Source organism: Ursus arctos, unplaced genomic scaffold (genome assembly GCF_023065955.2).
Source record: "Ursus arctos isolate Adak ecotype North America unplaced genomic scaffold, UrsArc2.0 scaffold_1, whole genome shotgun sequence".
Classification (NCBI taxonomy): Eukaryota; Metazoa; Chordata; class Mammalia; order Carnivora; family Ursidae; genus Ursus; species Ursus arctos.
In genome coordinates, this window is record NW_026622763.1 from 30,690,518 (window position 1) to 30,762,606 (window position 72,089).

Here is a 72,089-nt window from a genome sequence, read left to right on the forward strand (position 1 = left end):
TATGATTTCTCTCATCTATGGAACATAAGAACTAGAATGATCAGTAGGGGAAGAAAGGGATAAATAAAGGGGGGGGTAATCAGAAGGGGGAATGAAACATGAGAGACTATGGACTATGAGAAACAAACTGAGGGCTACAGAGGGGAGGGGGGTGGGGGAATGGGATAGGCCGGTGATGGGTAGTAAGGAGGGCACGTATTGCATGGTGCACTGGGTGTTATACACAACTAATGAATCATCGAGCCTTACATCGAAAACCGGGGATATACTGTATGGTGACTAACATAATAAAAAATCATTATAAAAAAAAATCTCCATCTCTTCTGCCGAGAATCTTACAAAAGATGCAAAAAATATCTTTTGATACTGTCTCTTAGCAGCATCTTCCCCCAGGTGCCCTCTGTGTGGGACTCTGCCTGCAGGGCTCCAACTTCCCATCCTTCCCACAGGCCTCTCCCATTCAAAATGCATCCACCTGTGTCCCCCGCCCCGAGGCCCTATTCCCAGGTAAAGGTAAGACACTCCCTCCTCTTGAGAAAAAGAATATCTGCCTATATTAAGGGTCAGTTTCAGGCACAATACACATATAGTTGTGATTACTCTTTCAGCTATGCATTCTGGTCTCACTGGAACCCTAGCAAAGCTTAACCCCCGTCTCTGTTTATGGTTTAATGGCAGTAATAGCAAATGGAAGAAGAAAGTTATCTGATGAGAGAAGAAACACAATTATACAGCTTATAAAAGACCCAGGATGATTTTTTTTTCCTTCCTAGCTGTCACTGATCTCAAAAACAAAAGACAAATCTGTAATCTGATAAAGAAAGCGGAGAATTGAGCACTGATTTGATTTTGTAGGAGATTGAGAACATTTTTAAATGCATAGAAGCTCTTTATACTTAGTGTACTTTGGCCAGCCTGAAGGGCATCAGAAGCTTGTTTTACTTAGTTCTGCTTATCTCTATGTAGCTAGGATAAAATTTAAAATATGCATCAAAAGTCCATTTGGAAATATTACTGGTAGAGGAATAGCCACCCAGGCTTCTGGATAGTTTATTGTTATCATTTCAGAAATCTCACCTGCCTAGCAGATTGCTTTGCTTAAAGTGAGAAAAAAAAATTGTGGAATCTATTTTAAGCATGATCCTTAATTTCCTAATCTTCTGTTCTTGAGTTCTATAATAAATCCATTCAAAGCTGCACATATGCATTAAGAAGCATACAAAAGTCACCTTTTCTTTTCTCTCCAAAACATTAAAGCCTTTTCATTCCATTTTAAAAGACTCTTTTAAAGCAAGTTCTCTAAGCCAACTTTCTAACCCACTCATCACAGAACACTAGGGCCCAGTTTTTCTGGATGCGGTACCTGGTATAATATCGGGTGTAATTATTTCACCCATCAGCATCTCAAGGAACAGTAGCTTTGAGCAGGGCCCTTGCTAACTCAAGGAAAAAGGGTGGGAGTGTTGGGTTTCGGCGTGCACGCTCTCACGAGCGCACTCTCTCTGTCTCCGTTTAAAAAGAGCTCAATTTTCACCAAACCCCCAAAATATTAGCAAATAGTTATCTACTAAGAATTCATTAGAAATGCCTGAAGATTCATAAAGATTTCATGATATAATCTGAGAAGATGTCTCGAATCCATACAGGCTCCTTCATATGCCCAAACCCCTGATATGCCAGAATGCTCTCAGTACATTCTGGGATAGGTTCATCCAAAGTTATTGACCAGGGCAGAAAAGTTAATTTTCTGGATCACTAAATTTAAAAAAAAAAAAAATCTCTCTCTGGAAAAAAAATAATAGATAACTATCTTGGCAATAAGGTAAAGAGAGAGACAAAGATCTGCAAACACCTCCCTATTGCTCCGTAGTAATAACATTTGCCTATCTCAGAAATTCAGAGATAAATTTTCTAAAAAACTGGCCTCTTTTTGCACCTCCAGTATTCGTTTGACATAATGCACTGTCCTTTAAAGGTTGCTGGAGCCAAGAAGCTATACCATTAAAGCAAGCCCCCAAAGCAATTTATATTAATAAGTAATACATACATTTGCACAATTGATAATTACAATCACTATTATACAGTGAAGTACATTCTAGGCAACCCTCCGTGGTTTGTCTCATGCTTTGCCTCATTAACTCTTCTGCTCTCATCACTCTATAACCCTCCTCTTAGGCCAGCCCATCAAGAATCTCTCCTGCTTTCAGGCTCAGCTCAAGTGCCACCTCTTTGATAAACACTTCCCTCATCAGTGCCATCCCCTGCCTCTTACTACTATCATTTAATAATTGCCCACAGGTCACAGCTTGCTTTGTGCAAGATCTGGTATAATTTAGAACATCTCATTCAGATCACACTCCTTCCACCCACTCGAGGACACTTCCAGAAGTCCTCATACTGGGTTCCTCTGGCAGCGCCAACATACTCAGTGACCGCAGGGTCCACACAATGATTCCTTCAGTCATTGGAGCTCCTCACTGATAAGCTCCAACCACTCCCTTGGGCCCCTGCAGTCATTCCCAAGTCTTGCTGCAGCCAGCACCTCCCAGCTTCCAAACTCACCACTCTGCCGCTGTTTGTCCTCCATCTGACACCAGCCATGCAGGCCTCCCCAAACTCTAGTCTATCAGCTTCACTTTTCTCCACATCCAACATCAAGATCAGGCATCACAAGTATGTTCTTACCAGAACCCCTGGATTCCTCAAAGTGTTTACCTTTCCCACCTACATAACCCAGTTTGCCAGCCCTCCATCCTGACACCAGCAGAAAAACTAGCAGCCAAGGGAGAGCTAACTGGCTCCTGTGCAAATGCACACCTGAGCGTTGAGAAAGGTCACAGGTTGCCCTCCACCTCTGGACAGGGAAGAAACGCCCTGAAGTGTTGTGCTAGCTTTGCTGACTCTCTGAAAGTCTCAACTTATTCTAGCTCCCAAAGCTTCTTTCATCCTCTCCTTCGTACGGTAGACTTTCCCAAGGGTCACAGCTCTCCCTTCTCCTCTGGGAGATACCACCATGAACTTTTTCTGCAGAAGCCCAGCAGGAAGAGAGAGCACAGCCGTGTGAACAGTGCACGTCTTTCCAACCAGCGCCCTGAACGGAGGGACAGACTGCGTACCTAGCGCCGAAGCCCCAAAGACAAACTGCTGAGTTCAAATCCTGGATCTGCTGCTGCTTTGCTGTGTAACATTGGGCAACTGACTTCCCTGGGCCTCGATTTTCTCATCTGGAAAGTGGGAAAAGCAATAATATCTAACTCATTGTGTTGCTGTGAGGATAAAAGGTTAAATGTTAATACTTATAAGCCTACGGAAAGTGCTTAATAAGTGTTAATTTTAACTAGCAAAAAGGAGCATTCATTTTACTGCATGAACCTTCAAAAAAAAAAAAAAAAGAAAAAGCCACGTCCGCATCAGTGAATATCTTCATGCACCTCAACCCCCTTACCTTGTCTCCCAGGATTCTCCAGGGGGGCGCAGGAATCTCCCTTCGGAAGGCTGGATTTCTACAAAGTCTCTCTCCACCCATGGGCGTACTGCAGGTTTTCCCCAGCTGCAGCAGAGAGGAGGCTCGGGCCGGTTCACAGGCTCCTGCTGGTTCCACAGCCCAAACCAAGGTCTGTCTGCCCATGGCCAGATGCACAGGCAGGCTGCAATCCTCCAAGGTCCCCGCATACGTGGTGCTATATCCCACAACTCTCACAGAAACCCTTCTGTTCATGGACGGATCCCTAATTAGTTGTTAAATAGGGGGACAAAAAGGAGCGACCTTTGATGAAGCTGACGTCACTCCCCAGGATTCTCAAGTGCACATTTAAATGCCCCTCCCCCATACAAGACGATGTTCCCCATACTCCATCCTCCCTAAAGTTTTACTTATTTTTAATCCTTTGGCTTACATCAGTAAGTCTTATGTCTGCTGCTAAATGGAAGGCAAGAGCTTGCCTTAGACATCTTCATCCCCCAAATCACCATGACCATGGTAGGTGTCAGTAAGTATTTCTTGACCTGGCTTTAACTTGATTTTAGTGCTTAAGTTAATGAAAATTCCCTAGGGGGTTCTAGTTATTCATCCCTCACATCTGCAGAAGCCCAGCCAATCACTCACAAGCCCAGGTAACTCCAAAGTCAAAGATTTTGTCCCTTAAGAACTCAACAGGGTTTGTTCCCAGTTGGGACACACAACTGTCCCTCCATCTCTAACCAGGAATCATTCAAGACTCTCTCACATACCTTCTCTCAAACTTTATAGAAATTAACCTGGGAGGTTTGTTTTAACAGCAGTTCCCTGGGTTTAACCCCCAGAGACTCTGATTCCCCAAGTTCAGAAGTTCAGACTGAAGCTCAGGTGTCTGGACTTTTATCAGGTCTCTCCAGGTGATGCTGATGAAGGTGATGGCCTTTGGAGGACAAGGGAACCGGTCTTATCCTTGGCTGTTTTTTCCAGCACCTAGCACAATGTCTGGAACATGTTTGCTGCTCTGAGCCCAAAGCAGCCAGTTCTATCTAGGGGCAAACAATATGGCATTGAATTAAAATAGGGGCATTAAAGATGAGATTAGAGACGGCTGGTCCTGCGCTTTACCTGTGCCCTTCTTTTCCCTGCTGGGAGCCACTCTCAGCCTCACTTTGCACTTTGTTTACAACCATCTGTCTGGTTCTGGGAGCATCCAGCAATCTTACATCACCATCTTGGCCCCTGCAGTTACACGTGGGCACACAGCTCTGCGTATCTGCGTTCCACCATCCGCACAGCCTCGAAAATAAACTCAGGTGACTAGAGAGACTACAAGCAATCTGGAGCAAAGAGAAGAAACTTGGGCCAGTTCCAAGAAGAAACTAAGCTGAGAGTGCTCAGCCCTCCTTTCTGCTTTCCCTTGGCTCTGCAGGAACTGGTGGCTTTGGGAAAATTGAGGCTATGGCTGCCGGCATTTGTAACGTGCTGTCTGATGGGGAATAAGATGATTAGGTGGGCAGGGAGGGAAGCCAATGCAAATGTTGTGGGCTGGAAAAAATGCTTAAGGAGTTTTGAAATCTTTTACAAGGCTGACTCCCATTGTGTCCTGACTTCCGCACACCCACCGTCCCTCACATACCCCAGCTCCAGCCAGAAAGCGAAGCAGTGGCCCGGAGAGTGGCCTCCATGCATCATCACGCAGAGCTTGGGGTGGCTCAGGGTGAGGCACGCTAAAGTTGAACAAAAGTGCACTTCAAGAAACAGTACCAGGGACGCCTGCGTGGCTCAGTCGGTGAAGCGTCTGCCTCCGGCTCAGGTCGTGATCCCAGGGACTGGGATGGAGTCCCACATGGGGCTCCCCGCTCAGCAGGGAGTCTACTTCTCCGTCTGCCTGCAGCTCCCCCTACTTGTGTTTGATCTCTCTGTTAAATAAATAAATAAATAAATAAATAAATAAATAAATAAATTTTAAAAAAGAAAGAAACAGAGTACCAGGGTTCTACCCATAGCTCTTCCACCCCCGAGTTTGTTCATTAAAACTTCGGTTGTCTCCTTTGAAAAATGATATGGTAGGAGGCAGTGGACTAGGGACTCTTGCATGTTGGACACCAAAATAAACCTAAATTCAAGTTTTTTCATCCACCCTTTCTTCAAAGTATCCCATCATAGGAAGCTCACTTCTGTGAGCTGCAGGATTTCTGGCTCCATGAAGTAAGAACAACTTTGATAGCCTCCATTTTGCAAATATTGATGTGCAGAAAACTAATATGTGAAAGTAAGCACCGAGAAATGATAAATTATTATAAATTTGTACAATCATCTCAAGAATGATGGTGTTCTGCTGTCTTCTTCATTATTAATGAACTAGACAACCTTATTTAAAATAGACAATGGTGAGTAGCAAGAAGATAAATATTTTACATTTTGCATTCAGGACCTTCTCTCTAGGAAGAGAAATTTCATCTTATAAATATCTCATGTTATTTATTCAATTACTTCATTGTATACTGCTCTTTCCCACCTGAATTTATATGGAAGACGAGCTCAGGTTGTTTTTCTTTTGTACTTGAAACTCAGGGTCATTCCTGCCTTTTGCACTAAATAATAATTTTAACATGTTTTCCTTTGCCTTTTTTAGATTTTAATATTTGAAAATGGGCAAATGCTTATCGTCTACAAAGTGGTGATTAACTACTCATAGAGCTCAACTTCAAAAGTGTGAGTGCATAGAACTCATACAAACAATGTTACCGTTTTGCTGTGACAGTTTCAGCCAGCCCTTATACTCATTATGCTCCAGTTCTCAGGAAGTAACACAAGAGCACTAGGTGGAAATCTATCATCGCCCAAACTCTGCAAACAGTCAGTCTTAATAGAAGGCTTCGGACACAGCTGGAAGCCACTACATGCCCTTTAGCTAACCTGACCACTCTTGAAGCAGGTTCTAAATGAAGTGAGAGCGTAATGTCTTGTATTTAAATTGAACTTTCCAGTTAAGAAATGCTTTAACCTATCTCATTTGAGCCCCACATTAATCTAGCCATTAACCCATTTTACAGATTAAGATTCTGATAAGAAAGAGCACAAAGTCATTTCGCTGCTTTCCGTAAAAGTCTAAAATCGTGCTACGTGGCAAGTGGGAGATTTTGGTAACCCTCCCACTTCAAGCAACGTTTATATCTATAAGGCCAAGCAGAGTTCACTGTGCCGAAAGCCATTGGATCTGAATTTAAGTTTGGTTTGGCTGCTAACTAGCTGTGTGACCATGGGCAAGTTACCTAACCCTCCAGAAACCCCAATTTTTCATCTGTAAAAAAACGGAGCTAATAATAAGCAATCTCTCTGGGTTGTTATAATGGTTAAATAAAATAATGCAAGTAACAAGCCTTGCTTTGATGCCTGGCACTCAGTAACCACTCAGAAAAGGCTGCTTTATATCAAATCTACACAGTGCCACCTGCTCCTGCTAATTAGCAACCCTCCTAAACACACCCAAATGAAATAACAAACCGAGTAAGATTCCATCCATGTCCCTAGGAAGACATACAAACATGCCACTTTATAATCAGCAACCCTGTTCCTATATCTTTTATAATAATGAGGTCTTTTTTCCAAAAGGCGTACAAAAGTAGGTCTTCCTTAGGCTAGATGCAGGGAGGAGGGTTTGGAAGATGAGTCTCCTCCTAGGGCAATTTCCTTTGCATATTTGACCTACACACAGAAGCATTCTTGTTCCTCTTTACCATTGATTAATGGCATATTTGCAGGTGATTTACAAGTCTTTAACTCATGCTGTCCTGGGTGAAGCGTGACAAAGCCATAATTTTTGGTTTATCCACCCGTCACATTGCACTCACCTAACTTGGGAAACAGGTATCATTCTTTGTCAAAAGGAATCGCTTCATGCACTTGGGCACTCCGTGCCTAGTTCCAGGCTTCCTTCCTCCCTTCTTGGCCCCGCTCAGACACCAGGTAAATGGGATTCCTTCAGGGAGGGCTTGGATGGAATCCAATTCAAAGACATATAATTGGCAGTTTTTTCATCTTTCAAAGGCCTTTTCAATACTCACGCTGCTACAGTCAGACTTGCTTTGATTCTCACAAAGCATTGCCTCACCTCCAAGACTGTTGCTAGGATATAGGGATATCACAACTCCCGAATACATAGGCGGAAGGAAAAGATTTTCCTCCTCCTTACAAATGTCACTCCAGTTCTCGCTCTGCTTTTCTTCAAGGCCAAACTGAGGACAAAGAATAGGATCACCGGGATGAAGTATTCAAAATAAAAGTCAGAAACCAGAGCGACCAGTGCCTGACTGGGAATGGGGGTGGGGAAGGCCCTGTGGGAGAGAAAGTTTGGCTTGCAACAGCGGTCAGATGACTCACCAGATGTGGACCAGATCCAGAACTAGCGAGGGTGATTGCATGTGTGTCCGTGGGTGTGTGTGTGTGTGTGTGTGTGTACATATCACGTACAGGGGAAGATATTAAAAAATCAACCAGAGACTAAAAGGTCCCCATTATTCCCTCTCTGAAGTCAGTAGGTCAGAGAAGGGAGCTCTAGCATTTATTAGCATTGAACAGCTTGAGGCCTTATTAATATGCAAATATGCTATGTGGAAGGGTTAGTATATTAAAGGATTATCCACTGCAATAGTTTTAAAACACTAGGTAAATTCTTTGATACTCCTCCCTTCAAAAGGTGGAGCCTAATCCCCCTTTGCTTAAGTGCAGACTGATTTTCGTGACATGTCTAGCTAAAACAATGTGGTAGACATAAAAGGAGGTGTGGCTTCTTCCCTACCCTCTTTTTTTTGTTTGTTTTGTCATTATTATTACTATTAATATTTGAGTAGAATTGACACGCAATGTAACAGTTTCAGGCGTACCACTCAGCGATCTGACAAGTTTATACATTACACTGTATTCCCACAAGCGTAGCTACCACCTGTCCAGTTACATCACTATTACAATATCTTTGACTGTATTACCCTCTTTTCTGTCACCCACTCTGGGGGAAGCCAGCTGCCGTGTCATGAGGGCACTCAAGCAGTCCTGTGGAAAAGGAGAGGAGCTGAGGCTCCAGCCAAAGCCATGTGAGTGAACCATCCAGGATGCTGGTCCTCTAGCCACGGTCAAGCCTTGAGATGATAATTGACAGCAATGTCATTAAAGACCCAAAAGGAACCATCCAACTAAACTCTTCCCAAATGCCTGCCCCAGAGACCTTCCCAAATGCCTGACCTGCTCAGTATTGGCTTAGTTTGTTTTGCAGCAATAGAGATCTCAGATATCCACTTTTCCTCCACCAACAGATTAATTCAGATTGGCTAACCACCCAGCCACCGAGGAAATCAGGCCTAGGTTGAAAGAATTTTAAAGACAGGGCGAAGTCAGATCGTTTGTTTCCTTTGACCATTTAGAGCCAATTCGTACTCTCAGAGCCAGGGTGGAGCACGGTGGGAAATTTCATGACAGCGGAGAGAGCAGGGCCCAGAAGGAGACACAGGAGGGATCCAGAGAGGAGCTTTGGCCTTTTTCCAATGTTGCCTAGAACTCGCCTTGCGGTCATTCCAGGTAGGAGCCCACATTCTAGTTCTAAAACACGAGGCTCCCCTGCACCCAATGAGGCAAGGCAACAAGCACAGAAAACCATCTCTACAGACAACCAGAAGCAGGAAGAGGACCAATCATGACCAAAAAAGTCCTGAATATCCCCATTTAAGCTACCTTAAGATTAAAGGACTGACATTGTTAAGAACACAAAAATTTCACAAACGCTAGTATCTAGCATGTACCACATGAGTTTAAATGAGACTAGTTAGTGTGACCATAACAGGGTTCCTACCACACCAGTTCCCAGACCCAGCTCCGTATCAGCACCTGAGTGGCTTTGGGAAAATGCAGATTGTTTGGCCCCACACTGGAACCTACTGAACTAGAATCTCTGGGAGCGGGGCCCAGGGCTGCAGTTGAGAAATCATAAATGTCTCAGAGTTAGAAAGCATCAGGGGATGTTGGTCATGTGGTTACCTTGCGGGTCCCAGATGCCCCATGTACAAAGAAGGAATGAAAACAGCCTCCCCACTTCCTCACAGGGACGAAAACACAAGGAGTTCGATAATACCAGACACCTTGAGCTCATCCGAAAAAAAGTAGCACATACGTACAGAGTGTGTTATTGCTGTTACTCTGCTCAAGGAACACATTTGTTTGTGGCCTCCTAGAGTTGCTGCACAAGCCTGCTTCCCTCTGGAAAGAAATCTTCGGAGCCTGTCGGTATCCTCCTGCAGTGGACACTTTGCAGCTGGCACTTCCTCCAAAGACATTTACCTTGGAGGTGGCTTCGGGACAACTGGGTTTGGTGGTGATGGTGGTGGTGGTGGTGTGCACGTGGGCACATGTGTGTGTGCACATGCATATTTTGTTAGAGGGTCAAGAGGTCAAGAGGGTCAACTTGCCATATCTTGGCATTTATGCCCATCATCCTGAGAATGGGACTAATGTTCTGATAGCAAAGCTTTTATCACAGAAGCTCATCCACAAATTATAGCCCCAAGAAGCCACTAATAGCATCTAGTTGATGTTTCCAAAAACATTCCCAGGTTATATGTATTTATAGCAGAAAAACACAGGAAGGAAACAATTAATATGCTGATTATGGTTATTGCTAGATAGTGGGATTTCAGGTAATTCAAAATTTTTCTTTTCATAGTTGTTTGTTTTTTCTTTTTTGTTTTTTTTCCACAATGGTCATGCAAGATATGTAATCAGAAAATAATGGGGTTTTTCACTACAGATGGGAGGAGGGAGGCAGGAGGTGGTAATCTCAGATCCCAGAGGCTGGGGCAGCCTGGAGACAGCTGGATTTAGACAAGCCTGCCTGGGGAGGGAGCAGCTGGGGTCACCAAGTGGAGGTGTTTGGGAACTGGAAACGCTGCTGGAGTTGCTACTGAGACAGAAAGAAAGCAGAATACCCAGGTCTCTCCCTCTCTTTGGCTGACCCTGATGACGCAGAGCAGAGCCTGAAAAGGGCAAGGAATAGGTCTGAGAGCAAACAAGCAAGTGACCAGCACCATCATTTCTCATAATTATTCTCCATTTTATCTTTGGACGTTTGGAAGCATAGAAAGGGAGGGATAAGCCCACACAATCCTACGGCGCTCCTGGCACCATCACACCAAAAGAGAATGCATTTTTAAAGCATGTGAAAACCACCAAGCTGGATTGCATAAGATCATTTTTTATGGAAAGGCCCTAAGGCATCAAAACCAGAGGTGGGAGGAAGGAGTACAGTTCACAAAATGAGCTGTATTGCTCATTGGAAATATTTTATACATAGGCTTAGATATTTAGGCCTATTCATAAAATGTATAAACAGAGAGCTCTTGTGGATAAGATTTCATCACTCTTTGCAAGAGGAAGGAGACAGTGAAGGACACAATGCTAGGTTTTCCAGGCAGGACATCACTGTCTTCATTGTCTTTGTTCTTTGTATAATCAGGCGGTGCTTTGAAACATGCAGACCCCGTTGCAACAACAATAATGATCCACTTGAAAGAAGGAGACAATCAAATACTCCCCAAACCAACTAAGAACATGCAGACTCCGTGGTTTGTGCTAGTTCTGGAAGAGGCGTAATTTATTTCTCCAGCACCTAGTCATGCACTGCACCTTCTAAAACATCAGATTCTATCATGTTTTATGAAATTCTCTGTAGCTGTGAGTTAACTAGGTTTCAGTTTTAATTCTCTCTATACACATCTCTCATTCATTTATTAGAATTTCTTAAACTGCAGCCTTTGCTAAAAGCCAGTCCACAAACACAATAAAAATTTTCATTAAAATATTTAAAACCCAGAACAGCAGCAATAACATCACACTGAAATGCTAGCAGCCTGCAACAGCAAATCTCAAGAGACCCTTCTACCACGCAGCACTGTGGAAAGAGGCAGCGGTTCACACTTTGTCCTAAATGTTATTGAGCCCAGCGTCTTGAAGGGGCGTGGTAAGAAGAGCTATCGAAAGTCTTGACCTGTCTAAAGAAAATGTCTGAAAGCATTCCACTCTCTCCCTCTATTTTCTTTATAATGGATAGTTGGATAGATGACAGATGATAGATAGATAGATAGATAGATAGATAGATAGATAGATAGATAGATAGATAGATGATAGATAGATGATGATAGATAGATAGATAGATGATAGATAGATGATAGATAGATAGATAGATAGATAGATAGATAGATAGATAGATAGAGGCATCTGTGTGGCTCAGTCAGTTAAGTGTCCAACTCTTGATTTCAGCAGCTCAGGTCATGATCTCAAGGTCATGAGATAGAGCCCTGTGGAGGCTGCTTAAGATTCTCTCTTTCCCTCTCCCTCTGCCCCTCCCCACTTCTCCTACCCACACTTGTGCACATGCGCACACTCTCTCTCTTAAAAAAAAAAAAGGTAGATAGGTCAAGAGATAGATGAAATTGCTGCATGGGGTTGAGCCCGCTGTGAATATGCCTAGCAAGGCACGATGAACTGTTGATACTCCAAGAAGGACAGAGGGTCAACACAGCACCAACAGATAGAGGCACCTGGTATGCTGTCTCTATACACTGCCATTTAACAAATCCACTGAAATGAGAATTCAGTATCTGCTATACACCAGACATAATTATGTTTCCCAAACCAAATCCAGCAAACCAAGAAAATGGGTTGATATGCGGAGTAGTATTTGAAATGAGGACTGCTCTGGTAAACATTGGCCTTGAGGGTTGTAAGGACAGGCCCAGAGAGCTAGCCCATGAGGCATGAGGACATGGCTCATTTCCAGGCTTCTGCCTATAAGACCCTGCTCCCTTGGGCTCTTTTCCAGAAAATTCTGGAATTGTCTGTAATCCCTTTAACAGGAGCAGAGTTCCACAACTTGCAATAAAAACCTCAAGTTGCAAACACACCTGGGAAAGGTAAATCTGTTAACTTGATTTCACGCAAAGTCTAAATAGCTGCTTTCTTGAGACTGGTTTGATGTGAGGATGCAGGGTGAGTGATCACAGGGAGGAGACAGAAGACAAGGATCCTGTGTACCTGAAAAGGAGTTGTCCTGCGGAGGAAGAAAATAAGGCAAAAAGGATGTCTGAAATAAAATTCCCTTATGCCACAGTTTAGTCCAGGGAAGAACTTCTCTTGCTCACTTTGAACATTCACTGACAAGCTGTAGACATCACAGCAACCGTTTTAATGACCCCACCCCAACTGAGCTTAAGCCTCAAAGTCAGTCTCTAGAGGGCGGCCAGGAGAAGATTCCAGAGCTTGTTGCCACAAGCTCACAGGGATGCTGCAGCCAGGGAGAGAGCATTGTCAACAAGAAAGACTGAGGGCTGCTAAGGAAAAGAGCAAAGAAACACGTTCTTTCAGACTATCTGTTGGCCTTGTAAAAAAATCAAAAACAAAACCAAAAAAACCACTTTTCCTCCTTTGTTTTGGGCTTGGGTGACCCCAGCTCCACAGTGCACTTGTTCGTCGTGCTGCCGCGGAGTTCCTACCTCCCCTCACGAACCAGCTACCATTCGATCCATGCAGCCATCCTGTCAGGGAAGCTGCTAGCATTGTATTTCACAGGAAGAGTTCCACGACGCTCCCAAGGTCACAGCGCTAACTGCAGGTAACAGTATTGAGCCCAAATCTGCCTTCCCTTTTGAAATCACCAAGCCCGTGAGAGCAAACATTATCAGGACCTAAATGATCTGTATTTCAACATACTTAAAAGCAGTTTTGTTAATACCAAGTATTCCATAAACACACATATTAATTCACCATGTGTTTTTACATCGTTCTCTATTTCCCTCCTCTGATTCTGTGGGATTCCTCTTTCACTTGTATCCCTCCCTGCCATTTCAATGCACTCATTCCCTTCTCTCCACCATCTGCTCTCTTCTTTCTTACCTCTCTCTGATGTTTCTTCCCTTTCTTTACATCACTGAATGTTCTCAAAGCAGAGATAATTCAGCTAATAAGTTTGATTTGACCAACAACTTCAAAATCCTTTCTCAAACATGATTCCTCATCTGAATCACAGAACACAGAGGGGCCTGGGTGGCTCAGTTGGTTAAGTGTCTGACTCTTGATTTCAACTTAGGTCATGATCTCAGGGTCCGGAGGTCGAGCCCTGTGTTGGGCTCCATGCTCTGTGCTGAGTCTGCTTGTCCCTCTCTCTCTCTGCTCCTGCCCCTGCTCACATGCTCTCTTGCTCCCTCTCTCTCTAAAATAAATAAATCACGGAACACAGAATGACTGTTTTCAAGTCTCCCCAAAAATAAATAGTATTATTCTAAATGCGTAAGTGAAAAGTTTATTCATTATACATAGTGGACGCTCAACTCCGTTCCAGAACCTTTACTCAGAAAAGGATGATACCCTTTTACCTAGTCAGTTAGTAAGAAATTAGTAGAAACTAATGATTTTGGCCATTTATATACATATAATTTAGGGGTAGTGAGAGGTCAAATTCACATTTAAAAAGTAGCAAGCAACTCCGATAAAGAAATAAGAGAAAATGAAAAGAAGTGTTAGGTTTAGCAATAAACCCAAAGAGTAAGGGAATCCGGTCATTCTCATAGACTAACTCTTATGACATACACGTACCACCTGTGCAGTTGTTTATTTAGTATTTTCTCTAAATATCTTCATTTTTTCTACCTAAATTTATTTAAAAGATACCTTATATCATTACCGAAAATGGAAAACCTGTATCATTTATACCAAAAACCAAACAACGCTATATTAAACAATGTTATATTAAAGTCTCTCTATATTCTATTGAGTCAAAGGCTGAGGGTTACTTTTTTTGTTTCAAAGGTGGTGCCGTTAAAGACATACTAGCACCCAGCTAAGCCTGTCTCCTTTACTTAATCAGAAAAATGGAAGGAGAATTGGAAAAAGAATAACTTTCTATGTGATTCTGTTTTATGAAATGTAGGGCTCCAGCCCCATCTAAAATCACTTTGACCATCACCGTGCTACTCATCTCACTCTGGAAAATCCTGTATTAAGAAAATCAATCAACAAATACGTCCTGAGCCCAGTGATTTTCATTGCACCGTACTTGGAATTACAAAGTCTCTTTGGATAAAGAGCCCATATTCTAATTTTGGAAGACCTACTCCACTACAATATGGCAGGCGCTCAAAGTCAACTCCATCTGGCTCTTCAGAAGATACATAAAACCTTGCTACATGTAACTTGTTTCAAGTCTCAAGGACCCCGGGGCGGCGGGGAAGTGGTTGCCTAAACAAAACCCAGCTCCACAATAAAACTTCTAAGTCCAAGTGCTAAGGAAGGGGCTCCAAAGCGAGGGCTGCACAGGTCAAATTCGAAGATTAAGTTCATGTAACCAGTCTTTGATGACACGGATCATTTCCATGAATCTCATTATTAGCCAAAATTCTGAAACAAAATCATCTTATGTCATAGCTTAGCCCAGGGAAGAACTGACTTCTCTTACTCTCCTTCCCCAGTCCTTTTTATTACTCAGAGATGATACATATTCGAATAAAGAGAAACAAGAAAATTCCAATAAACAAAACTTAAAGTAAAACTCACTCTTCCTCCTCACAATTATTCCTATGATAACTAGAAACATAAATACAAGGATCCTTCTATTTCAGCAATTGTCATGGCGACAAAGTAATGCCAGACAGCTGCATATGATGTTTTTAAATGTTTTTATTTGTTAAAATAGTTTAAACACTGTTTGGATCCTTATGCTAGCTGGCTAGAAATGAATTGCAGTTCACTTCATGTTGCAATGTCTCTAAGGCCAAAGAGCCTCAGACTTTTTGAAGTTCCCCACACTAACAGGGTCCACATGTATAAATAAGGAAAGCAAGCTTCACAGCTTGGGGGTTTGTAGCCCTGGGTCTCACTCCCACAATGATTGAAAAATTCCCAACTTGATTAACTTTCAGAGCCCGTAAAGTGCTTTGAGCACCTCCAAGAAAGACGCTATATAAATACAAAGTATTATTATTAGGTGGCACTGGAATTTATTAACAGCTTAGTTACTCCATCAGTTTCTGTTCTGGCTTACACAAATCCACCTGTAGGAATAAAACAAAATTCAGTACAACGATTCAAAAAGCCACCCTCCCTCGGATAATAAAAAAAGCAAAGATAACCTCATTAGAAATAATGAACTCCGTGTGCTATTGCAGCCTCTTGAACCAACTACTTCTCATAAGTAAAGTCATGCTAAGCCACTCCAGAGTCGGCCCCTCCCAGTTATTCCATGCCTTTCCAGTGATACATTTGGTGAGCCATCGCAATTACTCTCCATTATATCTACTGCAACAGTGAATGCAGCCCAAATACTCTTTATTTCCTAACTTGTTGTGTTCTCACCCCATAGCTTAGCTAAACTTTCATGGCCCACCCTTTTCTTACAGACATTTCTGGATATAATGATTTTTGTAACTTTAGTATCAACTATCAAATGTCCATTTTATTTGCCAATTAAGGAAGGGATATCTATGGATTTTCTATATAGTAAGTTAAAGAAAAACTCCCCCATGCACACTTCCATGTGTAAGGTATAGTGCTGTGTATTGTACCAGACAGAAGGGACTATGGAATAGAAAACACATCCACGGGAGAGAGGGTTCAACTAAAGAAGTGAGATGTATGTCCCTGGAAAGATGATTAACAGTACAAAGCAGGTAGTTCTTCCGTGCTGAATGAATGAAATCAGACATAATGTTAATTAGAAGTGAGTTTCTCAGCAGGAGGTCAGAGGAATAAGTGAACGAGAGCAAGGCGCTGCCAGTCCAGCTGGGACCGAACTGGTGGTCCTTCACGCCAGGTTTCCATTAAAATCACCTGGATAATAAAATAATACTGATGCCTGGGCCCCACCCCAAACCAACTACATGAGAACCTCTGGACGTGGAGCCTAGGCATAGCCTTTTTAAAAGCTCTCTAGATAATTCTAATATGCAGCCAAGGTTGAGAAACACTGGGCAAGACTTTGAAGGAATCAGTTGGACAGAAAAGCAGTAGGGACAATATAAAGGTGAGGGAAAGCGCCGCAGGTGCTGGGAAGGGTGAATCTGGGGAACAGTGGGCCAAGCCAGGGATGGCAAAGAGTTCGATAAAGGAGCAGAGAGGAATAGCCGAGGGAGGTGGTCTGGGTGGATGTATGGAGGGATTTAAAGTCCAGAAACACAGCTTGACTAGTCATTTCTTCCTTGGCCATAGTCATTCTGGGCCTAATCTCTGCTCCAGGTGTTAGACATTTTAATATTTAAAAAAATTTTTTTAAATGTTAAAATGGCACCCTACTTATGTCTAGAATCTTTACTTTTCTAGGCTGAATCTCTCCCAGTTCAACTACTTCTCTAAAGACACTCAAACACTCTAAAAACTCAAAGACCAGGAAACCTTGGTGTTGGGGACGTGGCCCTCCTTCAGGCTCGGTGCTGGATGCTTTCTGGGTGACACTGAGACACCCGGCACTTTCGCATTCAGGTCACATCGCTGCACGCACGTGGAGCTTGTAGTCAGCTAAAGCCTTTAAAGCTGGGCGGGGGCTGTTTGGTCTTGCTTTGTTTTCATAAACCACATAGCTGTTCTATGTATGTGCAGTTGATTTTTTTTTTTTTTTTTTAACTGCAGGACTTTGCATTCATCTCTGTTCTATTTCAGCGTATTTGTTTTGGCCCGCTCTTCCAGCCTCCTTCCTTGAAAGTTAATTGTGTTTGATTAACATGATCTGAATGTGTCTATTTCCAAGTGCCAAAGTGAAGTGTTCATTAGCCCTTTAGTGAGATGCACAAATTACTCCACCAAACAGTAAGAAACCAATTTGGACTCTTGGGAATAATTTAACTCAACTCCAAGACACATCTATGCCATTTCCCTGGTATTACTGCCACCTAAGCAATTTATATTAAGGCAAGAAAGCAAGGAATCAATGTGCTAAACAAAGTGAGGACTCATGAGGTGAGAGACTCCTCTATGACTTTCTGCGAACTTGGATCACTCAGGCACCATCCACGCTTCCTCTGTAGAAGCCCGGCGTGCAATGGCGATGCTGGCCCCGAATCTTCTTTCTGCCCTTTAGAGTCTTTCTCACCACACACTGATTTATTTCATTCCAAGATCCCAAGCCTTCCTGTCTTATTTATTATAAGCCTCCTCGAAATTAAATCTATAAGAAATGTGATTTCTGTTCGGAAGGCAGATTGGAGAAAGGCACTGCCTCCGATTAGCACTACCGTCCAAATAGCAACCTCCATCCTCACCTGGACTTGGCTTTGGCCAGGGCCCGCTTTCCTCGACCTGTACATCAGAAATTCTATTGACCTACTTTCCCCAGCATAGCTAATAAAAAGTTGTGCCATCCAGATACAACACGGCCCGCAAGTGCGTTCTGCTCTGCAAGCTGCATGGGACAGCCTTGCATTTTCTAAGGCTCAGGAGCCATGTGCCTCCAACGTTGGCATCTCAGTTACAATTAAGAGAATTCGCTATATCTTCCTGTTTACTTGGCAGGACCATTTCCTTCAATAAATAACATAATCCGAAGAAGAGTGGTTCTTTTTGTTCTTGTTAATTTTCTACTGTGTTCTTCTAAAATATGGAACAAGAAATGTTAAAGAAAATGCGAAGTGTCGGAACCTTTGGAACATCTCAGAGTTCAGAAATATACCCGAGCATGACCTCACACTGAAGGCTGAGCTTGCTGTGAACGTGCATGTACGTGAGTACGTTCTCCAGCAGACATATTTGGGGTGGTGGTTAGCGTAAGACTGACTCGCGCTTCACGTCTTTGAACAGTGATGACATAGGACAGGGAAGGAGGAAGGAAAGGCGCTCTAGACACCCAAACAATGAAGACAAAAGGCTACTTCACATTCCACCAGGAACACATGAGATGGTGCAACCGGAGAGTCACGTGGCACTATTTCAAACTTCAATTCTGCAGCCTCCAAAAGTGTTCATCGTGCTTACTTTTCCCGCTTTGCTGATATTAATAATGATAGCATGTAGCATTTCTAAAACACTTTTCATCTTCAAAGCACTATATGAACATTACCTAATTAACTAACATTAACTAATTATGATTAAACTTGCCCTGGGCTCACAAATCAGAAGAACTTTAGGAAGGGATGGGGGAGGAAGAAGAAAAGAAGAGAAGCTTTCTAGCCAGACAGGTTTTCCAAGTTTTCTCCAGATGAAATTTTGATTCAAATTATAACAGATTTTTCAACAATCCTTGAGACGATCTAATAGGGCTGCCTTGCTTCCCAATGTTTAAATATTGATGAGAACGGTAGAAAACAGTCTCCAGAAATGAAAATTGCCATTCTTACACCAACTGGTAATAGAAGAGTTTAAATGCCAATTAAAAGGTGCTTCTCTGAGGCAACATGCTCTAAAATATTGAGCCAAAGACATTGCTTTTCCTAGAGCAACCTCCCACTTCACACACACACACACACACACACACACACACTCTCACTGCTGAGTGGCGTCAGAATTCTGACTTCCAAGCTTTAAGTGCAGTGAGCTCAGTGTCCTAACTCATGAGCCTATTTCAGACATTTTAATGTATCTATTGAATTTCCTTTTTATTAACCTTAGCAAAAACTTTCAGTAATATTATAACCCAAGATCAAATAAAGCATCCTGTTTCCATAATTCCTAGACAGAAAAGCCATATAATCAAATGAGTCTATTTGGATGCTTATTTTCTGTACATTACACTTATCTAAATTTATACTTGAAGGAGCGGGTGGGGAAATAGGGTTTAAGGCCTCTTAAAACTTCTCTCTCGTTTTCATTCTAGAAATGTCTAAATGAAATATGTAGCTATGCCTGACTGGGAGCCACCTCTAAGACTTTGTTCTAGTCAGAACGTGCTCAGAGTGTTCTCAAGTATTCGCTTTAGTAACCCGCAAGTTCAGTATTGTATCAAAAATAATGTTCCTCTTTATATAAACTCCTCTTAAAATGCCAGTGTTTAGTAGGGCGGCTGTGAAAAATGTGGCAATAATGGCATAATTTATCTTGTTTTTTTTTAATTCACACTGCTTTGCATTGGTGAAATTATTCTATTTCCATCAATAAGGCAGACCTTCAAAATGTGATAGAGAAATCATCGCAGCATGCCTGTATCCCCATAGGTTTTCTGGCTTTAAAGGCCTCCCAGCCTGGAGGGGACGTACTCTTCACTCCTGGGTGAGGCTAGGAGAGACTGATCCAGCTCAGCTCACATCGGTTACTCTCAGAAGCTGCTTACTGATCAGTTAAGAGGATGGATGCCGTTTATCTCTGCTGAATGTGATCTTTTTATTGTTCTCCTCCAGCCTCGTTGTAATGAGAGCCTGCGGGCCAGTGCTTGGTGGATCTTTACGCACTGAAGTCACTTCCACCTTCTCATTCCACAGGTGCCTCCCCGCTGAAGATACACTTCATCTTTCCCCTCTGTAGACGCAGTCTCTGAGATAAGAGAGGGCATGGGCGTGAACAAAAGCTGGAAGCACCATCAAACTGTCATCCGTGAAGAGGCCAGAGCCTCTCATCTTGGGCTGGATACGTGTAGTTATTCAACTGATACTTAGCTTCTGCTTTGCGAAGACACACAGCCATATCTGAGGGGTTTGCTCTCTTAAGAGGACTTTTGTTTTGATTTGTTTTTTTAAACAGCAGAATTTATTCAGTGCTTGGAACGTGTCCAATATCCAAGAAAAAAAATGTGTGGATTATACAAAATTCAACATGTCAGATTATAAGAGGGGTGATCCCTTGGGCCCCCCGTCACGGGCCTCTTTCAGAAATATGAGACAAATAAAAGGGGCCACAGAATAAATCAAAAGAGGACATAATTTTGAAAAAAGATATTTAAAACCCTCTCTCCATAAGGCTAATGGCATGTGCCACTTCTATTTGATAGCCTGAAGCAAAATCACCTCACAACCCATAACGCTCACAGAATCCATCTTTCTTTCTCGGCTTCTGCCAGGAAAGTTCTACAGCTCCTTATGGCATCTTCTGAAAGCCCGATGCACAGTGCATACAAATCTGCGAGAGCTTGCTCTGCTACCTTAATCCCTTAGAGACATTTATTCACTACTGACGAAAACCGAATTGGTGAGTCCCGCCTACCTGTGGAATCCGAAACCTCAGCCACACTCTTGATAACTGCTCTACATAATTCCAGTTTCAAATGGCATCACCTCTGTCCACGCAGCAAACAGCCTGATCCTGTGAGACCTTCCTCAAACATTCTTCTACGTAGAGAAAGAAAGGAGATATTTTGTACGCCATCTGTACTGAGCTTGACAATACATAATAAGACACAAAGATTTGGTGGGCAAAAGTAATACAAACCCAGTGTAAATACTTGGAGGCCAAAACTTGCAGGCGTAGATTCAGTACAGAGCCTATTGCAAAATGTTTTTATATTATTTGAATTTCTATACTCGATGCTGTGTGTAATTCCTGCAAAAAACTCATGGAGCTGTGACATGCCAAATCCACCTTTGTTTGATCTGTGCCGTTTGAGAGAGAATGAGGACTCCCATTAGAAGTTGAGTTTAAATAACTTTTTCCAAATAGAAGTAAAATAACTTCAAGAAAAATGAAATCGTCATCTTCCAATGAGAAAAAGTCTCAAGATCAAGGCTGTTTGTTCGAGGGTTTTGAAGCAAAGAGGGGTTGTGTGTGTAAAGTGGCTAGGAATGGAGGAAAGATCAATTTATAAGTTTGATTTTTCAGAACAAACTATCTAAAAATCCAGACTATCTGAATAACCCACACATTCCATTTGCCAGGATTTTCCCCTAAAAAGAGACTTTATGCTCAGAGCCTCCTTCAACCTACAATTTGCATCAAAGCAGAGAACAGAAGCCCAGCCAGGGAGTCATGCACACAATAAGGGAAATGGAGGACATGGATTCATGTTTAGTAAATGAACTAAGACAATCTCTGTAATGACTGTTACATTTCATTTGTGTACTCCAAGCAAAATCTGTTAAAAATAAATTATATATGTTTAAACTGGAAGTGTTCCTAGCATAATGGTATAAGGTACCCAGGGCTAAATTGAAATGATCATTCTAAAACTACAAAAATCTCAGGAACATAAATTATAATTTCACGGTATGCCTTGAAATGGTAGTTTTGCAATAAAATTAAAATATATATTCTCAGTGTTTGTCTGGCAAATGCAAATACATGAAACAAACATGGTTAGTAAATGAACCAACAATTTGCTACATTTGGAGAAATCTGTTTTTACACTGAATACTTCAATTGGCAAAAACCTAAAAATTTTATCTTTCTAAAGGAATTACCATTGGTATAATTCACATGATGGTTCCAAAATGATCAGTGAATAGTAACAATAGAGATTTGCTGTTGGAAGGAAGGAAGGAAGGAAGGAAGGAAGGAAGGAAGGAAGGAAGGAAAGAAAGAAGGAAGGAAGGAAGGGAGGGAGGTGGAGGAGAAGAAGGAGGGAAGGAAAGAAGGAGGGAGGGAAGGAAGGAAGGAAGGAAGGAAGGAAGGAAGGAAGGAAGGAAGGAAGGAAGGAAGAAAAAAGAAAGAAAGAAAGGAAAAGAAGAGAAAGAAAGGTGAGCAGAAAAGCCTTCAGCAACAGGAAATACTCTTCTCTACAGTAATTTTCTTTGTTGTAGATACATAGACTTCAAACAAGAGCAAACCCAAACCAATTTAAGTTCCCTAGTGAAGGATCAAAAAGAGGTAAAACTAGAGGTTAGAATTACAAAACAAACAAAAACCAACCTTAAATTAAGAAGACATACTGCCCAGATGGTTTTTGCTTTCTTCTTACCTATCTTGTTTCCAAGTGTTGGTGGACAGCCCAAGGGCTAGGAAAGCTCAAATTGGGATTGCTAGTGCCCCAGCAAGCCACCCATTCAACCACCTGCCACCCAAAGTGCTTATTGAATGTCGGTATCAGCAATTCTGGTTTTAAATGTAAACAAACAATCTTGATTGGCTCATTTTTAGAGTAATGATACAAATTTAGTATTCTTGCAATGGAAAAATCGCTTGGAAGTTACTTCATTCTTTTTTCCTTTCTCAAAAGTACATTTTATATATAGTACCGGCCGCTTTTCTCTGAAGGAACACTTGTGTTTTGGCCAGACATACTGGCCAGATCACACCGGCATCAATTCTATTTAAAAAAAAAAGATATTAGCTCATTAAAAAGATGCCGATTTATTATTGTTGTTGATATTTCCTGAGTTCTGCACCAACCAAGCCCAGATCCTCTCGCACAGACACTGTACAGACACCACACTATCCCATCACATGGATCCACAGAGTCATGGAGGGGAAAAAAAGGTCTCAATAAGCATACTTGTTTGACCTTTCCTCGAAAAGTCTTAAGACCATTGTGTTTAAAACTCTATGTAGTTCCAGCACTCTTTGCCAGAGGCAACGGTGATGAGTGAAGAGACCAGGAAGCTACTAATTTAGAGACCAACATTCAGGGGCCCAGCTCCTATAGACTGCCAGTGGAGTTTTGGCCACGAAGCTCCCACCCTTTTCGCCTCAGGACTGTCATCTATAAAATGAGGAGGTGTGACAGACTAACAGCGTAGCAGGGCCTCTGATCAGGGACGTGAGGAAAATGACTAACTAGGTTCTTTTTTTTTAAGACATAATTTTTTTAGAGCAGTTTTGGATTCACAGCAAAACTGAGAAGAAGGTACAGAGATATCCCGTGAATCCCGTCCCCACACTTGTATAGCCCGCTCCATGACCAACATCCCAACCAGAGTGATACATTTGTTACAACTGATGAGCCTACAGAGACACATCACAGTCACTCAAAGTCCATAGTTTATCTGAGGGTTCACTCATAGTGTTGTACATTCTATGTGTTTGGACAAATGTATAACGACAAGTACCCATCATTATAGAATCACACAGAGTATTTTCACCACCCTAAAAATCCTCTGTGGTCTGCCTATTCATCCCTTACCCCCTCCCCCCACACCAGTCAACCACTGATCTTACAATCTCTATGGTTTCACCTTTTCCAGAATGTCACATAGTTGGACTCAGATAATGTGTAGCCTTTTCAGACTGTTTTTCTTTCTTTTTTTTCTTAAATATTTTATTAGAGAGTGTGTGTGTGCGTGCGCACGCAAGCAGGGGGAGGGGCAGAGGGAGAAAGAGAGAATCTCAAGCCGACTCCACACTGACATGGGGCTCAGTCTCATGACCCTGAAATCATGACCTGAGCAGAAACCAAGAGTCAGATACTCAACAGATTGAGCCACTCAGGTGCCCCTAAGAGTGATTTTTTTTACTTTGTAATATGCATGTAAGATTCCTCCATGTCTTTTCATGGCTTAATAGCTCATTTCTTTTTAGCACTGAATAATATTCCATTGTCTGGGTGTGAAACAGTTGTTTATCCATTCACCTACTGAAGAAGACCCTGGTTGCTTCCAAGTTTTGGAAATTATAAATAAAGTTACTATCAACATCAATGTATCGGTTTTTGTGTGGACATGTTTTCAACTCCTTTGGGTAAATACCAAGGAGCATGATGACTGGATTCTATGGTAGGAGTATGTTTCATTTTGTAAGAAACCACCAATTTGTCCTCCAAAGTAGCTGTGCCATTTTGCAATCCCATCAGCAATAAATGAGAGTTCCTTTTGCTCTATATCCTCACCAGCATTTGGTATTGTCAGTGATCTGGATTTGGGCCATTCTGATAAGTACGTAGTGGTACCTTATTGTTTTAATTTGCATATGATGTGAAGCATCTTTCCTACATCTGTTTACCATCTATATCTCCTTTGGTGATGCCTCTGTTAAGGTCTTTGGCCCATTTTTTTTAAAATTGGGGTGCTTGTTTTCTTATTTTGGAGTTTTAAGAGTTCTTTGTATATTTTGGATAACAGTCCTTTATCAGATGTGTCTTTTGCAATATTTTCTCTGGTCTGTGGATTGTCTTCCCATCCTAACATTGTCTTTTACAGAGCATAAGTTGTTCACTTTTAATGAAGTCCAGCTTACCAATCATATACTTCACAGACCAGACCTTTGATGTTATTATATACAGTCATCACCATACCCAGGCTCATCCAGGTTGTCTTCTATGTTACCTTTTAGGAGTTTTACAATTTTGCATCTTACATTTAGATCTATGAACCGTTTTGAGTTAATTTTTTGTGAAGGAATGTAAGGTTTGTGTCTTGATTTACTTTTTCCATGTGGATGCCATGCGATTGTCCAATTGTTCCTGTACCGTTTGTAAAAGACTATCTTTGTTCCACTCTTCCTTTGTCAAAGATCAGTTGACTATATTCATGGTTCTGTTCTAAATAAGTTCTTGATATTAAGCCTTTTTAAAAAAAGGTTTGTTTTTTTGTTTGTTTGTTTTTTTCAGAAGTCATTAATATTCTAGGCTACTTAGAAGTGCTGATGGGTAATATAAGTGGTGCCCTAGTAGCCTGGAGGAGTCCGTACATGTCAGGTGGTGAGTGGTTTACTCCTAGGGAGAATTGTATAATTTGATGTACACTACATTTACAAACTCAGAATTTTTGGCATTGAGAAAATACAACTTCCTGTTTTCATTCAGTAAATCTTTCCTTGGGTTTCTAGTGTTTGAATTAAATACTAGCTTGTTTAATAATTAACATAATAGTTTAACCTTTGTTGTAGTTTAAAGAGGAGGGAAATAACCCTACCATAGACCTACATCTTAGCACCTTTACCCCATCACTATAGGAGACCTATATTTAGTGACCAAAACATGTCCTTCCTCCCCTTGTTTGCTCCCAGCAGCCATAGCTGAGTGGAAGGTGATTCCTGGTGATTTTCTTTGGGATCCCTCCAGTGTGATTAAATCAGTTTTACCTCCAGTGCCTGTCTTATAAGATCTAGAATGATATCAGAAAACGGTCTTACCCAGTTTCAGAAAGATTCTCTTGCTGCTTAATGATGCTTGAAATTCCTTTAACAGAGGAGAAGAGCCTTTCATTTCCCAACAAGAAATAAAAAACCTAAAGTGCAAACACCAAGAAAAGGTAAAATATAGACAGCAACTTGATCATACTAAATCCAAAAACACGAATAAAAGACTGATGGCAGATTTCTGCAGATTTTGCTAGGGAAGAAGGATTTGAGAGAGAAGAAAGATATTCAGTGCTTGAAGGCTGTATACTAGGGAGATAACATGACAGAAAGAGGGGAATGTAGGAAAACAGAATTTAAGGCATGACGATTTTTGTTGGGCAAACACTACTTTGAATTGAAAAAAAAAACTGTTCACATAAATTTATGAAGATTTTTTAAATTCCAACTTTATCATCAAAGTACTTTATTCCCACAGTTTTGACAATCCAAGTATTATCCAGTAAACAAAATAAACTTACAGCACAGTGAACTACAATCTTAGTATCCACAATCCTATCTATCTGAGGGCAGCCTATTCAACAAGAGGAAGAGATAGCCCCGGGAGGCCATGTTGAAGAGGAATGCCCTAGTGGGTTTGCCATTTGGAGAAATTAGGACAATGAAAGCACACTTTTTCTGGAAACTCAACCTGCCACCAGCTGATAGTCATCTTAAGAGGCACTTTTCTATAAATCACTATAATTTAAAAGCCAAATGCTTTGAAACTCCTTTTGCCAGATCAAATCAAACGGACTCTCAGTTGGTGGAAGGCCCAGATGTGAGTTTCGTAACACACATCAATTACTACCTAATCCATCACTTTCAGATGCTGAATGTGCTGGTACCATTCCCAGAACCAGTGTCATGGACACAAATAACAGCATCAAGGTAGGAGTGGAATTAAAAAATGCTCTAGTCACTGTCTGCAAAGCACAAGTAGAGCATTTGTAAGCACATGCTTAGTTTGGCCTTTCCATCTCAAGCCATATCATCTCTTGAGCTACTTAAAAGCCTAAGTTGTAAGCAGTGATGCCTTATGTAAAGAAAATGTCAATTTCTCTAACAGCAATTTTATAATAGCTCCTTGGATAATTCCTCTGGTAATAGCCGAAATTTTCCAGGTAATGGAATGGTCCCTAACATGATCATTAACCCCAGTGGCAGAGGTATGGGCTTCCTCCCACATGAGGAGTGTCGGTTTATTTGTATCCTTCACATTGCCACAGGGTGTTGTCAACAGAAAATAACGTCGTAAGTCTATATAACGTCAATAAACTGTCATAAACATGAAACAGTATACAGACCATCTAAACAACCAAACCACCCTTACAGCTGAATTTGTAATCCCACACAACCTGGTGAGGGGAAGGGGTGTTGTGTCAGCCATAACTTCATATTCTGCTTGAATTGGCTAATTCAACCAAGGTTAATTATCCTAAAGAGAGACCATCATCGTCACCATCACTACAATTTATCTAGTGCTTACTTAGTATGTGCAGGTACTGTTCTGTATGTTTTACGTGTATAATTCTTTATGCATATGTGGTAAGTATTGTTTGTGTCCCTATTTTAGAAATGAGGAAACTGAGGACAGCATGGTTAAGGAACTTGTGCAAGGTCACACAATTAACTGTGTCAGATGCTTAACAAAGCACAGGTCTCAGCTTCCCACGTTGCATCTCCAACAGGTCCATATTTTGACCACCTCCTCCCACCCCCCGGGTTCCCGGACCAGCTAAAATGTTATCAGGAGGAGAGCCAAACAAAAAAATCATAGAGAGAGAAAATAGAATGTTAGTTGCCAGGGGCTGGAGAGAGGGCAAAATGGGGAGTTATTGTTTAATGAGTATGCAGTTTCAGTTTTACAAGATACAAAGAGCTATTTGCAGATAGTGATGATTATTGCCTTACACTAGGAATATATTTAATATCACTGAACTGAACACTTAAAAATGGTTAACATGGGGGGTACCTGGGTGGCTCAGTTGGTTAAGTGTCTGCCTTTGGCTCAGGTCATGATCCCAGGGTCCTGGGATCGAGTCCGGCTTCAGGCTCCCTGCTCAGCAGGGAGTCTGATTCTCCCTCTCCCTCTGCCCCATCCCCCTCTCATTCTCTCTCTCTCTCTCTCTCTCCCCCCCAATAAATAAAATCTTTTCAAAAATTTTAAAAATGGTTAACATAGTAAATTTTATGTTAATGTGTATTTTTACCACAATAAAAAAAATAATTGAAGGAAAAAAAAAAAAAAAGAAGAGAGCCAGCTGAGTAGGTGAGATGCGGAGATGCCCCTGGGGAGATTCTTTGCACCAATCAGTGAAGCTATTTAAAGAGAATGTCCACGGGCTGGCATTGTACATGTCCAAGTCTGAGGCTTTGGAGACACAAAGAATGACTGGGAGGCTGAACCCTCCTTGGAAAAGCTGCTTAGGAAGATGGCCCATATAGTAAAAGCACATGGAATTCACCCCAATAAAAGCATGATCCCACCAAGAATGTGCTCTTGTCCCCCTCGCCACTGGGCATCAGGGTCTTAACTATACCACTTAGGAGAGGTACACCAGGCTAAAGATTTCATGGAGACTACAAATGATTATCTGCGATGACAGACTTCTTTCTGCGGAATAAGAACCATGAGCAGTGTTCTATAAGTTTAATGTAAGCAAAAATTATACAAAGGAAATATAAAATTCATCTGACTTTGGACTGCCTAACAGTATATGGCCAATAGTATTCACTCTACAAATACTCTTGCTTCATCAACTCCACTCATTACGAATTGGTGAAGGCTCAGCCAGGAAGGCATGAGAGAAACGCCTCTGCTCTGAAGTGCCTGTCGAGGTCTCCCCTTACACTACGCCTCACGTTCTGGGTGTTCCACGCCATCCTCATCAGGCCTGTGTCCCATGACTTGGAGTGTCATTTCCTCATGTAAGTTCCCTTATGATGAACTCTGGGCAAGTTTTAGTCTTTCTTTTTGCCTTGCATGGGGCATAATTTCAGTGTGGAGTTTATAGCAATGGTATCTCTGAGAATGTTCGCTTCCTCCAGCATTTTTTACTGAGTTTCAATTTGGGGAAGACTCCTCTTCCCGTGTGCCTGGCCCTACAGTGCTGTTCTTGTCTGCATGTTTCTGCCTCGGGGGACTCCCAGTCTTGCCCCCATGTTTGACCACTCTGAGGCTATTGGAGAAATGTTTGTTTTATTTTGCAGATCATTTCGTTTGGAAAAATAATTTTCCGATTGGGGTTTGCCCTCCCCTAGCTCTGTTTAGGGAAAAATATACTGTCTTTCTTCACCTGCCCTTATACTTTATTTCTACAATAATTAAACATTGTTATTGGTTCTTATAAGACAGTTATATGATCTATCTCAAGCTTAGAGGAAATAATATTAAATTCCAAAGCTGCTTTAGGTGCCTGGAACAAGACACAGCGAAACACAAGCTAAGAAATCATTTGTGATTCACTCATGGCTCCCCGAAGGAGGAACCTGGCTTCGGTTAGCACTCTCGGTACCTTTTGCTGTGTTTTCAGCCCCCAGGGCAATATTTAATGTGCTGGGGTAATAAGCTTCCATATGCTATTATCTGAAGAACTGAAAACATTTTTTAAAAATCCCATGGAGTTGTTAACTTTGACCAGGGAGGAAGGAAACTCAGGTGCCAACATCTGACCTAAAAACTAAACAAACTCACTAGAAAACAAGAGAGACTAACTTTTTATATTTGCAGACCTGCCAAAGAGAAGCTCATCTCTCAGCATCTGTGTATCCTTATTTAACCTAATTAATACTTTGCATTAGAAGTTGCTTGAAAACATCTTTGGTTATGCAGTGAAACAATGAAGCCACTGAAAAATCATACAAATAAAGCAGTAGAAAAATCAGAACAATTTAAAAACCTAAATCAGTTAGGATTCAACTGGATACAAGTAAAAGAAGTCATGCAACTCCGAACGGGCGAAGTTAAAAATAAGGAAAAGGAGGGAAACAATCGGCTCACACCTTGGGAAAGTCCATAGACCCTGAACCAGAAGCTCAAAAGCGGCCTCAGGACTCAAGTTCTTTCCACCTCTTGGGTCTGCAAACCTCTGGGTTGGCTTCACTCTCAGGTTGACCCTATCCTTTTGGAGATTTATAGCTCAGCCTACCTCAGCCTAGAGTTAGCAATCACTGCAGAAAGGGATGGTGTCTTCCCTATAATCCTAACGAATGTCTCTGAACTGAGTGTCATCATCCTGGGTCAGGTCATATGCCCACCCCTCAACAAACCATATGCCAGGGGAGCAAAATAGACTAGCTCTGGGGTGGAGAGAGGTGCTGCATGCAAACCCCATCCTTGGAATAAAGGAGAGAGGTTCTGGGGAGGGGGGCTCCCCAGATTAATATCAAGGTGCCATTACTAGAAAAAATGAAATAGTTGCCAGACACCCAATCCAGCACTCAAATTAATAACTCCCCAACCTCAGCTTATGAGATATCAATAAGAATTTCTGAAAGAGGAAATTAAGTCCAGTGATACAATGTCACAATTCCAACTCTTGAGTGGTCAACAAACACAGACATGCATAAGTAAATATATTAGGACAGTAGCCCCTCTGTTTCAACAGCAAGAAGATATGTGGGTCAATCAGATGGAATTAAAATCTGAATCTATTCAGAAACAATTGTTAAGTCGGTTCTAAAGCCATAAGCATCCAAGTACATGATAATGCACTCTCACGTCAAAGAGGTCCTATTCCTCTTCACTTCCAATTGCATCTTGTTCTGACATTACACCATATGGCGTGGGCCAAGTGCTCTTGTATGCAAAGTGAGTTCAGAGTAAATGAGCTAAAAATGTCTTACATACATAATGGCTCTTGTTTCAACTTAGCTGTGACTACTAGATTGCTGCAAACAGCAAAATAATAGTGCTGCTAATGAGGAGATTTGTTCATAAGTTACTACACTGTCAAGTCTAATGTTCAACCGTAATGGTTATTATTTATTGACATGTGTGTATACAAAGCAATGGTGGAGGCCAAAAGCAGCCTCCTAACAGAACCCAAGCCTATTAGATCATGAATAATCTCCTAAAGATAACTATTTCTTAAAAATCTGCCCAAAGTCCCTGTTACTTGAGACATCTTAATTGAAAAGACAGAAGCCTGGCTTTACAGTCAGAATGCCAGGGTTTCTTCTGCGGGAGACCGGAGTGACAACTCCCAGTGCTGAAGAGAGTGCAGAGAAGCAGGCACTTCCAGACATCAGAGTGGAAAAGTGTTTGACCCAGCCTTTTGGAGAGGAATCTGACATGATATATTAAAATTTTAAAAGCACATATCCTTTGACTCAGCAATTTTACTTCTGGGAATCAACCCTGTAAAAATCAAAGTACCAGTACATGAGGACATACATACAAGGGTGTTTATTGCAGTTGTGTTCATGATGGCAAAACTTGACACAACCCTCATGTCCACAAAAATAGAATAGTTGAGGGGGGCCTCGGGGTGCAGTCTATTAGGGTTCAGGCTCTTGGATTTGGCTCAGGTTGTGATCTCAGGGTCCTGGGATCAAGACCCACATCAGGCTCCAGGCTCAGCATGGAGTCTGCTTAAGATTCTCTCTCCCTCTGCCTCTGCCCCTCCTACTCATGCTCTCTTTGTCTCTCTCAAATAAATAAATAAATCTTTAAAAAAAGAAAAAGAATAGAATGGTTGAATAGACTACAATGCATCCCGACGGTGCAGGTTATGGTGCAAATACTAAAAGAACAAGTCAGATTCACATCTTAGCTGTAGAGATGTATATGACAGAGCAGTAAGGGACAAGAGCAAGTTGCAGAGAAATTAGATGACAGATACACAGATACAAAGTACTAGGTATATATACACAGTATGTTTACATCTTTGTTAAAAGAAGAGAATAGCAGGGCTTGGATTCAGGTTTTGCAATTTGAGTGCTCTTTGAACGTCTCTTTCTTCATCTGCAAAATAAAGGTAATCTTTTTGTGCAGATCAAATGCGATGATGAAAATGATGTGTGAACTGCAAATAGCAATCAAATGTCACATCATAATATTATTATAAGACAGTCTCATGTGAGTCTGAAGTTTAGGCTCTGTGAAGTACTCCAAGGGTACTATCACCTTGCAGAGCTGTATTTGGCTCAACCCACACTGATATCAGCCACCTCTTCCGGTCTCCACTTGTGTGTAACCAAATTCACAAGAGAGAAAACAAATGGTGAACTATAGCTAATACTACCATTGCAGATTATCCACACAGAGCCAGGAAAGCAATTGCATGCATTCCCAAAAGGAGCCACACAACCCCTTTGGCACCTGGAGCCTTAACAAGGACCATGTTCCTTTACCTGGCTAGTGAAATAGATGACCACGGAAGATAACCGCCCTGCAGAAATATGGTTATATATAAGAAGTGTTTTCACTGTTTAAAATCAACATATTCACTCCTCATATATGCTTTATAAATAGTTTTAATCATACAGTAGATACAGTTTTATGCCTGTCTCTGAGGCCAGCTGGCTCTACTTCTTTCTGTGTAACCTTGGAAAATTACATAACCTTTCTGCCTGAGTTCTTTCATTTGCAAAATAAGGGAGATAACAATACCCCCCACTTAAGATTGTTGTTGATAATTAAGTGAGTTAAAACATTTAAAGGACTTAAAACAGAAATACTACCTAATAGAGGCTAACTAAATGTTAGTTATTATTATTTTAATCTTTCCATGTAACATAAGTTTATATGCTTTTTCCATGTTTCTTATATAGTTCGTATTACCATCATTTTGTTAATGGTTATTGGAACATAAATAGCATGCTTTATCAAATGGGTATTGCTGTAATTTCAAATTTTTTTCCTATTTCACAATGGTAAATAATATGTTAATCAATATCTTTGTACATTGATTTTTTTCCATATTTAGATTATTCCCATAAGATAGACATCTCCCCCCCCCCCAGACAGAGTTTAGAGAAAGAAAGAGTACAACAATCTTTGGGTATTTTGATATATCTTGAAGGTAGGCCTTTAGATTATAAATGTATCTTTACTTATTTCTTTCTGAACCCCCTTCAGAACTTGACATGATGTTCTTTACACAGCCACTCAGCACCTGCTGGTATTTTTATCCAGGCCATTTAAGAAAGGTCATTATAAGAAATTACCATATTAAAATTTATCTACAAAATTAAGTGAATTTCAGATTTTTGAAACATAGTTCCTTAAATATAATCACATCGTATTACAGTTTTGCTGCTAATAAGGCAAATTTGAACTCCCCCCCCTCAAAAAAGGAAAGCCCACTTACTCAAGACATTTATAGCACATAAAATTCCCCTTATGAATCATACGCTCACAAACCATGCACCCCTAAACATTTAGCTCCTTCTGACTCATTCTGAAACACTTTGACAACTTCTCCGTTGAAATTCAAAGTGTCCCAATACTGTAAGATCCTCTGTTCCTCTAATTAATTAGTTCCCTTTCCCACTGGCAAAATGCAAGAGTAATAATCTATTTACAGATTGTGGAATGAAGCACACAGCTGGAATCTTCCACTGCCCACTAGCCTAATTCATTCCCATCTTGCAAGAGTGCCTCTCTTTAACCTAACACTGGACTTCGGTCGTTCTCCTTCCCTGCCAGCCCACCACCACTGCCCACAGGTAACTTCTGATCCTTCGAAATCCTGGGTGTTTCCTAAACCCTGTTTCCATCTACAGATGCTACCATTTCTGTGCTGTCTCTGCACAGTTTAAGGAGCCGCGCTGACCTCACTCATCTAGGTGGGTTGATTCAGGCTTCGAGCACAGTTAGCTGTCCCCGTAACAACCATGTGTTTACTTTGCTCCTCTACCAGTGCACGGAGCGCTTCGTCTTGAGCAGGGGGTCGCTCCACAAGGAGAGCTCCCATCATGCAAGAGAAAAACTGAAACCCTCATGTTTACTCTCGTTGGCCCCTTTCCCTTATTGCTGATTATTACTGTCCCCCCAAAATAAACATGAAACTCATTCCTCAGGTATTTTTCTGTTCTGTTGCTACAAATCACACTGGGCTGCTGGTCTGGCAAGCTTTCAAGTTCCTTTGCCACCAATTATTGAATTAATTAATTTTCCAGCAAGCTTGCTCTTTGTTCTGAATAGCACATAAGTGGCACTCAGGGATGGCAAGTTTATACTACGAAAGCAAGACAAGTGCTAATTTAAGTCAACAGGAGAAGCACTTAGAACCCCCACACCTTCCGAGTAGACTCTTACTGACCATTACCTACCTTCCAGGCAGGACCCAGTGAGTGACTCCACAGACATGGAAATTCCACCGAAGTGGCCTTACATGAACCCAGACTAAATCTGAAATTAAAGTCATCCTTTGAAGTCCCACTGGAAATTCTAGCAATATGGCTAGGGTGATGCTACTAGTTGGCAAAATGGCAAGTCACTTATCCTCTCTGCCCTTGTTTCCTCACACGTGAAATGAGGAACACTGACTCACTTCACAGGAAGGCTGCATGCATTTCATTAATTAACAACACACATCAAAAATACAAACTGCAGAATACCTTTGCTCAGCCCCTAAGCTCAGTAAATCAGCCAACAGTATTCACTGCTTAGTTGATCTAACCTAGATCTTTCCTTAAGTGTGGTCTAGTCTGGCCCTGTAAACATGCTTTTGTCTATGCTTACAGATACTTACAGACACACGTGTGGATTTTAATTTCCTATTTTAATGTTTTCTTTCCATTGCTGCAATTGTTGAGGTCTTATGTTTTCTTCATCAAATGCGCACTCAGCTCCCCATTCACTGCAGAAAACGCTAGACACCCATGCCAAAAACTTGCATGTCCGACTAGCGTATATCTAGCCAAATGAGCCCACATCAAGCTCGGTTTTACTTTTCTTACTCCAAAGTACCTTCTGTGACTAGACAAAAGATGATGGAAACTTCATCCTAGAACATCAAACCCTGCCAGGCACATTTCCATCTGTCCTATTGAAGATTGCCAAAAGCATTTTTTGAGGGTTTTTTTTTTTTTTATAAAGTCAATCAAAAATTCTCTCAGGCAGAAGTTATTTGAGGACTAGGAAATGTCGTGTTTCCTACCCTGACTGACCCCCTAAGGAAGGCACACCTGACCAAAATAGGAGGAAAAACAGCTGATACACACACATGGCTCCTTCAGACTCTGTCTACTTCCTTCCTTGGGCCACACACGACACTCAAAGACATTAAGCCCAAGTGTTGAAGAATCATGGCCATGAGGAGAGAGAGGAACGCAGACCTCTTAGACCCTAATGAGGTAAGGAGCTTCCCAGCTAGAGCCTGGAGCCAAGAAAGTTAGAAGAGAAATCACACCAATGCCAAGGAGGAAAGGTGAAGGCCAAGGACCTGGGGTTCAACAGCTCAGTAGCCTGTCATCAAAGTCAAAAAGTAAACTCACCATTTTGACACTGGAGCAAGGGAAAGTGTTACTGATAAGCAGGGGCAGAGATAGAAAACATTCATGTTAAACATGCTTGTCCTCTTCTTTAGAGAACACTAAGTTGTTAAAGGGAAAAGTTTTCTTAATTCCTCTCCTCGAACTAGCACTATGCTCATTCACTTACCTGTGCCAAGTTAATAGACCTCTCTCGTCAATGAACCCTTGTTGGTCCTACTTTTCAACTTTCCCCAAAGGTTCTCAGGACCACCAAATATCCCCATGACCAGATGGCATCCTAGTTTAGGCCCTTGTCGCTTCTGACTGCTCTGTCAGTCTGTTTTCATATTTCTCCTAAGTAGCCATACCACGATCATGCCCGCACATTGTCATTTCTAGACGCACAAAGATGTTCACGAGTCTCTACTAAGAAACCACAGAGTGTGGATCACCATGTTAAGTGCTGTGAGAATGTTATATATATGGTCCTTCCCTGCACTAATAAAATTTGATTTTTAATTAAAAAATCCCTACTCCCACAAATACAATAGCACTGAACAAATGCATTTCCCAAAGCAATTTTATAGTCAAATGGAAGTCAAGATAGTACTGAAAAAGCAGAATCCAGAGGTCCTGAATGAGCACCCTCCAACCACAACCCCAGGAAATGAGATCAGGCCTAGCAGGGGAAAGTAACCACTCCAGCTGCCTTTATTTCTTACTTCCCATTCACTCCTTAACCCTCTAGCATCTGTCTTCCTTCTGCCATATGCTCATTATATGGAAGCTGGTGGTTCCCAAACTTAGTGTGCATCAGAATTACCTGAAAAGCCTGCTAGAGCACGGATTGCTGGGCCCCAACCCCACTGTGTCTGACTCAGTAGGTCTGGAATGGGGTCCAACAATTTGCATTTCCAAGTCCCCAGGCGAGGCTGCTGTTGCTACAAGAGGCCCCTCACTTTGAGAACCACAACTCTATGGAAGCTATCATGTGGCCTTGAGGAGGTCTATTTTCTGAAAGTGAAAATACTGACCCTCTCCCTACCTCAGAGAATTGCTAAGAAGACCTTAAACTTGTAAATGAAATGAAACACTGTGAAAGCACTTCATAAACTAAGCAGATATAGCATTAGTGGTCATCGATACCCGCCATATCGCCTCTTGGTTGCATTTGATCCCAAGGAACAATTTTTTCTTGAAACTCTGTTCTCTATCCCACTGTTCTTTTTTGTCTCCTTCCCTCATTCTTCTCCTCTATGCCCTGCTTTTCTCTCTCCATATTTTCTCTCTACAAATTCATCTAGTGTTACTGGCTCAAAAAACACTTGTAAGAAAATAACCCCCAACCCCCAGTTCCATGTCTCTAACTTACCCTGTTCTGGTTCACAACTTCTCCAAGCTAAAATATATATGCCCTCACCCCTTCCTAACACTTCCTCCCAGATATCAACCATCTTAAATGCTTCCTCTTACAGCCTTTAATGTCATCTGCCACGTTGCCTCCCTTCCTCCGCAATCCCAGTGCCACAACCCTGTTGGCCTCTGTCCCACGGACCTCCCACCTGGCCTCTCCAGCTCCCCAACCTCCTTGCTCCAGTCCTCCTAAATGCTCTCTCCTTGAGAAGCTGCTTAAAATACTGTTTTCATCAAGTTCCCCTGCTCTAAAATGCACTCTGGCTTCTCATGGCCTAAATAATCAATTCCCAAAGGTAATTCAGATATAATGGACTTTGCAGTCTGCCCTCACCTTTGAGCAGAGGCCAGATAGATGCCTGTCAGGGCAGTGCTAGCACAGACTCCTGCACTCTCCAATTGTATAGGTATTTCCAATTTCAGTTGTATTATTTCCCTAATAAAGCCATGTCTTTAGTCAACCAATCCTACTAATTGTTTTTCACCAAAATACTATCTTAAATATCACAAATACACCTTTGCTGATGATGGTCCCACTTTTCTCAGCCCACACAAATTCTAATCACCCACTAAGGTCAAAGTCAATGCCTTCTTTTCTACTGGCATTCATAACTCCATATGCTCTAAGTACTTTATACTTAGTCTTTGTCTTCTTCCCCTCCTTCTCCTCCCTCCTCTTCCCCTTCCTACCCCCTTCATTCTCTTCCCTGAATTCTTCCCATTACCATACAATGTGCTTTAGAACCTCTTACCCACAGGGGCGCCTGGGTGGCACAGCGGTTAAGCGTCTGCCTTCGGCTCAGGGCGTGATCCCAGCGTTATGGGATCGATCCCCACATCAGGCTCCTCCGCTATGAGCCTGCTTCTTCCTCTCCCACTCCCCCTGCTTGTGTTCCCTCTCTCTCTGGCTGTCTCTATCTCTGTCGAATAAATAAATAAAATCTTTAAAAAAAAAAAAAAAAAAAAAAAGAACCTCTTACCCACAAAAAAAAAAAAAAAAAAAAAAAAAAACCCCATTGACCCATATGCACCATTATCTACCCACCATCTATCAGACCATTTCCTGGCTTTTACACCTTCTCTGCATAGCTTCTTTACTTTTTCACTTTGAATTCATTCCTTCTTGAACCCTTGCAGTCTACATCCAGCTCCAATGAATTTGCTCTTTTCAAATTACTAAGCACCAGGTCAGCTCCAAAATCAGAGAAAAGATCTGTCTTCTCATCTTACCTACCTCTCGGTAACAGTCAACACATCTAACCATTCCTCCTTTCTTAACTCTTCTCTTGGCATCCAGCACTCCACACTCTGATGCTTTTTTTTCTTACTCCATGGGTCACTCACTCCCAGTCTTCTGTCATGACTCTTCTACTCAGCCTTTAAATTTGAGAGTGCCCAGGGACTCAGTCCTAGACTCTTCTCTTCCTATCTACAAACATTCCCTAGATGATCTCATCTACACACATGACTTTAGATGCTGTTTACTGGGGCTCCCCATTTTCCCTCCAGGCTTAACATCTACTTTAGGTCCCAGACTCTATCTTGGTATCTTAACTTAGATAGCTAGTATGCACGTTATACTTATCTAAACAGAACTCTTAGTTCACCTCTCCCATCTTCTTGTTTCTACTCTAATCCTCTCTCTCTTAGTAAATGACACTATTTAACTCAAACCAAAAATTTAGACACCATTCTTAATATCTGCCCACATTCAATCCATCAGAAAATCCTGTGCGTTATACTAGCAAAATGTATCTCAAATATGCCCAATTCTCCCCATCTCCACTGCTGCCGCCTTAGACCAAGTCCCCAAAATCGGTTTTCTGAACTGTTGTAATAGTCCTCTAAGTGGCCTTTCTGCATCCAGGCTTGGCCTTCTTCCATAGCAAACAGAATGGTCTTTTTAACACATAAATGACATCACTCTCCCACTTAAAATATTGCAACAACCTTCCATTTTTACCTAAACGAAAAATTCAAAACTTCTCACTGCAGCCTACGACACTGGGCTCTTGACTCTCTGATCTTAATTGGTACCACATCCGCCTCCCTATAAGCACCTTGTTTAGACCATTCTGTTCCTCTTTTATTGCCCATATAAGCCAACTTCTTTCTTGACCTCAGGGTTTTTGCTCTTTTCTCCTTAAGGAACACTCTCTGCTAGGTTTTCACACGGTTGCTTCTTCCTCATCCTTGAAATTTTAGCTACAAATATCACCTTCTCAGAGAGGTATTTTTTAATCACCCTGTCTAAAACTATCCCTATTAAAAGGTATTCTCTATCTCACCAACAGTAAAAGTTACCAGAATCAAAATCTTACTAATTATGTGTTTACTTGTTTACCTGTTTGTTATTTGCCTCCAGCTTCATCTCCTAGCCTCCATGCAACCAGAATATAAGCTCTAGAAGAAAAAAAACTTGTGTGTATTTTTCTATGATTTATTCCTAGCACCTAAGCATAATGCTCAGAACTCCTCAATAAATCTTCACCAAAAATATAAATGAATGGAATAGTCAGAACAGGCTACAGAAACACACAATTCCAAAATCTCAATAGGCTAAAACCACAATATAGACCTTATAAAGGCTAGAGGACTGTATTCATCATGGTCCTATGGGGACCATGACCACCGGAGGCTTCCTCTCAACATATGGGTCTATGAGGATGAGCACATCAGTGGGATAAGCTGTGATTAATAGAATGAGGCTTTTAAAGCTTCCAACGAGAAGTGAAACATATCACAGCCACTGTGAAAAACAGCATGGAGTTTTCTCAAAAAATTAAAAATAGAATTATCATATGATCCAGTAATTCCACTATGAGTATTTGCCCAAAGGATATGAAAATACTAATTCAAAAAGATATGGCACCCGTATGTTTACTGCAGCATTATTTACAATAGCAAACTATGGAAGCAGCCCAGTGTCCACCAATAGATGAATAGATAAAGAAGAAGTGGTGTATATATACAATGGAATATTACTCAACCATAAAAGGAATGAAATCTTGCCATTTGTAACAACATGGATGGAACTAGAGGGTATAATGCTATGTGAAGTAAGTCAGCTAGAGAAAGACAAATACCATACGATTTTACTTATATGTGGAATTAAGAAACAAATGAACAAAGAAAAAAGAGACAAAATAACAGATCCTTAAAATAGAACAAATGGGGGCACCTGGGTGGCACAGTGGTTAAGCGTCTGCCTTCGGCTCAGGGAGTGATCCCGGCGTTATGGGATCGAGCCCCACATCAGGCTCCTCCGCTATGAGCCTGCGTCTTCCTCTCCCATTCCCCCTGCTTGTCTTCCCTCTCTCGCTGGCTGTCTCTATCTCTGTTGAATAAATAAATAAAATCTTTAAAAAAAAATAGAACAAATGAATGGTTATGGGGGGGTGGGAAAGATGTGTGAAATAGTTGATGGGGATTAATAGTACGCTGATCCTGATGAGCACTGAGTAATGTATAGAGTTGTCAAATTGCTATATTGTACACTTGAAACTAATACACTACTGTATGTTAACTATACTGGAATTAAAATAAATTTTAAACAAAGAAGTGACACATGTCAATCTTGTTTGCTTGGGCCAAAACAAGTTGGAATAGCCAGGCTTAACTTCAAAGAGGGTGGGAAAGTATAATCTTCCATGTACCCAGAAGAAAGAGAGGTGGAAATATTTGGTCAGCAGCACTTATGATTCCATACCCACCTTCTACTAGAAAATTTCTTCCACCCAGAAGAAAGATAATAAAAATATTTGGTATTGCGCATTTTTGACTTTCATGTCTAGTCTCTACTTGAAGCTTTCTTCCACCAACCCAGAATAATATAACCTCTCCGAACACTTCTAGCAGTGATTTCTGTAATTCTCACTTGGTGTAACTGTTCGATCATCTGTCTCCCCATGTACACTGTAAATATGGAGGGCAGGGACCCATATCTCGTTCCCTCTGAACCTAGTATTCTGAGAAACTGGCTCAGTGCCTTTCACATCGTAGATTCTGAGCAAACATTCGTTGGAGGGACGTCTTCTAGTTTGTCATGTGTATGTGTTTTTAGCTGCACAATAGACTAGATATTTCTCTGCATATAGAACACAAAGGCAAGGATTTCTATTTCCTGTTATCTTCCAGCTGATGCATCACAGGGATAGCCTCATATTGGCAAGAACACAGTATATAACTGTTGAACTAAGTTAATTAATAGTATTAACACCACTCGTTGAGGTGCAATGTGCAAAATACCCCTATAACAAAGGTACTCTCACAGCCCCAGCACTACCATCTTTTGAACACACACACACACAGAAGACATACATTGCCATCCCTGACTTCTGGCAAAAGGTCCACAGCCAGTTTTCCTTGGTAGAGAAAAACCAGCAGATGATTGCATGGGTTTTCTTGGGTCTGTCAGTGGTCAATCTGTGTCTGGAAGTGAAACTCCCCTCTCCACAGGATTTCATCACAGCAGTAACCGCAGGACTCAAATTTTGGTCATTGAGAGTATCTCAGCTCAGCTGTGTACCCTAATGTGAAAATGAAACTTGTGTTCCACTCCCTTATGTTCCCTTTCCTTACATTGCCAATTTCTAAAATGATGCTGACATTAAAATCTGTTCCTTCTCGAGTGGGGTCATCGTGTGTGATGACAGATTTGTCTCTAAGACCCTCACTAAAAGAGAGAGAACAGTGGTGGTGTTCAGATTTTTACATCAGAAAATATCCTTTGGTTACCAGGTGGTTTCTATTTCTGAGGAAAATTCAAAGTACATATATTTGGACATCCTTCCCTACTGCAATACCATGGGACTCGTTACCTTCTTCCTTAGGAAAATGCCATTTTGACTCTTAGTGGAGTATTCCAAATCACACAGGGCAGTGTGGCATAGTAGGAAGAGTCAGAGAGGCCATCTTTAATTCCACAGCACACCTTGGGCAAATTGCTTAACCTGAATTTCAGTTTCCTCATCCAAAAAAAAAAAAATTGAGGATAATAATGCTTACCTCATAGGATTAAATAACAGAGAACTGGAAGTGTTTATCTCTATTCTTGACACTTAGAAGATACTCAATATATGTTCTTTTCTAACAGCCACTTTAACTATTAGGCAAGGTACCAATTTAAAGTCCCTTCAAATAAAATCACCGAATAGTTACAGAACTGTTTTGAGTCAGTGAATCCGAGAGCCCACAACAGAGCCTGGAACACATTAAGCTCTATACATGAGTGTCGCCACCCACATCTTCTTTGCAACATGCTACTCTGCTATGATCTAATTTTCATACCTTCCCCTGATTTTCGTCTCTTATAGATGGCTTTTCTAAAATGTGCTGTTCTCTCTTCCATTGTAGTTGGGAGTGTATATCAGTTCTTTTTCCTATGGGGAGCAATTAGCAATAAGCGTCAAAATGGTAAAGCCACAAATTCTTCAAACCAGCAATTCTACTTCTAGGAATTTGCACACAGGACATTGCACATATGCAATATGACATATGTAGAAAAGCATTTATTGTAATATTGTTTATAATAGCAAAAGATGGAAAATAACCTATTGTTCATTAGTAGGAGAGTGGTGAAATGATGGTATGTCCACATAAAGACTGTTCCCATACTGCAAATGGGGCAACTATAAACCCTGGCATGAAACAATCTTCAAGATACATTATTAAGCAAAAGAGCACAGTACAGAGCAATGTCTGTGATACACTACCATAAAAATTATACCTTAAAAAATTATATGCATATACATTCCTATATAAGCATAGAACATGCCTAGAAAGACACAAGACTGGTAATGACAATTGTCTCTGGGAAGGGGGAGCAGGTAGCCCTGGGAAAGGGTAGAGGGATAGTTATTTTTCACAAAATATCCTCTTATAAAACCTTTAAAATTTTGTGGTATGCACATGAAGTTATTTTTCCAAAATACATTACTAAAACTGTTCTTCATCTTATGATACATCAATTAAATCCAGGAAGAGGGTGATAAACAAAGGAAACTTCTAGAATGCTTTAGGTTTTTGTTTTTTTTTTATAAAAACAAGATGTTCAAATGACTTGTAATTATTTGAAACTCACTAAGAACAAGGAAAATACCTGGAATGTGAAAATACATTAACACCATAATGAAAATACATTAACCAAAGATATCAAACAAATATATACCAAACAAATATTTCACTACAGCTAGTGAAACCTCTGTCACTTCCACACTACAATGACTATGCACCAGTCCACAAACATTTACTGAGTACTTCCTAAGACCCTGATGTTCTGTTGGGTGTAATAGGGGGGAGAGATGCAAGGGATGGGAGGCCCAGGCTCTCCCCTCACAGGTGAAATGGTGAACAGCGTCCAGGAGTAAAGGATGTATCGCATGCAGCAGTGAGGCTGGCCTGTGTGAGGACACTTTCTAAAGGAGAGATTTGTGGGATCTCAGCAAGAGATAATGATGATGTTGGGGACAAGTCATATCTCCTCCTTTCTCCAGTTCCTCGTCTTTAAAGCGGAATAATCCGCCTTGGCTCTCCTCTCCCAGGGATGCTGTTGGATTAATGAGCTAAAGTTTGTGCTTATGTAGCGTCTTTCTTCTGAGAACTCAGAGTGCTTTGCAAAGTATTCTTATTAATATTCATAGGGTGGTTTATATACTTTTCCACCTTTCACTTTGGAAGTTGCACATCTAAACCTAAAGACTCCGATTCTTCTCTCACTCTTCCTCAACATCACTTTCTCTTTTGCACCAAAATAGTGCAGTTTCAAGTCTTGCTGGTTTTATATAGCTTAGGGCTAATGACATCACACAGCTTGCCTGCAGGAGAACCCACCTGTACCTTCTAAAGTTTCTACAGTTTCCACTATATACATATGCATTATAAACCTTAACTCATGGTAAGATATCAAACAAATATATACCAGGGAAGAAAAAAAGCATCCATAGCCAAGACTGCTTCCTAAGAAGGGTGACTCACAAGAGCAGTAAGTGGTTTGAGGTTGGGCTTGCAGGTTCAGGGATAGAGGCTAAACCCCACCTCCCTCCACCAACCCCAGAAACAAACTGCCCTGCATAACAGTCATGACTTGGGGTTGGGGGTGGAAGACAGGGAGTGCAGAAGGAGAGAAGAGGAGGGAGGAGAGACAGGAGGAAGGGAACGGAGCCAGGAGGGTAGAAGGAGGCCATGCCTAGCAGGAAATAACCCCTCTCCTATACCCTCTCCCCAGTTATGAATAAATTCCATCACATGGCAAAATCCTAGGAGTAAGTGGGTTTCTTATGTAAACTGGGCTGTGTTTATAGCCAGAGAGATGGAGGTAATGAAACAGAGATGGGGTGATGAGCCTGAGAAATGATAGAAATCACAGGAGAACTGTGGACTTTCAATGCCTGCGGACTGACTACGATCCAAGTTCATTAGACTACATCTCTGCGGGGAAAAGGAGCCTTGGCTGACGTGAGGACATAGATATATGGTGTCTGTTGATGCTGGTTATTTATGCATGTATACCAATGTTTTTAAAAAAAGCTTTAAAGAAGAAAAACTTTAGGTTTCGAAAGATGGCCCTGTTCGGCTTGGACCAAGGGGAGAATGGGAGGCAGAGAAGCTTCCCAGTGCGTGGACATCCTCCCAGTGCTTCGACCGGCCTCGATCCCAGGTCTCCTGGGCTCTGGCCGCTGCTGGCTATACAGAACCAGTCCATGCCACCTCTCATTGTATCTTTCCTCAGGCTCGTTTCTGCCCTGTTTGGATGTTTGAGAATAGCACTGGCTGAAGCCTTCAATTTAAGAGTTAGTAGGAGGGCTGCCTACTCATATCACGCTACCTGTTTGGCCCTAGGCCAATATCACCAAACAAAGCTTCTTGCAGCAACTGAGAAGAAACAATTTGCATAACTTAAAGCTATGTTGGAGCGTTGTGCTTCATGTCTGAGCAGCATAAGTCTTGAGCTTTAAATAGCCCAACCCTAACATATATTTAAAAGCAATGTTCTGAAGACTGTGTTACATAAAGTGAAACACTTAGTGACACCACAGCAACGTGCCAGGTCCCCTTTCTTGCAGACTGACAGCAGCCAGCCGCCGTTAGGCAGCTGGGACGAAAACTTTCCCAGCATATGAAACCCAAAAGAGGTCAGCTCTGTCTACAGTTTGGAGAGCCCTACAGTGTTCCACCAACCACAGATATATCCTCCCCCGGTCTACAATGGCCTTGACAATCCACCGACAGTCACCACAAAGTCATTCCTCTCGGTCGGGCAATAAAAGAAGAGATGTGATTCCTGGAAGGACACTGATGGCACATTTAGGCGAACCTAGGTACAACTAAGGGCACTTAGTTGGTGGCCAAAGTTATAGACAACATCTTTCTCCTTCTGGCCCTCTCCCACTTGAGTTTCTTTTTGGTTTGCAAGTAATCACTTCACACATTTAGAAACAATGGAAGACCAGGTTGTATACCAGAATAATTTCTGGAACTTTTATAAAATACAAACGCCTAGGATCCACCCCAAACTTACCAAGTCAGAATTTGGAAAGTAGTAGAGGTTTGAACAAATATGTTTTAAAAATGCTCCCATAGGGACTCTGACGCAAGCTTCCACCTTACAACTGATGGAGATAGAATAGGATGTAGGTCAAGGTTAGGGCTGGGAAAGAGGTATCCTGAAGATCTGGTGACTGGAAAAAATGGCAGCTGAGAAGCATGGTTCCCAAAGATTGCACCCCAGGCAAGTCTCTGATCTGAGGAGAGCACAGTCATTGAAATGTATTCACTCTGGAAAGAGGCTGAGCGTTCCTGACCACACTGAGGACAGTCCCCACAAATGGACCGCCCGAAACAAATAGGAACCTTTGTCAGTGTATACTGCCATATGTATTTACATTTGTTTATGCATTCAGTTTAATATTTACTAACTACGAAATACCAGGCACAAAGGCACGTGTTGGGGATAAAATATGGAGCAAAACAGGATGTGATACCTGACCCCAAGGAGCTTACATTCTAATGAGGAAGGTAAAGAATTAAAGTAGTTACAGGAGCGCCTGGCTGGCTCAGTCAGTAGAGCGTGTGACTCTTGATTCAGGGTCATGAATTCAAGCCCCATGTTGGGCATGGAGCCTATTAAATAAATACCTACCTACCTACATACATACATACATACAACTAAAGGTGACAAGTGGTATGATTCGGAAGTACAGGATGCTAAGGAATACATAATGAAGAAACCAACCTAGTCTAAGGGTAATCAAGAAAGGCTTCTGGAGCAGGTGTTCATTACAGACCAGAAGGATAAGTGAGTATCAGCCTGGAAAACAGAACAGGGGATGAGAGTGCAAAATCATGTGCAAAGCCGCAGTTTCTCAGCCTGAATTGGACATTAGAATCACCCAGGGAGATTTTAAAACTCCCCCACTGCACCCCTACAAGTTGAATAATAATTTCTAGGGGTGGAACCCAGACATCAACAATTTTTAAATCTCCCCAGTTTATTCCAATGTGCAGCCAAGGAAGGGGACCACTGGTCTACAGACAGGACTTTTTATTCACAGTATGGAAAGAAATTCAGAGCACTTGATGAAGGTGAGAGATTGACAAGAGATGAGGCCGGAGTGACCAGATGATGTAAGCAAAGTGCCTTAGAACTCTCCAGAGAGTCAGAACCAAAAGAAGATGATAGATAGACAGATAGATAGATGATAGATAGATTAATTATAAGGAAATGGCTCACATGTTTATGGAGGCTGAGAAGTCCCCCAATCTGCAAGCTGGAGACCCAGGTGAGCCAATGGTGCAGCTCCAGTCTGAGTGCAGAAGATGATGTCCCAGCTGATAAACAGGCAGTGGCTTGAAAGACGAAGCTCAGGAAAATAATTGTGTTTGTTTGGGTAAAGCACCTAAAGCTAAGGTTATTAATGATTAGAAAAAAATTGTTGAGCAACTATACTAGTCTTGTCGAACTGCCATAACAAATTACTACAAACTTGGAGGCTTAAAGCAACAAAAATTTATTTTCTCACAGTTCTAGAGGCCAAAAGTCCAAAATCAAGATATCAGCAGGGTTGGCTTCTTCTAGAGGCTCTGGGGGAAAGTCTGATCCATGTTTGTCTCCCAGTTTCTGGTGGTTGCCAGCAACCCTTGGTGTTCTTTGGCTTGTAGATAGTGGACTCTGACCTCTGCTTCTGTGTTCACATTACATTCTTCCCTGGATCTCTGTGTCCTCTTCTCTTCTTATAAGGACACCAGCTATTGGATTTAGGGTCCACCTTAATCCATAATGATTTCATCTTGGTCCTTAACTAATTACATTCAAAAAACCCCAATGTCCAAACAAGGTAACATTTTGAGATTCCAAGCGGTCAAGAATTTTGGAGGGGTACTGTTCAACCCACTGTAGCTACATATCAATTTTTGTTATTGTTGAATAATGGCCACAACCAATTACATCTGCAAGTTCTGAAGCTTTTCTAAAAATATGTCAATCCTACTCACCCTAGGTATCAAACAGGGAGTTTCAAAGAGCCTATAGTGTTTATTTCTGGGACTAGAATAAGACCAACAGTCCTCTTTTCTGGCCAACCACAATCTTGGCCCCCTCCCCTCCTTTTTCCCAAATAGCCTTTTTTGTATGAATTAGAAACTTCCTTATTCTGTTCACCCCATCTGTCATCACCTTTCTTCCCTGGCCCTAAATTCCATTCTCAAAGGAACAAAACATAGCTGAGGTCGGGGGCTAAGCATTTCTGAACTAATCAAACAAAATAGATTGCCATGAGTTTTCCACTTCTCATATTAGTGAAACTATCTTAACATCTTACTGTCTCTTTTTTTTTTTTTTTAGAGTGAGAAGGTTTGAAGATGTGTGGGGGTCACAGAATCTCTTCAGTAAGAAAGGGTGTTCAGAATGAAAAGTATGATCATCTGTCTTAGAAAGTATGACCCTCGTGTGGTAATACCTTCGGATACAGAGAGCAATGTTATCTGAAGCTATTCTGGTTGAAATGTTGAAATAGTCTAATACATCATGGTCTGTTTTAAATGTAATACATTAAAACACACCTCAACACAAGCCCATAAATGAAACAAATATGTCTTCGAGGAGTCGTTTAGCTGTGCTTCCTTGCGGCCTCAATGTAAACTCTCCTTTAGTCTAAAAGCATTAAAATCATAATAATGAAATTTTCCCATTAAGAGTCAGAAAGCACTTTTCTCTTTAAAAAGACAGCTGCATTAAAATTTAATTATTGTCTCCCTATCTGATTATCAGACAAGAATAAAGCACATGTGGGGGGAAACTACACATATGTTCACCCAGCACAGGAGTGTTTTTAAAGATTCTTCAAGGAATTGTTCCCCAATACCCACCCGAGTAGGGGGGGGAAAAAACCCAAAACATAATTAGATAGATATGTGTTAAAACAAAAGCGTCAATGTACCAACTGGGTAAGCACACAGTTACAGATCAGGTGCCGAGGAAACGACTTCGGTTTCCTAATCCTGTCGTATTCTCACTGTCTCTGAAGAGTGTATGCGCAGTTGACTTGCTGTGGCGGCCCATCAGAGGGTCCTTGCTCTACATTTTCTTCTTCTTCGGGATAGGTAAGTAAAGATTCCTTTCTGGAGTGTGAAAGCTCGCAGCAGCAGGAACACAGCATATCTCATCTCTAATTTATGACTGACTAACTGAAACTCCTCACTGTCAGCAAACTCTGCTGTGTTTACTGGTTTGACAGCATACACACATATGGCAGAAGCCAGATGGACCTTCTCCCCCAGCTTCAAGCTAAGGGTGCTTCATTAGGAAAGAGATGCAGGCAGTCTTTGAGATCTTTGAACAAGGCTTTCCAGCACCACGGGAAGGAAGTCAGCCAGCAAACTGGAAAGAAAATGACCCTCCCCTAAGTGAGCTATTAGGTCAGAAGAGAATTTATAGTTGTCCCATTGAAGCCCATCAAGTTTTAAAGAACAAATGGCCTGTCCTCCCGACCAGCGAAATTGGGAAACTGCTTCCAAAGAAATCAGTTGAAATGAAGTTTGCATTTCTTCTACTTGGACAAGGGTAAATAGGACAATAAATCCATTTCCTAAGCTCTGATTCATAGTTAAGAGCTAATAGTGTCAAAAAGTTCTCATAAACTCCAAGAAAACAGTAGTGTCTTTTGCAACTACAAAGACTGTAGCGAAGAACCTTCCTGCTGCAATGAAATATTGCTCAGAGGTTATAAAATAAAACATAACCCTCTGAACTCAACTTTTCATTCTAAAATTCTGAGGAAAACAACAATTTTCTCAGTTTATCTAAAATTACTGTGTTTGTTTCGTTTTCTTTTTTCCTGGTGATGTCCTCTGCACCTTTTTGACCTCTCAACGTGAGTTCTTTTTCTCTTTATTCTCTGGCCTCTGGGTTGTGGGGTATGTCTCAAGAGCAGTGGGCTTAGGTTTCCATCAAAGTCCTTATTATCCACACTTGAACCATCTGGAACAGAGATCTCTGCAAAGTAACCAGAGATCTTTCTTCTTCCTAAACCTGAAACAAGGGTTCCTGGAGAAGTAAAGGAGAAACAGGTAGAATTGAGAGAGAATGGATCCTTAACCAGGGAAGAAACTGTCCCACTCTCTAACCTATGAGACTGACCCTCTGATTCAGATCAATCCATTAATTCCATAGGTCTCAAACATTTCCAACAGAGAAAGATCTAATCCCGGGACCGAAGTGAGTGGCAGGGAGGGAAGAGGTTCATGGTTTAAGGGGATGGCCCTTTCTCTGGGACCTGGTACATTTTATAGGAAATCTAGACACCCATCTAATGCCTCCAGGGTCTTCTGGTAATTAAGCTCTGATAAAGGGAAGTAGAGTGGAGGAATCACTGGACTTTGCTGAAAACTACTTATACCCTACAATTAGTTCACACTGACTTAAAATTCTCCTCTCTCTTTCGACGAGGCAAAAAATTACATATTGTTACAGAATGGGCTGTAGAAGCAACTAACAATTTTCTCAACATTCTACACCACAGTTGTTTTAAAAAAAATCTATTTCTCGAGAACAACCTTTTAACTGAATGTTGGAATATATAGGGCCACTTCTAGTTTCTGCTTTTCTATGAAGAGTAATTAGAACTAATGCCTTTTGTAGGCACATCAGGACTACAGGTTTCGTGTAAGGCATTAACCTTCTGTTTAAATGTTATTTCACAGCACTGGAGAGAAGCCCCTAGTGTGAGTCCGTAGGTGGATTTTAACCTGGTCCTTTTTACCTCTGCTAATGGGAAACTTTGATATGATTTGAAATACAGTGGCCATTGTTGGTGAAACTCCATGGGACCAAAGCTCTATCATCAACCAAACAGAAGTTAAACAGAGTGCTTAGGGGCAGTGCTGCCTGGGGTCCTCAGGGCACTGTACTTGATATGGGTCCAGAATATGATACTCCTCAAAGGGTTCCACACCCATCCTACCATTTGTACCCTGGAAGAACTCTGAAATAGCCAGAAACACAGTATCAGTCCTCTTTCAACAGGCAAAGAAACCAAGGACCAGGAAGCTACATGATATGTGTCCAAATGGTTAGTGGTAAGGACAGAATTAAATCCTTAGCTTTCTACACTCCGGAACCTAATAGGATCCTCGTACATAAGGTTTCTTCTGATGAGTGAGTACAACTGCTGTTTAAAGGTTAATGGGATTAAGTAACCAATGGATCAGAAAACATAGGCTATGCTTGATTAGTTTAGAGCATCTAAATATAATAAGACAACTCAGAATAAGGGGAAGGGAGAATAGGATAAAACCAGCGCAAGTTTGCCACTTAGCAAACATGTTCCTGAACGTCTCCATGGTTTACACCTCAGACAGCCGCAGTCCATGAGAATGGAAGTGAAAAGAAAATGCAAATTCAGCTGCATGTTACATCCACAGTAAATGCAAAGACAAATTAAGAATTAAAGACAAATGCAAATTACTCTGCTCATAAAAGAAACCTATACAAAGACAGGGAATGAAAAGGCTCTGACAGTTATGGATGAATCTCTGAAGAGGCACACAGCGACCGTATTTCCAAATTCAAGCTTTTTAAAACTGGTTAGAAGAATGAGAACAGCTGCTGCAAAGAAGGGGGGGGGGTGGGATCTGCGGTTAACAGTAAACCAAACTACAGAGTAAAACTGAGAATCCTGTCCTTATTGTCAAGGTGAGGATGAAAAGCAACAAAGGGACGAAGCCAAAAGAATTCTGTCTCCAGAAATTCTATGGCAGACTTTAAAAGCGAAGCCCCTGGCAAGCCTCAGGCTGGGGGAGATGGAAACAGGAAAAGAACAAAAGAAAGAGGCAAGGTAGCAGAAGAGGCAGATGCTGCCTAAGAGAGAAAAACGCAGGACATCCTAGCAGGAAGGGGGCCGGGAGTCAGGGGTCATTCGCTAACTCGAATGACCGCCCGGCTAGACAGGTAATAGAGAGCCTGCCTGCCTGGGAGTGATGGGGACTGTGGGAGAATGGCCACAGGCATTCACATTCATCCTTTTAAAAGAGGTGTTAGACATGGACACAGAGCATGTCTGCACATCAGTCTGTTTCCTTTTATAATTGAGTTCTCTGGCGCATCTGCAATTCTGTGGCGAATAGGGGTGCCTTCAATGGTCAGTTGAATGAATAAATGAATCAACGAGCCTTTCATTTTACAGATGAAGAAACTGAGACTCAAAAAATTGTGGCTTTCCTGAATTCACTCAGATAAAAGAAATTATCACCAGAGCCAAGCCCCCCACCTCACTCCAGGACTCCTTCATCTATGTTGGAATGCCTTCTCAAGAAGGAGAAAAAGAAAACAATTGTGTTCACCAGGGAGTGAAAGAAAAAGACTCAACTTGTCTCAGGGGGCTCCTATGGGCCTTCCTGCCACAGGCTGCCATCCCGGTGCTAGAGGGAGGCACCCGGGCTTCGACTTTGGTCAAAAAAACCAAACACCTACAGGGGTCAAGGAGGCGACATAGGGGAGCAAGGTGGTTCTCAGCCCACCTGTGCCAAACTGGAAAGGACGTGCGCCAGGTAAGGAGCAGCCGCTACCCACTTCCAGCGCATCAGCGCCAAATGGGAATGTGGCCAATTCTTTTAGAAACTACCCATTTTTCAAGAGTATCCAGAAATCTGCATTTTTATTTGAAATATCCTCATTTTAAGATGTTGTAATACATTCATTTCTAAACACAGTGAGGGCCAAACGAAGGACAACTTTTGGGTCAGAGACGGCCCAAACCTGAGCACTGCCACTTGACGACCTCTGACTTCAGTCACCATAAGCAATTTTAAGACAAGGTACAGTGTATTTGTTCTAAAACACTCCAACACTTCAGCTATTTAGAAGCTCTTGGTCTAAAAATGTCTACTTCTATTAAAGGATCAAATACATGAAAGCTGCATTTTAGTTGAAACAAGCACCTTCGATGAGGCCCCAGCATTTATATACTTGTCTATCATATTTCCCGGAGGCTCACGTTCTCTTTATCCCCGGGCGGCATTAACCTCTGTTTGCTTTTCTTATCTACCTACAGTTAGTAAGGTTGTCAAAATGAGACTCTGTGGCTTCTTCCTTTCTAGAATTTGTAAAATACTTCACCAGCCTTTACACAACTTATTCAGTCAAGTTCAGGCCGCTGGTGGGTACAAAAGCAAGACAACAGAAACTTAATTTGAGTCCAGTCTTTGTAAAAGTACAATTTTTATTTAGTAAGATTGGATTTGAAATGAAAACTTGTTGCATTTATTATGACACAGACAGAAAGAATTCCAAAACTACTATCCAACAGATAGCAACTTGTCTTTTAGGACTGGTAATTTACTTAATTTAAGAGAAAAAAAAAATTTGTTCTCACCTGAAGCTATTAGAAAGTCAGTTTCGGGAATTACCTGAAAAGTAGAATTCAAGTTGTTTATGAGGTGATCAGACCCTGAAGAATGATGTCCATACAATTAGCTTAGCCCTCAGAGAGTTCGAGAAGCTGCAATTTAAAACCTGTAGGAATGCAGTTAAGGTGCCTGTGCCTTTCTCCTCACAAAATCCTGGGCTGTAGAAAATAAAAGTGGTAAATGTTATATAAATAGTATGTGACATTTGCAAAGGTTAAGAAGAGTCTCTTTACTCCTTTTCTTCTTTTCCCAAGTATTATATTTGAGCAGTGAACCCCAAGGTTTCAGCATTCAGGCACAAGCCCGCAGGTCAGATTACCGGTGATACAGAGGTAGATCAGGAATTTCCACCCGTTTGTTACTTGGAAGAAAGCAAGGCCTCACCCAGGAAAATTTTGCACAAACATCGTTCAAGCAAGGGGTGGTATGGCGTCCTGCCAAGGGGTCCTGGTGCTGCTGAATTTGCACAAAGCAGACTTGGCTTTATCTTCCGTTTCCACAAGGAATATGGGCACAGTTTGAGGCACTGTTTTACAAAACAAGCTCCATTCTGTCTATTCGTGGCAAGTCTCTGATTTTTTTTTTTTTTTTTTTGTCTTTAATCCTCCTTTTCAAGTGACTAAACAAAGAGGGAGGGTGTTCCTGCTACCAATTCTGTGAAAAACATTCAGTGTCTAGGCTCTCTGAGCAGTTAAGGTGCTGGGCTTTCCAAGCCATGAACATAGCACTAACCTTGGAGCTGAAGATCACCGCGAGGGGCCATCTGAGCCCTGCCCTGCCTCCAGGCCAAGCAGAGTTTGAACCTGAAAGAATACTTGGAAATTTGCAGAGTAAGCCTCTACAGTGCCTTCCTTGGTGGCCCATCCTCAAAGTTTGGTTCATCAAACTTTGGGGGAGGAAATTCTCCCTAATGTCTAATTCACTTTAAATTTGCTTTCTGCTTTTTCCCTAGAAAGGGACAAATGTCACTCTCATTGGTGATATGTCACTCTCATTGGTTCTGATCCGCGTCCACGTTCGTGCCCAGATGTGACTACAGAATGCCAGCAGATTGCCCCAGCACAATGTAACAGCAGTCAGTAATGAATCACCCGTGTGTTTTCACTATGAAGTGGCTTGGCGGATTGATTGGGAGCTCAGGGTCCACTCTCGGATGCAAGCGGGGTCTCTGCAAGTCAGGTTTCTTCTCTGACTTACAAACATTTACATGAATCATTTATCCCACACACACCCTCCCACAGAACACACAGCCAGCTCAGGACTGGTAGGTAGTAAATAGTGAACAGCTGAATATTGATTGATTAATGATTGCTGACAGCTTGGCCTCTTGAGACGCCATCTTGTCTCTTTCTAAGCCCTTGGTTAAACTTTAACAATTCTCTAACCCCTTGCCCTCACCTTCCTTTGCCCTCTTAACGCACCCATTACTGCGCTAGCTTCTAGACCCCAGCCTTTCCATACCCTCCATTGCCATACCCTCCATTGTGGCTTACTCTGAATTCCATGGTGTTTTGGTGGATACTATCTGCTGCCCTGATTGTTAGCCAAGGTCCTTTTTCAACTGTGCCCCAAGCTAGGTCTTTTCCTACTTTGCTTCCTAATCTCTGAAAACCAATTAGGAGACAACCACAGCCAACCGCCAGACCCAGCAGGAACATGATGGTGGTCAGGGCCACTCGGGGTCAAAGACCGTAGGCGCATAGAAGCTGAGTTGAACGGACAAAGGAAGCTGCATTTAGCTGTGTAGAGCTGGTGATAGCAACAAGTACCTTTGTTTGGGTAATTTAGATTTGGTCAGGTAGGATGCAGCTATACCCTCAGTATAGTCAGAAAACCTGTGAGAATTGCAGCATCTAGAGCCCCGCCTCCAAATTACTGAATCAGAATACTTCATTTAACAAGATCTCCAAATGAGTTATATGCATATTACAGTTTAAGGAGTACTGAGTTAAAGTAATGCTTCTTCGTTCTGGCTGCACATTAGAATCACCTGGGGAGCTCTGAGAAAGTACTGAGGTCCTGGCATCACCCCCACACCAGTGATACCGGCATCTCTCAGTGTGAGAGCGACACATCCGTATCTTATAAAGGCTTTTCAGGGGATTCTAATGTGCAACCAGGGTTTGAGAACTAATTCCTTAGAGTTTAGCTTGCTTGGCAGCTGTGAAAATCTGACCATAATTTAGAACGGGAAACGAACTGCTTTGGATCATAGCTCGTCAGTAGCAGACTAAGGCTCGGATTCACATAGACTCTGCAGTTCAAAGGGCACAGGCGTCAGAGCCAGGTTTGGATCCTGGTTCTGCCACTTTCTAGAAGGTTAGGGCAGGTTTTTTAATCTCTCTGAGCTACAGTTTCCTAATCTGTAAAATGGGATGGGTCATAAACATCTCGCTTGGCTGCTCTGGGGATTAAAGGAGATAATGTCTGTAAAGCCTCACTTTCCCTGCAGCCCACACTGTACCTGCCGATGCAGTGTTTCGCAGGAGTTCCAAATTGGAATTATTTATTTATATATTCGTTTAAGAAATAAATATTGAGCACCTATTTGGTAACCAGACTGAAGAATCAGAAACAACGAAATAGTTCTTGCCCTCTAGGTGGAGAACCGACATGTAAACCAATTACTATGTGGGGGTGTAGAAGCAATACCAGGCGCTCGGGAAGGCTTAAAGGTATACAGAGAACAGTTTCCGTTTGTGATTTCAAAGAAATCCATTCAAAATGTAACATCTGAACAGAAGGAAGGAAGAGAAGGTTTCTAAGCAGACAAGGGAGAGGAACATTCCAGAAGGAAGGCATAGCATATACAAATGCAAGTAAGCATGAAATGTTAGTGTGTTAAAAGAACCACAAGCAATTCAGTGTTGCTGCAGGTGAAGTGAAGGGGGGAGGGGAAAGGGAGGGGGTTGGCAAGTAGGCGGGAGCCAGGGCACTAAGGGCTTTCTTTGCTATGCTAAGCTGCATGGACTTGACCCCATGCAAGAGTGTGAGAAGTCTCTAAGAACCAGCTTGTTCTGGTGGTGTCTTACAGAGGGAGAAAATCCATACCAGATCACTCTGATGTTTTTCCAAGAAGGGGGCAAGTCAGAGAATAGATGCAGCTCAGCGTCTCAGCTTGATCACCTGGATATCACTGAGTGGTCAGTCCTACAACGTGGGATGCCGTAGGACTGACCGAATCTCAGCCAACGGAGAGCTGCACAGGCAAAGCAAGGGGAAAAAGAAAATCCAGAGACCCAGGGAGCATGTCCTTATTATTTGCAGATTCTGTTCCTAGGATGGTATAAACAACTATCTGAGGATATTTTCTTGAAAACCATTGACTAAATGGAGAAATAAAGAGCCAGCCCTTCTTTGTGGGTGAAGTCTTTCCTGCTACCTTCTCCAGTGCGGTTGGCCACCACCCTCGGTAAGCCCTCCCTGCCTGCACCCTGGATCTGGCAGATGCCCAACACACTCTTGGGTTTAGTCCTAGACCACCTGGATGTACTGCATGTATTTCACCTCATCATTTTATTCAATAATTTTTCACAATTACAAAAATACTGCATGGTAATGATGGAAAAGTACAGACATACTCAAAGAAAAAAATTTAAATCACACATAATCCTATCACATAGAGATAACCATTAAAAACACTTCAGTGTGGTTCTTTCCTTTCTTCTAAGCATACATACACGTACTAAAACTGTTTATAGAATAGGATTACACCATGTATGTTTATTTATAACTTGCTTTTTACATGTAATTATTCATTGGATAGGACTAGTTCTAGTGAGTCTCTTTTTAAGAATGAACAAGGAAGTAATGTACAGACAGAAGCTAGAGCAGCCATGTGCTCAGAGAAACCTAGAAAGCCACCCTTTAGAGAGAGGCACACATGAAGCAGATGAGCAGAAAGAGGCAAAGACAAGAGACTATGAGATTCCAGAGACCTAGAAAAAGTAACTCCCATTCTTGATGATTTTCCAGGGGGGATTCCAGCATCATATGAGCCCTGCCTGACTTCCTTCCCTTGGGTTCCATCCTATTGCTTTGTATGTCCCTAATAAATCTCTCAAGTCTGTCTTAAGGTTGTTTGCAACCTAAAAAAAAAATTGCTAACCAAGGCAAAACCTGAAACATACCAGAGAAGATTCAGACAGACATAAGAAAGCAGATGGATAATGGCTTGCTTAAGTAAACAAGTGATTTTGGTCTTGAAGGTAAAAATTCCACCAAATAGCCATTCTATTCCTGCTGAAGCTTCTATACCACGTCACTTCTCACCCTCAGATGTATAGATGAGAAATTTTATTTAACACACCATGACAACCTGTCAAAAAGAATGACTGCAGTATATTGTGTGGTCCAAGCATCTTGATTTGTTTTTCCCTGGAGCTGGATAATTGCCTTGCTTGTTCCTGACATCACTGGGGACCAGGTGCAATGAGAGACTAAATCAGTGTCCAAGCTGGGATTGTCCAGTGGTCCTCAGCATCACAGATTCCTATTATTAGCAAGGCTATAGAACTCTGCAGTATTTCAAGGCCAGGCTATGGTAGCTTTCTGTCATTGAGACCCTGTGACAACTCAAGGGTCTTTTCTGAATATCCATTTAATACTGTAGCCAAGTTCACATGAATTCCCATGAACTGTCTCCCTTAGCCATCCTATGACCTGCGTCCATAATCACACAGCACTTGTTATTTTGTACTCCACTGAATTTTGGTACAGACCAGTCCTTTATTCAAATAGTACCATTTGGGGACACTTGGGTGGCTCAGTCGGTTGAGCATCTAACTCTTGGTTCTTTTGGCTCAGGTCATGATCTCATGGGTTGTGAGATTCAGCCCTGGGGGTGGGCTCTGTGCTCAGTGGGGAGTCTGCTTCAGATTCTCTCCCTCAAACCCTCCCCTCACTCATGCTCTCTCTTTCTAATAAATAAATAAATCTTAAAAAACAAAAATCGTACCATCTCAGAGAGCCCTTCTCTAATCACTCTGTAAAACAGCACCTCTTCCCTCAACGTCTCCCTCAGCCTATTTCTCTCCCTCTCTCTTTTTTGAATAGCACTTAGCACCAGCTGACATAACACTCTATCTGTTGGTTGTTAATCTATCCCAACAGAACGTCAGTTTCTCGAGGACGGGGACTCCATCTAATTCCCGGCTGAATGCCCACTGCGTCCCCCGGAGCCCGACACCTAACAAACATCTGTTGAATGAACAGTCTCCTAGATATAGCATCATGAGACTAGCGCAGGGATGACATTCCTGACAGAATGAGATGCCAGAGACTTCTTCTTTCCTGCGATTACAACGTTAATTCCTACTTCCATTTGGGCAAGAACCTCCAAGGTCATCACTCTTTCTACTGCTCTTTTCAGACCAGTCCTTTCAATCACCGAGTTTCCTTCCTTTTTTATCCTCAGCACTTAAACACTATGTCCAGCTGTTTCTTCTAAATTAAAAATGGAAGGAGGTAGCACGTGGGGTGTATTTCCATAATGCCATAATTCCCAGCCCTGGGACACCTCCCACCACAGAATGCCTCTAATTACCTCAGGGGAACATCATTAAAACTTCAGAGAAAGAATCATTTTAATTCATTTGAAGTTTTAAATAAACATAGACCACATATGACAAAATCAAACAACGATGCAAGTATTAAAATGGTAAAAATGCTAGGAAGCCCGGCTCTAATGGACTTCAGAAGTGAGATCCACAATTCCGAGCTGCAGTTAGTGTGATATATGCCTACTATCCATTTCCAAATGACTCACCTTTGAATTTTCTCTAATTTACACACTTCACCTACTCTCCTTCCAAATTACCAGGTCAAGAAATACCTCTCGTTTTCCTCCGTTAATATGCTGCTTTGCTCATTCAGCTTCACACATTAAGTTTTAACTTATTGGCTTCAGTGACACGCAATGATCCCAAAGGGGGTGGGCTAAAATATGTGTTTTTCCAAGATGCCTTCATGCCTGGATTGCAATTTCTAATCTCTTACTTGCTCTATGTGGAAGAGCTACTGATCTGTAATCTCACCAGTGCATTTTCCCCTCCTTATAAAATCCCAGGGACATTCTAATTAAGGACAGAGTCTGGCTACAAATTCCAGAAAAGGAGGCACCCAGGTACCCAAACAGAATTCAGACCTTTGGCCGTTCACACCCTGGGCAACCGAGCAGCAGGTCTGTGCTTAAACTCTCCTCAATTCGCCAGGCTCTGCTATGTCCCAAAGACAAGGAGAGTAGATAAATAATAAACAAATAAATAAACGCAATCAGACACTTGTGTTACTGCAGACAATGCTATCGATCCCCTGGTCTACAATTTGTGAGTTATGAGAGGCAACATGAGATAGGAAAACACAGGCTTGGGTGTCAAAATAATCTGGGTGTCTTTGAGTCCAGACTCCTCTGCCAGCTGTACGTTGATTTTCCCTCTGAGCCTCAGTTTCTTTACATGTAAAATAAAAATAGCAGTACTTAGCTCAAAGACTTGTTGTGTGAAAATTGATTGCATTATGTGTAGAGAAGTACTACCATGTGGGCTCAGTAACTGATGGTGACCGCTCTCACTTCAGTCTCCCAGGTTCTAGGCTCCAAGTCAGAGACTGTACAAGTACTTACATTCTGATCATTCAAAAGAATAGAAAAAACATGTGAAACAGTGGAGATGACTGAAATTGGCCATAGGCATAGGAATGTGCTGCTGAAAATACAGAAGACAGTTGAGGAAAGGAGGCTAGTTGGCCTGGAGTGTGAGTCGGTTGTCTGAGGCTATGCTTGGAAAAGGTGGCTCACCTCCCTTAGGCCAAGATGATGGGGCAGGGAGGAAAGCATTTCAATAAATGAATAACCACAGTTCTTCAGCGCGAAGCAATGTGACCATCCAGGTTACTAGTGACCTTGACCACAGGAGGGGTTGAAAGTCAGGCTGCAGGGGGCTAATGCAGTAGGAGAGGAGGAAGCAAAGTCAACAAGTGGAGACTATTTTTTCAAGTAGCTGAGTTGTGAAGGGAAAGCAATTCTCACCTTCCTCATTTTGAGTACTAGAAATTTTAATGCCAGAGATAGTGCAAATGGGAGTGTTGAGCTACCGAGGTCTCAATTATTAAGACAGTCTTCCTCCTGCCCCTAGCAGTTCCTCAGCTAGCGTTCTTTGGGTGCCACGAGTGGTTGCTTGAATCTTCCTTACCTTTCTGGAAACTTCTGAACCTCACTTGCCTGCCATTGGCCGCTGGCTGGGATCATCCCACAGTGTAGTGAAGGTGCTGGAAGTTTGGGGTCAGGAGTAAGACAACCCTGGCTTGTATCCCAGCTTACCACTCATGAACTGTGTGGCTTTGGACAATGTGCTAAAAATCTCTTAGAGCCTCAACTTCCCCAAGTATAAAATGGGAATAACAAAAACTCTAGATAAATGTGTTAGGAGGATTAAATGAGTTAATACTTATAAAGCACTTAAGATCAGTGCTTGGCACACTGTAAGTGCTCGAAAAATGCCAACTATCACTGTTGTTGGGAGGAGACCTGTGCCAGTGTATGTGCCTGTTGCTTTGATGAGTCCCTGGTCTGTCTGATCCTGAGTCTTGTCTTGCTATAGTCTACTACTTAATCCTGTGACAGCTCTCTTTTCTTTCTGCCTACCTGAGCCAACCTTTCTCTTGCCCAGCCCTCCGCCTGGTAAATCCAGTCTCCAGCCCAGGTCCTGTGCCACAGCAGCATCCCATAATAAGAACAACTACAAGAGCTGCCTTTTATTATTGCTTAGCACATGTCAGGCATGGTATCTAAGAGTTTTACACACATATAATCCTCGCAAAAACATGAGATAGTCATTATAACTAAGAAACCCAGCTGGTCAACAACACAGTAAGGATTTGAATCCAGTTCTGTCTAATCGCATAGCCACACTCCTAACCTCTGGGTTACATTTCCTACAGAGGGGGTTCAGTTATCTTACCTCATTTCTACTTTAAATTAGATCTTTAGATGTCTGTGTGGTATATTGCAAAAACATCTACAAATTCACCTGCAATTTCCATCAAGAAATAAAATTTATTTTTTTACCTATTAAATCTGGGCTGGCTTAGTGACTTGCTTTGGCCAATAGATGAATGCAGATGCTTCTCTCTGCTAGTTCTAGGCCTGGGTTTCAAAGAGTGTCACACACTTTCACTCACTCTTTTGAGACCCCTGCTGCCATCACCATGTGAACAAGTTCTGGAGAATAAGAGACTGTATAGAGCAGAACCGAAGCACCCGGCCAAAAGTCAGTCAGCCCCAGCTGACTTGGCACCTATCACAGATGCCTGAATGAGCTCCAGCCAAGAGCAGCCCAGCCTGGCCCAGATCCTCAGAGCAGCCCAGCTGAGCCCAGCCCAAATTTCCAAAGTGCAAAAGCATAAACCAAATACATGGTTATTGTTTTAAGTCGCTAAATTTGGGGTAGTTTGTTAAGCAGCAAAACTCACTGATACAATCTGTAAATTCTCTTTTTTTTTAATCACAAAGTAATTCATTCCTTTCTTTCTTTTCTGTTGGCATTCCTATTTACTATTCAATCTCAGTTTCTGATCTGATCTCCCTGGTCCCTGTCTTTATGCTGCTCTTGATTGGGCCTTGGGCAAGAGATAAAAGTATTAAAACAAGATTCCATTAGCATTCCAATAATAAACTTTTTTGAATGAGATCCAAACCTATTCTCTTCACACCAAATTTTGCGTTGCAATAGGTTGCATTACAGTAAAATATCCACATAATTGCCAAATTTAGAGTAAATGCACCTCTTTTTAGGTAAAAGAAGACATACTTTAGTCAACCTAAGGTTAATATTTGGGGCTCCACAAAGTCATCAAGGACCCAGGCTCCTTCTTTTGTTCTACCACATAAGAGTTTCATAATCCAAAATGACAGTTTTTTCCATCTGGATTCCAAGCAGCTGGCAGGAGGAGATGACTTTCTTCCCACCCCCACCTCCCACTCATTAATGTCTCTGACCACACAGTGCTATTCTCTACATCTCACTGGCAAGCACTTCACTCATGGGGCCATATATCGCTCCAAAGGAGGCTAGGCAGGGTAGCCCAGATTCTGTTACTAAGGAAGAAGGGTGAATAGACATTGGGAGGCAGCTAGCAGGATCTGCAGTAGACACATTTCATTATCATCATAACTGGGTATCTGGTTGTTGGCAGTACAGAGCAATTTGGCATCCTACATCTAAAAGCCTGAAGTTTAACATGGAAGCATTGTAAATGTCTAATAGTCTGTCAAGAGGCATTGAAAATAATGATAATTGGAACACTCATTTCATGGGGAGGGCTGATAAGATGCTTTTGCCATCAGTCAAGATCTGAAGTATTGTTCCAGTATCTGAAGTGTTTAGCCAACAATGATTGAGGTAGTTAGTAGCAGCAATTTGCAGCCCAAACTTTACCTCCTGACCTATCCATCCACTTACCACAACATCTCTTTCTGTATGTTTTAAAGGCAGCACAAATCCAACATGTCCAAAACGAAAGTCATTTGTCCCCAAAACCCATTGCTTTTCTAGTATGTCTCATCTCAGTGAACCATACCACCTTTTACCCAGATGCTCGAGCCAGAATCCTGGGTGTCATCCTGGATGACCAATATCCACTCAGTTACCACATCCTGACAATTTTTACTCCCCGATATCTGTTAAATCCATCCACTTCTCTTTATCAGGCCACTACCCTAATCTAAGCTAACTCCATCTCTTGTTCTGGACAGCTGTGATAGCTTCCCACTTGATCTCTCCATATCCATTTTTGCTATAGCTCCAACCCATTGTCTACACTACAGTTTGGAAACATAAATGAGATCATACCACACCCGAGCATAAAACACTTCAACAGTTTTCTATTACTTTTAGAATAAGCATCAAATCCTTTACATGGCCTGCAAGATTACATACATCTCCAGCTCATCCTGTTCCCTGATTCCACTCACTCTCTGTGATTCAGGAATACCAATCTTTTCCTGTTCTTCAAATATGCCAATTTCTTTCCTGCCTTGGAGACTTTACACATGGTACTCCTCTGTATGGAATGTTCTTATTCACCCCCACCACCGACTAATTCCCTCTCTTACCCCTTATTATCCAGAACTCAGTTCAAATGCCTTCCTCAAGAAAGTGAACTAGTCAGACTAGTCTAAGTACCCCTATTAGAGACTCTACTAATATGGCACACTCTCCCTCTCTAGTCCTCTTCGTAATTATACTTGAATATTTAATTGTATCTATGGGCTCCCCTGCTGGAAAGGATGATCCATGAAGACAGGAACATTCTCTATTTTGTTCATATCTATAGCGTCATATCCTAGCATAGTGACTAGCATAATGTTCTCAATATATACTAGTTGAAAAAATGAGTGAGTGAATGAATGAATGAATGAATGAGTAAAGGAATAAAGAAATACCATGCTAGCAGAAGGTCTTTTCCCAGGAGATCAGAAGTAGATTTGACATATTCATGAGAGAAGACTCAATCATTGGGGAGGGTAGCATGAAGAAGACACCAGAAATGGGTTAAATATGGAACACTTTTGCTTACTGTAAGATCAGAGCTGTACAAACAGCATTATAGGCAGCAAGCAACTGAAACAGGGATCTTCATACCTATCCCATGTAGGACCTGCTAGGTTTCACATCCAAAGGCAAAACTGATGGATATTTGATAGACCCAAGCATAACCAGGAGGGTCACTTGAGCTTACTAAAATTTAAATTCCATGAAAATAGGAGCTTGGGGTCTGCTCCATTCACTGAGTACCCCAAATACCAAGATTGGTGTCTGGTATAGAGTCAACGCTCAGTAAATATTCATGGAATGAATCTCAACATGCACGGCCACGTGTAAGAAAGAAGGGACTACTAGCAACCACAAATTCAAAACAAGAGGCGGGGGGTGGTTGAAAGATGCACAGACTAGCATTAAAACACGCGCATGCACACACACACAAGTATTTACAAGGGGGCACTGTGCAATCTTTAGTCCTTGAGACCCACGCATAGAAGCTGTAGAACATTGCATTTTAATCACACTGTTGACATCTTTCACTTTCTCCCTTCCATTTTGCCAGTTTAATTTGCTTTAAGTGTAGTTTTTAAATGCCAGTTACTTCCTTTCACTTTATAGAGCATTCTTACACCATCTGGACCACACCACAAACCAATGAGTAAGGAATTTTCAGTCTTATGTGGTGTGTGAAATAACTGAGTGTCAGAAATATTAAGGCACTGGCCCAAGCGAGCACAGCTCACAGAAAGGCACAGGTGGGGCCTGATGAGGTCTTCTCCTGCCATTTTCTACAATATTCTCACTTCTAGTTAATGGTCATGGCAAAGGGAAGAGCACATCCAAAATCAATGACTAGGTCTGGGGAATGGGCAGAACTATTAAAAACAGAATGAGATCATAGATGAAAACCTGCCTATAACATTTGTATAACTTCTGACCCTCTGACAGCTTTTTCCACTGTGCTTTAAAAAAAAAAAAAAAACAATGCATGTGAATCTCATCTGAAGTTTACCGATGTGCAAAGGTCATAGTGATCAAATGTCCTACAATGGCTGATATAAGATATGGTCACGTTGGGAGAGATATTTACTTTCCCACAACATTCTTCAGTTCATTTCAAAGACCCAGTCCTCTAGGGCTCAGCTACCAGATATCCTAAAATAGCCAGCAGAGAGGCAGTGTTCTGGCTCTTATACCTGAATTACCCTAATCTCCACCCTCTTCTTCGCATTGGCCCTAGAGTCTGTCCTGCAGTGTTTGCTCAGGCAGGATAAAGAAGCAGGCATTGCAAAGTTTCTTCATTTGAATGGAGCTGAGATTTGGGGCCACCACTGATTCTGTACAATCCCAATAGACTAGAGCTGGGAGGACTATGTTATAGTATTCAGACTGAAAGTAGATGCCTTCCCTGGGTCACTCCTCTGAGCTGGGCAGTTTGTTACAATGCTGATTCTGAACCAGTTGTAACTGGGCTAGGGTCCGAGACTCTTCATTTCTAATAAGCCCTCAGGGGATGGCAATGCTCACTTGGAGTAACAAGACATTAAACTACATCAACACAGCTCCCCACCCAGTTACATGCCCTCCTTGTACCTGTACTTCATAGCATATCACAGAATACCATTATACATTTGTAGGACTGTTTGAATAATATCTGTCCCCCCCCCAAAAAAAAAAATAAAAAATACTGAGATCACATCACTCAAAATCTAGTCAGGAAAACAGAGAACACATAGGTAGTTTAACAGAAGGCATTTAATTTAGGAAAACAGATGCAAAGTTGTTGAAAAAATTGAGAGTCAAACAGTCCAAAGTTAAGCAAAAGCAGGAAATACCTACCACCCCTAGGGCTTGAAGGACAAAGGAAAGAAGGTCTATTACTTGATCCCAACATCGAGGCTGCCTAGTGGGAGCAGAACTCATGACAGAAGGTAATGTCAAGAGGTGGGACACAGAGATGTAGCCACTTCCCAAAGTGGGAGATGGAAGCCACGATGAGAAATACCATTGCTTCTCCTCTTATTCCTGCTTAACTGTCTTCTAGTACCTCCCATTGGCTGAATCTAGCAAGAAGCCACTTGCAACGGAACCTGGAAAATAGAGTTTGCAGGAAAAGATCAGGAAATGAATCTGCTTGTGAATCGAATAGCAGTGGGACATGTCTACTTTACCTTATAGCAGAGTACCTAGCATACGGTAGATATTTAGTAAATATTTGTTGAAAGACTAAACAACTAAAGGAGAAGTTGTCACACACATATATACATAGAGGCATACCTTGCACTTATTAAAACTGTGACACTAGCCATCTGTGGCCACTGGCCTGTTGAAATATACAGCCTCTATATCATCCAAAGTTACCATCATGCCAGACTCCAGCCAATGGGAGTGAAGAGTGGTCCAGGACCATGAATGTGGTAAGCAGCTTCCATAGTTGAGCAAATTCCTTTTCTGGTAGACTGTGGTACAACTTTGGGAGAGTAGGCATAGGCAAGCATCAAACATTCTCAGAACAATTTGGTTGCCACCCACACTGCACAGCAATGGTGGCATGACAGCATCATCTGCAGCCAACACAAGCCTCGTAATGGAATAAGCAATTCACTGTTAAGCTAAACCTCAGCTTCCCCTAAAGATTCAACTCGTGCTGACACAGAGTTATGCCAGTCATTCTCTTTTAGGACAAACTAGACCAGTATTGCTTACTCCCTGGCTCTCAAGGTCATCACACAGTGCAGAAATCACTAATAGTCAGCCACCATTTACTGAGAAATTATAATATACTGCACACCGTGTCAATAACTTTTCATGCTTTATCTCATTTTGGCCTTGCCTCAACTCAGTGAGGTTGGAACTATGTTCATTTCCATCTTCCAAGAGAGGAAATTTACCAAGAGAAAACCTAGAGACAGTCTCTAAGTTTTCCTGCTCAAGATCATGTGGCAGATAAGTAACAGAGCTGATTCAAACCCAGACAATGTGACTCCAAAGCCATTTTTCATCTCTGATTCAGAAGGAGGACTGTCATCATAAGGGCAGGGATTTCCTCATGTAGGCTTGGGTATGTGATTTCATTCTTCAGACCACAGCACTGCACCGACTTCACAAAGTGGACCGATATTCCTCACATCTGCCTGTGTGTGCCTTTCTCAGCATGTATGTATCACCCTGGCCTATTGACTTAAGAAAGGACTTTAGATGTTCAGTGACTCTTGATGATCTAGGAAAGTTTTCCACGAGATCTGAAGCAGAGACTAGCATCACTTCTTAGACGTCTAGTGGCATTCTGAAGTATAGCTACACAAAACAGAGTGTAGCTGGATCTTTTGAGCAGCCTCCTTCTCTCCTTTGGTGATGGAAAATGACTATGACACAATGCCATCAACTCTGACCCACCTGACCAAAGTCCATGAAACTCAGCAATTTTCTCTGGCAGTCTACTTAGCATCTGTCAGAGCCAAGCATTACTGGGAAGGACGGGCATTCTAGAAAAGCTGTCAAATAAGATTTACATTCCAGAAGTAGTACTGGACATTTCTCCTATGTCAGCTGCTTTTTAAAGACTGTGTGTGTCACCCTGTAAGGTCTCTTAAATCCTACTAGTACCTGGGGGTGGGAGCGGGGGGTTCTCCTTCATACAGAAAAGCCACTAAGCAATCACACTCGGCCTCCACATCTTTCCTCCCTCAGGGGCTGCCACTGGGGTCTTTAATAGAACAAAGGAGGAGGAAAGACTAGGTGCTGTCTTTCTCCTTGATGGAAAGTTTTAGCCAGGTCATCCACATTATCTTGAGAAAGCTTCCAGTTTTTTCATTACAACCATGACATTAAAATCTTTGATCAACCCAAGAAAAGTTTAAATCTATCAATTACTACCTGATTGTTGAGCACTGGGAAAAAGGTAGAAAAGACATGGTCCTGCCCTCAAGGAGCACACAATCGAGTTGGCTAGTGTATCAGTTACACATCCCCACGATAACACTGAGTAACAAATAACCATGCAAAATAAGCATTTAGTGCTCATATAGCTGGGGTTGTGAGGTGAATTTGCTGATCTCGGGTGCATTTTCTCACATGTCTAGGGGTTGGCTGACCATAGGCTGCTCAAGTATGGCCTTTGCTACGTTGACTGGGATGACTCAGTTCTGCTCACATGTGTTTCATGTTCCTTCTGGGACCAGCAGGCTAGCCTGGGCATGTCCATTTCATGGCAAGAGCAGAGTGCAAATGCACAGGCAAAATGCACAAGCACATTTTAAATGGGATCTGCTGATATCTTAATAGCCAAGGCAAGTCATGTTTCCAAATCCAGATTCGAGGGTAGAACACAGATGCTGCCTATTTAATGAGAGGTACTGCAATGTCACATGGCAAGGGGCAAGGAAACAGAAAAGGCTGAGAAGTGGGTCCATGAATAGAATCAATCTACCACAGAGAGCTAAGAGAGAAATCCACAAGAGTATATACGACCAAGCTCCACAGCACGGCTTTCCTGATCTGGCCATCTCTGACCTATAGCTTCAATTTCCTGTCTCCTTTCCCACCCATATCACTTTCTTCATCTCGCGAAGAGACCTAATGTTCTCTCACTTCCTGGCCTTAGCCCAATTTCTATCTGCCTGGAAGGCCATTTCTTCCCCATCTCACCTGACATTTGCCCGGCAAACTCCTACTCATTCCTCAGGTCTCAAGTCAGGCTTCAAGTCTTCTGCTAAGTCTTTTTTAAACTCTTGAACCTGAGCTGGGACCCATCTGTGTCCCCTCCTGCACCCTGTTCTCACCCCCAGTGGCACTAATAACCCATATTGTCATTTACTGTTTACTTGTCTCTTTCTTCCTCTAGACTGTATATTCCAAGAGGGGAGGACCGTAGCCCCAGAGCCCACGAGTAAAACCAGTAAATGAGAGATGAAGGAAACTGCTCAGAGCCTTGGCACAAACAGGGAAGGAGAGACAATGGACAGTAAACAACACCACCATCAAGGAAGGAAGGGGTAACTTCCTCCAAAAACAGTTAAATAGGAATGGTGCAGATGAGAGATGGCCTTGGAAGCTAACGTGTAGGTTATGTGGCTGGGATCAGAGTAGCACTGACAATTTCTAAGAAAGAACATGTAGACAAGATGCATTTCCAGCGGATCTTCAAGAACAGCGCCATCCAACAGAAATAGAATGTGAGCCGCAAATGCGGGCCCACGTAGGTAATACGACATCTTCTCAAATTCTGAGAATTTAAAATGTAAAAACAGGCAGGTATACTTTACTTTGCTAGCATGTTTTATTGAATCCAACATATCCAATATCCTATCCTTTCCACGTGTCATCAACATAAAAAATAGTACGGAGTTCATTTGCTCTTTTTTGCACATTACATCTTTGAAAGCTGCTGGGGGATTTTACATGTGAAGCGCGAGCCCATTTGAACTAGATACATTTCAAGGGCTCCACAGCCACTGTGGCTAGTGACTCCTGTATCGAACAGCTCAGGTGGGGGCAAAGAAGGCATCCAGGAGTAATCCAGGGTGATGAGAGCGCTGAACATGATGACAGCGTTGAGAATGGAGAGAAACACAAGTGTGTGACATTCCCCTGGCAGAATTAGCGTGTCAGTTTGTCTGAGAGCGAGCCTTCACGCTGCTAACGTGTATTTACACATTTGGCCTTCAGTGTGCATTGGAAAGGAGAATCAGTTCACATACAAGCTGTGATTTTGTTTATATTTCCGTTCTCGAAGATAGCTATTTGTGAGTGAAACCTACCACCTTTATCCAAGCCATGAAAATAGAGAAAATACGTTCCGGAGGCTGATTTCCCTAGTGTGGAATGCAAGATTTGTGAAATTCAAGCATACTTGGTAGAATTCAAGCCCATTTTTATGTACTACGGGTCACAATCAATTCAATTCCACAATCATTGAATGAGTTCCCACTAATTGGAAGCTTGAGCTGCTGAGCAATTATCCTTTGCAGAAGAGTAAACAAAAGCATAATTTATTAATTTGCTATTTATTCTCCCAGTTATATAATTAGCTAACTGCTGCAGACTTATATTGTGGTGTGTCTGTGTGATATAAAGGTATGTATAGATACATTTTATTTAATTTTATGTTAAACCATACTTCGAGATTATCCATTCTATGTCCTTTCAGCTCTCATTTCTTCATTTTACAAATGAAAAAAATTTAAAAAAGAATAAAGGGCTTGCCTAAGCATAGTCAATGGAAGATTTAATGAGAGAACCCTGGTCTCTTCCTCCTTCCAGGCATGTGCCTCTGCTGGGGTTTGCCTGGATTTTTACTTAATGCACTGAGCTTTATAGGCTTTGCTCAATGCCATCCATTTGACATGAAAAAAAATTACACATTCACAGGCATTAGGTTAGTTTTAAACATATTTCTATGGCTGAATGTGTGGTGTGACAAATGAATAAAACATACTAATTTATTAAATAACTTCCTATCTAGGGGACATTTTTAAGTGTATATATTTCTAATAAAATAGATTTCAAGCAAGGCTTCAAGCTCTTAAACAACACCAAACTTGATTTGTCCCAAAACTGTGTCTTCACATTAGCAGATAACTCTCTCATTCTTATGAGCATCTTTAACATATCTTTTTAAATGATCTGGATTGACTGTCTAGACTGTTTCAAGTTCCCTGGATAATTTCACAGCTCCCTCTTTGCTCTGACAATGTGCATATGACCTTGAGTTAAATTAGAGAGCTTTCTTTTCTTCTAAATGCTTCTTATGCACTACATACATTACTTAATACTGGAGATTTTTGCTTTAAAAGTACTAGGGAAAAAAATTTCCTGTTGAGCAATATTAAATACCACTTATCTGAGATTATCAGGTTGCATGACTACACATTTTCCAGCCCTTTCTTTCTGAAAACGAATCCAGTTATTGAAATTTAAAGAAATTAATGCATTTTTAATCAAATCAATATACATTTGCTATAACAAGCACACAATCCATTTTTCAGTTGAGCACTCTGTTTTTTGAAACTAATAGAATCACTGCAGGTCAAAAAACAAATATATTGGAACTTAACTAAATGTGTATATTTTTGTTGCTAACACTAATGTGATTTCATCAGGAGTATCCGATAAATCTCAGGATTTGGACATTCCCTTTTCTGCTTTTTCACATAACAATGTGGGCAATTAAGAATTCAACAATTAGTTTAAGACTTCAGGAAATTACTTTCTCCCAGGATAAAACTCATCTCATGAGAAGTGAGGACCTGCAAAGGTGAGACCCTTTGGACCCAATAGGGAGTCTCCAATTTTGACCCTGAGGAACTTATATTCAGGCTCTGAAAGGTAGGGATGCACTCAGAAGCATCCCACAATTTTTTCACTAATTACATGCAAAGCCAGAGAATGTCAGAGACTCTTGACTCTTCTCTAACCCAAGTCTTTCAGGTGCAGATTCAGTGTGGAGCACAGACCTGAAGTCTTTTGCAGTTTATTCGTATGTCCAGTGAGCACCCCTTGAGGTAAACTCCCCATCAGCCTCTTCAAATTCGACTGTATTTTCTTTGTAACTAAAGAATGTTTGTTAAGGTGCAATTAAGTGCAGTGAGTTCTCCCTTTAAGCTTGAAGGCATTGCCCTTGGCTTTAGCTTTGAGATTTGGTGAGCAAATCTGTATTCACCCTGCTCAGACCCTTCGTGACTTTACAGACTTCAATCACATCCCCGCCAGCCTTCATCTTTCATATTATTCCATCCAAACTAAAGACATCTGAAGATTTGAAACATTTGGAAGCATTCCCTTTCAATTCCAGCCAAGATAAAAATAGAGGGTTCCATTGTGCTCTCAAGGAAAAAAAGTCTATGTTTTCAGTACTCGGGGCTGTCTCAAAAAATGAGATCTCACAGAGTATATCTCTATAGCAGGCATAGGGACAGGAGACACATAGGCCTACAAGAGACCCAAATCCAAATACCTACATCCACTCTCACCTTAAAAAGACTCCTCTTGCTAGCAGCAAATATTCCAGAGTGGGGATGCTGACCCATTTCCTTCTTTTGTATGTATTAAGGGAAACGTTGCCAGAAGAGGAAAGTATACGGTCCCAAAATATTTCTTCTTCTCTTTATATTCCACATAGATATTGCTGATTTCTTTGAATTAACAAATTCTACAGATTTTTTTTTTTTAGGTAAGAATATTTCTCCTAGCATGAGTTGTAAAATACCCATATCTCTGAGTTAATCCGCCAGTTATCTGCATCTAGATCGTGAATTGCTTTAATCAGATCGCTTTCCTTGCTGATACTCATGTAAGATGAGCACTAAAAGAATTGTGAGTTTTTGCCCAGAAGAATCAAAACGGAAGCACAGGGCACTCACAAGAAAGTCAGGTTTGAATGGGCAGATCAATAAGGAGAATTAGAGCACCAGCAGATAACCTGAGGTCTGTGGTCCTCGGATAGGGGAAAAGAAGAAAGAGGGAACACAGGCAGAAGAGACGAAGGACTATAGAAAAGAAGCCAATGCACCCAGACTGTAGGTATTTTCAAAAGAACATTTTTTGAAAGTTTAGTTCTTATAATTGTCTTGCAAATTCCAGATTATTATGACAATTGACAGATGTGAAAACTGAGGCTCAGAGAATCTAATGACATTTCAAAGGCTACATCTACCACTTACGAATATTATATACTAAATATATAAATGTCCTCATAGAATCCTCATAATAATTCTACAAAGGAGGTATTATTACCTGCATTTTAAAATTGAGGAAACGAAGAGAGAAAGTAAGGTTCCAGGGATCCAGAACCAGTCAATGACAGAGCTGGGGTTAGAACCCAGGCTTTTCTGACCCCACAGCCAAGGCTCCCAAGCCCTAAGCAGCACAACCCTCTACCTCCGAGGCGAAACTTTTCTGCTACACCGCAGCAATCCAGTGCCTTGATGGTGATAACCGTAGTTTGCAGCTTGGGATGTTCAGTCAGTGATTTTTCTAGCAGGCTTTTTTGTAACTCCACTTCCCTTTTTTTTGTCCAGTAAGATTACCCAGTAAAGTCTCACACTATCTTCAGTTATGCAGGTTTGTTCACAAAAGCCTTTTCCAAGAAATCAAGTGTCCTGGGTATTGGTTCCAGACTTTCCAATGACTGGTTGTATCTCTTTGTGTCAACCACAGGGACCCCTAGGGACAAAGTCACATGGATGAAATGAGAGCACTGGAGCCCCCTTAGCACCAAAATTCTATAATCTTTTTGCAGTCTTCTGTCAACTTGGCAAATTGCAAATCTTCTCCTAAGCATTAAAAGTTAGCATACATTTAGCCTGAACTGGAGAAGGTGGAGAACAGGAGTTGAAGATCTGTCGTGAAAGCTTCATTGCTTCCCCCACCACACACAATGTAATATGGGGGCAATATATCTGTTGCTTCTTTGCGTGGAT

At 41.7% G+C, this 72,089-nt stretch overlaps 1 long non-coding RNA gene across 1 annotated transcript; it reads right to left on the reverse strand.

The window, feature by feature from the left end:
* Nucleotides 1-17,090: 17,090 nt before the first annotated feature.
* Nucleotides 17,091-46,094, reverse strand: LOC125281315 (uncharacterized). The gene is made up of 4 exons (XR_007188453.2): nucleotides 45,960-46,094; nucleotides 25,406-25,500; nucleotides 20,612-20,736; nucleotides 17,091-19,945 (listed from the first exon to the last, which is right to left on the reverse strand). It is a non-coding gene; the product is annotated as an uncharacterized LOC125281315 (long non-coding RNA).
* Nucleotides 46,095-72,089: the final 25,995 nt, after the last annotated feature.